Consider the following 70,827-nt stretch of genomic DNA (forward strand, 5'->3'; position numbering starts at 1 on the left):
AAAAATTATTTTAAAAAAAATAAAAATCCCCGCGTCCCATTTTTGGTACCCGCCAAAATTTTTAAATTTTTGCGCGACGAAAAATACATATTGGTCGCGCAAAGTCTAAAAAAATTCCCGCGTCCGATTTTTGGTACCCGCCCAAATTTTTGCGAGACGAAAAATATATATTGGTCGCGCAAAGTTTTGAGCGACAGAAAATATTGGTCGCGCAAAGTCTAAATTTTTTTTTTTTTAAAATCCCACGTCCCATTTTTGGTACCCGTCCAAATTTTTAGAGTTTTGCGCGACAAACTGTTGGTCGCACAAACTTTTGAGAGACGAAAAATTGGTTCGTAGCACAATATTTATAAAAATAATTGTTATGAATAATAAAAATAAAATAATTTTATTTTACAATTTAAAATATAAATAAGGTTAAAGCTGCTTAATAAATATATATACTATTCAATTTCTTAAGTGTTATACGTACAAAATAAATAAATTTAAAGCTACTTAATAAATAAATATATATACACACACCATTCAACGATCCAACCATCAGACATGTTTGTATATACTTCAAGATCGTATACTCCAAAAATCGCAAAAAACAAACATTCAGAGATCTAGTAACGGGACAAAACTTTTCGATGGTTATAAATGAAAAATTACGATTTAACGGTTATTTTAACTCCGATTTTGATGATTTTTTTTACAGCTACATTCATTGACCATATATGAATACAATGACAAAATTTGATCTTCAATTTAAAATATTTACACTAGTGGATACCACAAAATCTTATGTTATATTTAACGAAAGTATAAAAAAAAAAACTCTTAATTGTTAGTGAATATATTATTTTGATGGCATACACATTCTACAAAACTAGTTTCAACGATCCAACCGTCAAATTTGTTTGTTTATACTTCGAGATCATATACGCCAAAAATCGGAAAAAATAAATATTCAGAGATCAAGTAACGGGACAAAACTTTTTTACGGTTATAAATGAAAAATCATGATTTAATGGTTATTTTAACTCCGATTTTGATGATTTTTTACAGCTACACTCCTTGACCCTATATGAATACAATAACTGAATTTGATCTTCAATATAAAATATTTACACTAGTGGATACCACAAAATCTTATGTTATATTTAACGAACGTATAAATAAACTCTTAATTGTTAGTGAATATATTGTTTTGATGGCATATGCATTCACCAAAACTAGTTTCAACGATCCAACCGTCAAACTTGTTTGTTTATACTTCGAGATCATATACGCCAAAAATCGAAAAAAATAAACATTCAGAGATCAAGTAATGGGACAAAACTTTTCGACGGTTATAATAAAAAATCACGATTTAATGGTTATTTTAACTCCGATTTTGATAATTTTTTACAGCTACACTCCTTGACCCTATATGAATACAATGAACTAATTCGATTGTCAATTTAAAATATATATTTTCTAACAAAAACCCAATCTGAACAACAATAATATATTTTTCTAACAAAAATCCGATTCGATCTAAAATAATAAATTTAAAGCTACTTAATAAATATATATACTGTTTAATTTCTTAAGTGTTATGCATACAAAATAAAAAACAAAAATAAATTGGTTTAGGCGACGAAATGTTTGGATTACGTCATGCAAAGATTTAAAAAAAATATATTTTTTATTTTTATAAGGACTTTGCGCGACGAAGTTTATTGTTTCGTCGCGCAAAGTCACTTTGAGCGACGATGTATTGTTGTCGCGCAAAAGTTTGTCGCGCAAAGTTACTTTGCGCGACGAATATTTTTTCGTCGTGCCAAATTTGGTCGCGCAAGACTTTGAGCGACGATGTATTGTCGTCGCGCAAAAGTTTGTCGCGCGAAGTGACTTTGCGCGACGAATTGTTTTTCGTCCCGCAAAATTTGGTTGCGCAAGACTTTGAGCGACGAAGTTTTGAGTTTCGTCACGCAAAGTGACTTTGAGCGACGAATAGTTTTTCGTCGCGCAAAGGGTTTTTTTTACTAGTGAGCATGCAGAAGTTCACTTTTTTTGGCATCTCTAGAAGGTAATCCCTTATTGCAACGAAAAGTTTCTTCCAACTCTCGTGATCGTATACCATTTGCTCATTTATCATAATGATACACAAATTCAGGAAGCCTCATTGTTTTAGCACACATATGATGAAAAACATTATTCATACTCTCATTCTTTGGGAAGCTTTGATTCTGACAAGGAAAGTATATATGCTAAACAATGGAAGGTCCACTTTTCATGAAGCTGATATAGCTGTCTTAAGCCATGTGTTATCTAAGAATGTCTCAAACAACCACCGCAATGTAGGAATTTTTTCATCCAACAAAAAAAGCACAACCAAGCAACATATTATGCCAATTATATTTAACCCCTACAAAAGGAGTGCAAATCAAGTTGTACCCGTTAGTTCGATATGTAGTATCAAATAGCACTCATAATCTGGACCTTCCATCCCTAAAATAAAAAAAAGTTTATCACTTGGTTTTCTTGATCTACTTCCACTTTGTAAAAGAACATTGGATCTTCAACTTGCTTGTGCTTGAAAAGATTGATCAAGCTTTGAGCATCCCATGCTGCAAGTAGATTCATTTTTCCCTACCCACAAAATTGTAGCAATATGTCTTGGTAAATCCAACATTTTAAGATCCACCTACTATTTCTGCTAAATATGAGTACGTATTTGAAGTTCTTATATCCGCACTCATTATAGTTTTAATCACACCTTTATGAGCTTTTGAAATTTTACGATTTGATCATAAAAATTGTCTTTCTAATGTTGGTAAATCCAACATTGCCCATATAAATTTATTTTCCCACAAAAATCTACGAACATGTCTGAGTAGAATTTACATAAAGCAGGCAACATTTTCCTTCATCAAATGATGAAGCTGGCGCTATAGTATTGACAACCGTAGAAGTTGGGTTTTTTTTTTTTTTTTTTTTTTTTAATGCGATAGAAGTTGGTATATATGTTCTTATTGCTTCAATCAAAGAACGAAGTCTTCTTTATATATTTTTTAATGGTTGATGGAGATATATCTAACAACGTGTAGATCTAAACTCAATATTGCTTGCACCCTTAAATATTTTATATGAAGATCAACCAAAAACCACTCCCCTCCATTGGAACAAAGCAAGAAAAAGAGAGGAGATCTGTTCATTCAAGTTTGGTGAAGTAAAAACCGTAGGTGGCAGAAATTAATGGGGTTGATGGGCAAAATAGCAATCTCCATAACCATCACAACAGGAAGCTGGCAAAAATACCTTTGTCACCGCAACAATTGTCTTCGCCGTACGTCTTTATGCATAGGTTTTCAGGCACAGCACAATTCTCAATATTTACCATCCAAATCCGTGCATTGCAACAAGGGCATGTCCAGTGCTGCTTTTGTCCATACTGTGTGGTGTGCCTACAAGAAGTGATGGAGGGCCAAAGGTGCCGAAAGCTGCCCATATGCAACCATTGCTTCCATGTTCATTGCATTGATACATGGTTCCAATCAAATTCTACCTGCCCTTTATGCAGAACTAATCAGGTCTCTTTTGTTCATAAGCACCATCTTTTGTCGTCTTTCATTTTTGGAATTTATTTCTTGGGAAAATGTATCCTCTCAACTCTGAGACTTCCATTGCTAGATGATAATAAATTCAGGGGGGGCCCTCGCATGGTGTAAGTGGCGCCACTGTATAGGGCCACCGATTTTTTAGGCCCCTGAATTTTTTTTACTTTATTTTATATATATTAATATTATAAAAATTATATATATACTCCAACGTGTAGCACAGTGAAACAAAAGTGTATTTAGTGAAGCTTGTTTCTAGTGCATATTCAGCGTTGGTCCTAAGATTAAAGTAAAAAAATCATCATCAATTAGCATGCAAATCACAAGTCAATACAAATTTTGACGTTAATTGAGAAACTTAAATACCATTATGTTCGGCATAAAGACTATGTTTTTCTTTCAGTGTTCGTTAACTATATAAAGACTTGTGTATAGTATAAATATATATATACATATATATATGAAGTATATGAATCAATCATCACCCTCCTCCTATATATATATATATATATATAAACTATCAAATATATATTATGTAATCAATCAGCACCATAAAACAAGTTATAGATTGAAATTTAGAGTGAGAGAAGGCGTATACTGCTACGTCAAAATAAAACTGTTGATATACACTTGCTTCCCTTTTCCCTTTCTGTTGTTGGTGTTGTTACCCAAAAAAAAAAAAAAAAAAAAACAAGGTAAAGGTAAAAATAAAACTATTGATATACATGTGTTTACCTTTATTTTAATCTTTTACTGTTGCTGCTGTTGTTGTTACAATAAAAAATAAAAAAACAAATGTAAAAATTAAGGAGTCGTTTGTTATATAGGATTGATTTGGACTAAATTTAGTCCCATATTTGTTTCATCTAATCTTAGTCTTAAATGGGATTGCTAATATCGGGTCCACCAAAAACACCTCATTGGAAGAAGACTAATAAATCCATATGAAAGGAGAGAATTAACTAATCCCATGCTCACCAATGTATAACGTCCATATATTATATTAACTAATGTCTCGTCCCTTGATGATGAAATTAAGTCACATGGATGCATGACATTAACTAAATGTGCCTCGTCCTTTTCACATAAGCTGTTTTCAAAACAAGACTTGAATATCGTACTTTGTGGTTATTTTGCTAGTATTGTTTGACACGGATGTCCTGCTCCCTTATTGAATAAAGTTCTTTCAACATACCAAACTCTTATAAATTGGTGAGAAGATATGTCGGCTTAAACTTAATTTTGAAACAGTTTCCTATCTCTCCACCAAACAACTTCAATTTTCTTTTCTTTGTACTTTTCTTTTTTTAATTGGAAAAGAAGCTACTTTCAATGGAAAAAAACTGTTTACTTATTGAATTGAAACTTGGATGCAAACCGGGCCTTCATTAAAATCTTGTCTTGAAAATTAGGAAAAATTCGGTCACGAAAATAGAGGAATTCAGATTCTATGTCTAGCAGATCATGATAGAGAAAATCCAAGCAAAAAATTCAGATCCATTATGCAAATCCTCATTGAACAATGGAAGCCAGCCAAAGCATAACCATATCCTCCCACAAAACCATATTTTTGGGATGAATGGTACTTCAATAAATAGTGATATCCCATAATTGAGTAACTGATAAACAACATGATAATAAAAGCCATATTAATAGAGTCGCATAATTAAAAACCCTACTGAAACAATGGATTACTTTTGGCCAAAAAAAAGAAAGAAAAAGGGATTGCATATAATAAAGAAGAGGGTGCATGTAATTAATTAATGTTTTGATGAAGGCGATCGACTAATTTTGGTGTGATGATGAGAGGCTGAAAGCCATGTTGAAGAGTTGCTTGCCAAACTTTGTCAACATTGGACATTGTGTAGCCACACTCATGCTCCTTCCAACCTTCCAAGGCATGCACTATGCCAGCTATGCGCCATGCACTCATCACCCTTCTTGGCAACCAATTCTGTTCATAACATAATGAACAATGCAAATTAATAACATAAATATTATATATAGAAAGTTTTCGGGATTCTTCAAATAAGCTTATTTGAGGAACATCTTTGTAGGGTCTACTCTGCATTATATTTCACTAATCCAACCCATCTATTTTGTAGATATTCATTCAAAGATCATCTCTACAAAAAATCACTTGAATCCGATATCATTTGACAACTCAATTAAATTATTGAAATTTTAGCACTTTCTTGCAACATCGTGTTCAATAATTTTGAGAATACAATTAGATGTCTAAACAGTTTTCAATTTGTCTAATATTTTTTCAAGGATGATCTATGAATGAAGACCTACAAAATAGATGATCTGGATCGTTGAAAAAAAAAAAATTGTAGAGTACCCTAAAAGGCGTCCCTCAATAAAAGGGGAATGTATATATATTTATATCAGTCCTAATTTACTAATTAATAACAAGAAAAATAAAATAATTGCTTAATTACCTCACAAGCATGAATATTCTCAAGAGATGTGGGAGTCTTCATTGCTGGTGGGTAGTGGTAAAAACAATCTTTGCGCAGTTTTTTTGGTGGCAATTGGGAGAAGGGAACAAATAATGTTCCTTTTGGTGCTCTCAGTTGTTCTTCTGCACTCAATCCATCACCCACTAACCAAATCTGCACATTACATAAACAATTTTAATATCATAATCAAGTATCCAAAATCAGAACAGAACTTATAGATGATAAATGGTATTGAAACATTAAAATTTGTAGCAGGTAATTGATACCTTATGTGCATAGCTTTTTGCAAGAACCAAGCTACTTTCAGTGCTACTGAATGATTTGGTGAGCTTCAAATACTCATCCTTGTGTAATGTAACTACCTAAAATAAACGCAATTCAAAGACTAGTGATTAGATGCAACACCGATCCGCATGATGATGACATGGTATGACAGTCCTACATAAAATTTCTCTACTCTTACAGGCGAGCTATAGAGTCATGTCAAACATAAAATTCGATACATATATATATATATACCTGGATACCCTTCTGGCACAAAGCAAAAGCAATGGCATAAGCAACCTTTGTGAGGTTGCCTCTAAGAAGAACTTGGGTGGTCCCTTTTGGAATGGTGTTTAGGGTTATGGCCACAGCTAAGCTACTTCCATCCACAACCCTTATTTTGAGATTAGGATGCCTGTGAACATACAGACCACCATATCTATTCAGCTCCTCACCCTGCATAAACCGATGTACTTTAGCATGTATTCTAAATCGATGGATTTGTAATATAATTATATTCATATTATATCTTTAATTTTAATCATCATAATTAAAAATGTTGCAGGTTTTTTCTGGTCAATCTGTTCAGGCAGTTTACTTCATTACCAACTCTACTGATTGGCATTTATGGGTGAGAAACCAAGATCGGCTAGAGCAGTAGAGCTAGCTAGCTTGAGTCTTAAATGTGCCTACAGTACCCACTACATGCATGCATGCATGCATACATACATACAAACATATGCCATGGACCATTGAAAACTTGGTTAACTTAGAAGTGGATTTGAGCTCAAATAATTTACCTTGAAAGTAAAAGGGAGAAAAACAACAGACTTGCCTGATTTAAGAGACCAAGACATAAGACTTTGACACCCTTTTCCTCTGCTTGAATTATGGCTTCCTCAATCAGACCGTTGATAGCTTCATTTTGCCATTGCAAGTAGTACTGCATTAAGGTTTAAATTAAATAAAAGTTCAACCAATATCAGTAATAATTCTTTTTCTTTACCGAATATGGTTTATTAAAGTGCAAGTTTGAAATCTCTGTATTTTTTTTTATACAAGCGATAGTTTAGAGAAGAAATTGGTCTCACTTGCAAACTGTACTTTGGTATAGCCCAAGTTTGTAATTTGAGATTATCAAAACGGTGCCTGTCAACCACAAATGTACGGCCATAGATCCAAGTTAAAATCATAGACCAGAATGTCACGGGCCACATCAACCACAGGTACCAGTTTGATGTGTAGGGCCTAGAGGCTAGGGAAGCAAATCCTAGCGGTAGATGATAAATGGACTCAGGTGTTGTTAGATGGGTTAGATGAAGGATATCTGGTGTTTCTTCCTCTCTCTTGAGTGAAGTTTCGTAGAGAACATCCGAAGATTTGTCCATGGTTTTATATATGTAGTCGTAGATTGGCATGAAAAGTGAGTAATTGGTTCGAAATTGTGTGTGATGCAAGGAGTGGTACCTGCACAGAATTAAGTTGCTACATCAATTATAAACAAATTCAAAAATAATTTTGTTAAATTAATGTCATAAAAAAAAAATAAAAACTACTTTGTATCAAGTAAATGACGAAACCCAGCTGAGACTTACGAGGGTGTATACATAAGATACTTGAGAGGAGGAAATAGAGAAAAGAGCCAGTTTGGAATGAGCTCGAAATTGCAGTGCCCCATGTTGTTCATGAAGTCAATGTAAGTAATATAAGCAGTAAAAGATACCACAGACGTAGTTCTCGTCAACATAGTTCCCAAAATTGGTATAAAGAAGAGCGTAGAATATACTATATGCTCCGCAAATGGATGAATCACAGCTGCGACAAATTAAACATATATTAAATATTAAGTAATATTTAATACAAATAAATCAATGTAATTAAACATTTAAATAGTTTTTTTGTTCTTACAAGTAATTGGCTGAGTAACGATTGAGGAATGGTGATGAGAATGGTAGCGAGAGTAAAGGTAATGATGGTGAAGTGCTCTGTGAAACCAATAATACAGGAACTCCACAGGACCAGCATGAAGCACAATGGTCAAAAGAAGTCCCTCTGCCCTCCAAAACGGTGCGTGTTGACCACCAGGAAGGTACCTGCTCCCTGTGTAGAACAGGAGTGCATTGAACAATATTTGGTCATCCCTGCAGTCCAAAGCCAAACAAATTAAATAATAAATATTTGTTTGGCCAGCTCTTTTTTTTTTTTTTTAATACAAGCGAGATATTAGGGAGGAGGGAATCGAATCTAGCACCTCGATGCAAGGATAAATGCTCCTAATCAATTGTTTAACCACCTTTTAAGTTATTATACATGCGTTAATATTTATTAATTAATTTGTACTGACCAATTGTTTTCTCTGTCGACCTGTTCGAATTCGAGACCCTTGTCAAGGATCCGGCCATTGCCTTTGGCAGTTCGGTATCGAGACAGAGAGATCCATATCTGGTTGTGGAGGATCCTCCACAACACAACTGCAAGTATGAGGAAGTATGAAATGTCTCTTTCTTTTCCATCGTTAGCAACCAACAACCAGGTGCTGTGGATGACCCATGGAGCCAAGATCACGTGCTGCATATACATCCCAGAGGCCCATATGAAAGTTAGAACACCAAAATATTCACATATATATGATGAAGAAAACAATGGAAGTATGTGGTGAGGTATGGCATGCATTATGCATACGTAGGTTGCAGTTCGACACGTCATATTATGTACAGGCATGCAAGAGAGAGAGAGAGAGAGAGAGAGAACCTTGAAGCTTCCAAGAGCTGTCCATGGCCAATCAGTAAGAATTCCAGGCACAGAAGCCATCTTCTTCTTTGTTTCTTTGTAGTGTAGCTTTGAAGGAGTATATATATATACTTCAAGGTGGGTACTGTGGTGTCCATATAAGCCATTTCTTTTTTTCTTTTTCTTTTAGTGGGAAGATGCCTGGTTGTTTGTCATAAATTTTGATAAAAGAAAGTGATGAATTGTACAATATCAGGGTGACAATACGTACCATGTCCACCTACTTTTTTATACAACGTTCTGTAATGATAAATTTACCTTTTTTTAGAACGACTCAAGGGAAGAACTTGCACTCAACAACAACTCAAGTAGTTAAGAGCATATATCATATGCACTATAAGGTCTTAAGTTTAATCTTCCTTTTTTCAATGTCGTTTGTATATAAAAAAACAAAACAAAAACTAAAACTAAAAAAATCATCAAAGCCAACGGGATCTATATATCTTAGTGAAAAATAATCTTGATTTATAGACCAGTGATTTTATGTTCAAATCCTCATAACACCTTGGTAATAATTTATGTGTGTGAGAAACTTCCCCTTCCTTTTGTAGTTTAGATTATGACTTGTATTAAAAAGAAATTCACCAAAAACCAATATTACCTTTAAAAAAATTCAATCATACATTACTCACACACCTGTCTACATTAATTTTCTTACGTCAACTTAAACCCGCTAAAGTCTCTAGTCACCCACCTACAAATTAAATCCAACAATCTAGAAAGAGTAATACTGGGACTTTAGTAAAAGGCCCCGAAAAAGCTATGCCTTAAGGGTATGTTTGTTACTTATTAGAGAGATTTAGTTATACATTCTTATTACTAGTATTATAGATAAACATTATACCATTTAATTTCTATAAACAAACTCGAAAAAATTCCTATTACTGTCAACTATCCTATTTTTGAGTTTACTTAATATACTAATTTCCGGATTTACCTTTTTGTTTTTGGTATTTTTGGTTTTTTTGTGAGGTTTTGAGATTGAGCTTGTTTTAAGAAAATCGATGGTAATTTTGTAAATTATAGGAAGTTCAAAGCCTCTTTCTTATATTGTAAATAGACTTTAGATGTGTTTTTAAAGTATTGATATGTTGAACAACAAAAAAGAAAAAGGTGAAAATAGACTTTGAGTATGCCTAATAAATTGGATCTAGGTTTCGAACATGTACGTCGCCTGCCTAATAAATATGGGCATGCCGAATCAGCATCTGTAGTCTACGTAATAGCTTGTACAAAGCCTGGCAAAACTGCGTCGCATCGACTGCTACCACACATGCGGTGCTGGTGCTATGAACATATTTGGTAGACAGCAGCATCAGGAGACGAAATAGTTGAACTGTAGGACCACAGCAGTTTTCTGTCCAAATGTAATAAAAGGGACCCCATCGAAAGCGCTCGAGGAGAGGACCAATCTACGAGGCATTAATTCCATTGGTGAGGTGTTGAACTTGAAAGAGTGATGAGGAGGATGGGTGGGGGTTGGTGGTTGCTGCAATAAGGGTTAGCTGAGTGTTTTGACGATATTACCCCTTTGAAGTTGACCACGGGACCCTTTTTAAGGAATGTTGGCCGGAATCGAAGGGGGTGTCAATGTCAAGGATCAAGTTTGAAGTTGGCACATGGGTACTAGGTTAGATGTATATGAATATGTCAAATCGTCAAGTTCGGACTATTGTAATAGTGGATAAAGAAAGGATCGGAGACTTTTTAGCTTATACCACACACCAGTGTTCAAAGGATTCAGGTCACAAATGGCACGAGTTCATATATCTTGTGGAATTTGTATCCCACATATTGGTGCTTTCATCGAGAGTTTGTTATATACTCATAGCAATCTCTTTTTCTTTCTTTTCCTTCAAAGTGGCACGTATCGGAGCTGAATCTAGCTGATACCATGAGGTTGTTCAACCTCATGCTAGGTCTTAATACAGGAGCCCATCGGGAACCAATTCGGAATCTCTGAAGAGTTTAATCTGGAAGCACATCGGCTAATTTCAATTTAGTATTACTAAATCAAACATTTAAAGGATGTATGCCTCCTGTAAATGTTTAAATTTTTCTTTGTTCTTTAATTTCAATGAATTAATGCGTACTCTTTAATGTACAACCCATTTCAACTCAATGAAACTTTTGAATGTAAACAATAAAATTAATCAAAATGTAAATCGCCAATGCTACACATTATGGTGTACAAGCCTATGATACATTCACAGTGTAGCATATCTAAGACTCCCCTCTTTCATCATCTTTGTTGCGTGCTTCAACTTTTCGAATCAGCATTCACCGGACATTTTTCCAGAGGAACAAGATGTCGGCTGATCCACCAGGGCCCCAATTGGACTAATGGGTTTTGATCCACAATTTGGACGTAGCTTGAATTTCAAACGGCTCAATATGTCAACCTGTGTGACACAAAAACCTTGTAAAACGTAAAGGTGATCATATATATCGGATACCAGTTATTATCATGGGAAAGAAAACTAAAACCTTCACGTTTGAGAGAGAGATAGAGAGAGAGAGAGAGAGAGAGGAGATGATGATGATGACAGATGGTTCCAGAGTCATATATTGCAAAATATTGATGTAATAACAAAATCTGTTTTGTAATATTTTCAATAATTCAATATGCATGTTGATCGAGCTATATGATATATCAGGGTTTTCCAAAGCTACTTCAAAATTCAGATAACAACTCATTTACCTTCAATTATGCACCCCCCAGGGTTCCAAACAGAGCCTTCTCATTTCGGGGATGACCAGTGGGTCCCACAGCCGGAGGTGCGTGCACAGTGATTGGGAGAACCCACTCACTTTTTTCTCTTCCCTCTATCAGAAGAGGATGCTCGTACCTGAGGTCAAAATTAGAATTTTGGCAAAAGCTGAGTTAGCATATGTTTTGGTACACTTACATTTAACGGATGCAAATATAGAAAGTTTCATTAGCAATGTCTGATTGACACTTTCTGTAACCTTGTTTCGCAATTATTTTCAAACAACCGGTAATCTGGAAACCATGTAAAGAACTGCATAACTAATTATGAACATTTTACTCCAAATCCTGAACTTAACATTGAAACCTCTTGCTACATTTTAATCATTTGGTTGAGAAGATGCATATAATTATATACCTGGTCCAATCCACATTCTTTGGAGTGGTAAAAAATTCAAATCGAAGGACCCATTGTACAGATACATGAGGAGTGGTAAAAGACATAGGCCCATCCATAGGAATGGAAAAAAGAAAACTTGTCTGCACCAAATCGGAAACGACCTCGTAATGATCACTCTGAATCTACAAAAGATAATTTGATCCGTCAACCAAGCAGAAAACAAAATCAATAAAATGGGTATACGAGTAAAAATCATCTGCATTCACATTAAATTCATCTCAGTTCACATATTAAATTCTTCATTACTCTAGAAGAAATTAAAGGTTAATAAATTAGAGTGATGTGATTTTATAGATGAATTTGCAGGGATTAGAACATGATTTGATAAATAAAGCTTATTGATGCAGCAGGCAGAGTTTTACAGAGCAACAAGCATAGAAGCAACAAGAGCAACCCCATCATATGGTTTCACACATCCTTCTATAAAATCAGAGAGGAAACTTTACACGGTGAATTTGTGTGGGTTTGCAATAATTTCCAACCAAGTATATTAGAAAAGCTTTTGTAATTGCTTTATCTCTTACATATTGCCTGCCTTCCTCATTTAGGAGACCTAGTTCTATTATGGAAAAGAGAACCAATAGTCTATCAAAAGGCTATGAAAATATGGATGGAATTACCAGGAATCTCTTTCCAAACTCTTTTTCCTCACCTGTTATGTGAATTTTCTTAGGTTCTTATTTATTTTTCCTTTCTTCTTATACTAGTACAAGCAATAAAGAATAGCAACCCCTTTGGTACAGTCCAGCTTTCACTATTGCATCCAAAAACTCCAAAGCTTCCTAAAGACATTTGGTACCTCAGGTACTTCTATTCAAGTTTAACCTACATCAGAACCAACCCTGCTTAACCCTTCTTCCCAAGTACTACACAATATCAAATACTCAGCATCTCCACACCTCTTCGCCCTTGTAACTTCCGCCAAAAGCCTTGTGTAGACCTAATAATGTCTGAACCCGCATACCTTCATTGTCCAGTTGCACTGAAGTTATGGTTTAGGTTTCTTGAGGAAACTGATTTAAGCGAATTGGAGGTGGTAATTTCTAATAACAAATAATATTTATAAAAAAACCCAAGTGAGCGGTTAGTACTGATACGCCCTCTTTATCATTTTCCATTTCAATGTATCAGTGTCTTGTGTCCCATACCATGCTCAAACAGCCTCATTTTTTGAATTCAAATACCAGCAAAGGCAAGAACATTACGTTATTATTCAAACTTTGAGAAACACATATCGGAATCGAGATTGGAAAGATGTAATAATTTCTAGGTACCAATCTGCTGCACTTATCACTTGACTGACAGTTGAAATCAAAAGGCCATACCTTTGTAATTGTGGGGGAATTCTTCCGAGAAGGATGGACAAATCGCCGACTAATAGTTTCCGAAGTCTCCAACGTTATAGAAACCTGAAAAACAAAGCCTCCCATGAGGCAGTGATAACTGAATACATTTCACAGATCACTGAAAATGATTTCAAAATTACTTGTGATATCTCAACTACCTCGAGGCACCTTCTAGCTCCTTCTTCATGAAAGAAAGTAAGAGTCCCACCAATCTATTTCATGGAGAGATGTTGAAAAGTTTACAACCCAAACAAACAGAAAAACAATAATGATTCAAATCAGGCATAAGACAATATATAGAGAAATTAAATTACCATATCACTGAAGTAATAATTAGAATCAGAATTTTTTGGGGAAAATCTAAGCAGAACTTGGTCATCCAGCCGGATATTGTATGACCTCCCTCGACTAAAGCCTTCTGCTGCAGAAAATATTTGCAGAAAATTAGTTTTCATGGAGACACGAAAATTATTGCTACATAAACAGAAATCACAGCATTGGAGATATATAAGAAGGAAAAGAAGTGCATTCATTTACATGCTAATGTTTCAACAGCTCCAGATTCTGGTGAAGAAGATGCCCTTGCTTCATCATCCATAGAAAGGCGCTTTGTAAGTTTCTGTTGCTGGCTTGGGGAGCCAATAGCAGATGAATTCAGGGGCAATGAAAGATCTGTTTGCAAAAGTAACTTGTGAGTTAGAAATATAATCTTCAGAAACTTGTAAGAAAATAGAAAAACAATGTTCTTCTCACAGGAATTTCTGAAGAAATTGCAATAGTAACTGAACAAAACAAGAAAACAAAAATATCACAATAACTCAACACAATGGGTGAAACAACATAGAAACTATTTTGGAAATGAGAACGATAAGAAGTTCAATATATAGGACTTGAAGCTTTTTCTAGGTCATATAACTTACCAGCGCCAGTATCGTATAAGACTTCGGCCACAGAGAGCTGTGGGAGTGCTAGATTTGAAGATAAACTTGTGCGCTCTCCTTCAAGATATGGGCTATCCTTATTCGAAGACCTTGCTGATTGCAAGGATAGCGAACTTCCGAAGGTTCTGTTTATATGTTCTTTCATGGGATTGTATGAAGAAACAGATGAGATCTCATCCCTTGAGCTTTCATAGCCTTCCTCAACCCCATCATCTGTATCATTTGCTCTCACCTGTAAGAGGAATTAGTTCCGCCTTATAAAGGATCAAATGGATCATGTCCGTTATTTTGAAACTCCTAGAGACAAACATTGCTTAATAACTCTGTAATGCCTCTGCATGCTTAAAAAGAAAGAAACAGAATTCCCAGGAACATATAAATGAAAAAAGATATTGTGGTATTAAGAGCCTACCCAATCAGAGTCTGCATCCATCTCTTTCCAAAACATATCCATTTGGATGGTTGCAGAAGGAACAATCCCTGAAAATATATAATTGGCTGGTCTCAAAATATTATCTAACATGACTGGAAATTAAGACAGCCGAAAATACTTCAAAATTATAAGATGCAAAAACTGAAAAAATAGACTAAATTTAGAACATAAGTATGTTTACACTTTACAGGTATGCCGATCACTACTTGAAAAAGACGAAAAATTTACTATAAGAAATATGAGCAATTTTCAAGGACATGTCTGCCGTCCAGTAGAACTTGAACTGCAGCATTCATACAGTGTAACACACAAACCAATTACTCTTACACAAACAAAGGAGATCTTACCTGCAGTTAAATTTGACACAGGAATATTCACTTTTTTCTCATATTGATTCTAGCCCATCAGCAATTTGACAGCTAAAATTTATTGTAATGGCTCCACTTCATCTTTCCAATTAGTACAAAAAAGATGAAAACAGGCTATTGATGAATGATCTGCTTTGTTCATAAGATGCACAAGAATCCTCAAATGCAATAAATTTTGAGAGCTTGATGCATGCGATTTTACGATTTGGTTATGATCCCTGTTAAGTTACGATCAAAACCACTAAACTAGCCGCCAGATGCTATATCAGAATTATATTGACCAAAGGGAAACTCACCATCACTTTGACCTTCTTCCATCACCAAGCCACTGGTTTTCTGAGTGACCCATACTTGTACTGGAACACGAGCCTCCTGAAAGGTTAAAGTTGATGAGGTTCAGAAATCAAAATGTGGACATATCAGTAAATATACAAAGAAAGAGGCTAGCCTGTAAGGGCAAGGGTCTTTTACCAATATCTACCTAAGCAGGAGTTCACACACACACACACACACACATGCACCTCTACGCTTGTATTTATGGTGCAAGCATCTGATTGCACATGTTTGATAATGACAACGATGGATAAGCAAGTTCATTATATTTACCAAAAAGATGAAAATTTATAAAAACATAAGCTTAAAAGAAATTGGAGGAAAAGAAAAAAGTATATGATTCCCACATATACTGATAACTACATATAAGCCTTTGGTATATTTTGAAAAAAAAGTCCATTCTTATAATTGATTAGCGAACAGTCCGAAAATTACCATTCAAATTTAGCAAAGAATGCTTCAGAGGATGTAACACAAGGACACCAAACAAGCCCATTTCTCAATCAACATCATCATGTGGAAAGTTTATTAAAGGACAAAGTTTGTTAATCAGAGAAAAATATAAGTAAACTATGGTGCATCAGAAGCAGAAAATATAATCTAAATTAGAGCAGTGCAGAAATCCATCACAAAGGAGAAACTTCATGTCAACAACCATCAGAGAAAGTTAAGGAAATCCAACCATTTCAGGAAAATCTTTGACTGATTCTCCACGAGAATGAGCATTTTCCAGTATCAGCCATTGGCCAGACATTGTACTTCTAACATAGTACATATAGCGAATGGTAGCACCTTTATATGATGGTGGTATAATGCTAGCCAGGAATGACCGCACCACGTCTGCAGAAAACATTGAATATTAACAGAAAGAAAATTTGGAGTCGATACTGAAAGCAAATCCAACCCAAAAGCTCTTTCTTAAGATAGGCAAGCTAAAGGCTCGACATAACCATCCTTCCTTGGAATGAAAAAGAAAATATGCAGCTGAATTGATTCCTCGTATTTTTTAACGACAGATCAGGCTCATGTTACCACTCATCTGACAACAAAAGGCAAAAGCCTAAGTTGAACCTCTGGTTTATCCTTTGACCAGGTTTCCAGTTGATTAAGACAGAGGATGATTTCTGAACATCATGGTTAAATTCTTGGCTAAGAGAGGTGTGACATTGTTGAATGTAATGTGCTATTTTGGAAGAAAGGTCCACTTCTTCATCATCTAGCTCAGTATACTATCAATTCTAAAAACTGATCCTTTAGCAATTAGAAGCAAATTTGATTGTTTCATCAATGAAATGCATTTGGCCGTCAAAAGACGAGGCATATTTAGAAAATAGTCAGAAACTCTAAGAACAACAAAAACACTAAACTTGTTCAAGATTGACACTTTCTCCATGTAAATCCTAACACCTACGACTCAAAACTACTTAACAAAGCATCTTAAGTTACACTAAAACACAATCTTACAAACAACAAATTTTCCTCACATGATTTCCTGGCCCCGGGGGAAACAATCTGATTCGTCACCAGCGCTTGAGTGGAGCATTCCATGAACACATATTCACCTACATGTTTCATGTAACAAAAAAAAACACGAAAACACAAATAAATTCCAAAACCACTGAAACAGAAACCAAATTATTCAATGTGTTCTTCTTTTTGTTTTTGGCTACCTCTTCTCTGTTTAGATCCAGACGTGGGTTTCTGCGTGGCGAACCACTGGGAATCGAGCTTCTCAATCCCTTTAATCTCAAACCCCAGACGTTCGATCAAGAGCGAATAAGCCGTACCGTCATTGCTGCTAGGGTTCGAAATCTCTATGGTGATGATAATGGGATCGCCGGGCCTGTAGACCTCCTTATCCGTTTGGACCTTAAGAGTGGGCAAGAGCTCGTTAGTCACAGTGTTCGTGTCGGAACCTAGGCCTCCAAAAATGACGGATAACCTGCGCGGCAACATTTGGCTCTGTTTTCACTCCAATTCTTCGTCCTCGTGGATCTTGACGAAGCAAAAGCTGAAAGCCCAACTCTCTCTCAGAGTGGAGGTTGGAGCACGAATTGTGGGAAACGACAGCGTTTCAGTTGGTCCTCCATTGCTCTTCTTCTTCTTCTTCCTCCTCTTTGCAGCACAGACACAGAGGACGGGGAGAGTCTGTTTTTGTTTGCTAATTTGTCACTTCGGTTTTTGGTAGATGCGAGCAGTCTTCTTCCTGATTTTGGGTACACTGGGTAGATCTGCTTTAGCGCCACGTGTGTCATTCGGGGACGACATTTTCATTGTGTACAAGTTCTCTCTCGTGCCAACAAGAGAGGTAATTCTTGTCACTTAAAAGGGTAAATTTGGGCTCCTATTTTTTTTCAGGTTTTTATCCGAATTATTAAAAATGTTGCGATTCAATTAGGATTAGTTCCTTCTTAAATAGATGTTGGGAGGTCTAGACATGTTGGTGTCTTCCCAATTCCTTCCGAACGAACTTGGGCTTGGTATCTTGGCAATATTTTTGGAGTTGGCATAGACTTCTCTACTTGATTCGAATATTGGCAGACCTAATTAGAGTTTACCAAACCTGATTCGAGCCTGCCAAAGCTTATTAGGGTTTACCATAACTAATTATGGGCATGTTGGATTTGATTACGAGACTTGGGGCCTTCCGATTAGAACTGATCAATGCCGATGCAATTTATCAACTGCATTAAGAGCGAGCCGATTTTTGCACACTTATTTGTTGACATGACAATACTCATAAATTATGCAGTCTATCACCTTCATTAAGTGTTAAGGCTTGGAGATGTAGTAGTTGCATTATAATCTTTGATCTTCGACCAATGAAGAAGACATATTTCTTCTCTATCTTTCTTATCGATTTTGTACATTTCACTTTACTTTTGCATGTATTCCTCAATGGACCCATACATTGGGTGTTTATAATTGTTTAGATGAATAAGGCATTAGTTTTCATCACTTGCCCTATATTTGGATGAAGAAATTGAAAATTGTATAGAATTTTTAAATGACGAAATTTAGATCTCTATCGTTTTAAAAATTTTGGTAATTAATAATTTCAGTTTTTGAATTTATACATGTCGAATTTTATAAATGACAAAAATTATTGTAAAAAACGAATTCCTGCTCAATTGAAATTGTGAAATGAAGTCTCTTTTGGCGGAAATTAAATTTGGAAATCTTGATATCTAATTTTCATGATTTTTTCTACGCATCATTTAATAATTTCCATACTTACATTGCCAAACAATGGAAAATCAATTTATCCTCTTTAATTTTCGACTTTTAGCTAAATCTCAAATTATTTTCCTTTATCCAAATAGAGGGTTGAATTATTATATGGTGCTATTAAACAAATTCTAAAATGAACTAAATACACTCTACTACTAAATTATTTATTGAATTACTAATTTATCATAATATAAAATGACCAAAAAATATATATTGAAATTGTAATGCTACCAAACGAAGATGCAAAATCAACATGTATAAAAATAAAATAAAATCTCTGCGTTCTGCCCAACAAAAATTAAATGGCAATTAACACTGGAATTAAGAAGAGCTTTTTCACCCAGAAAAATATTACATTAATAAGAAAAAAAGGATAAAAGGTAATATAAAGGGAAATCTTGAACCATTTAATATCATTCAGACTTCATCATTCATTCTCCATAGAGTAACAACAACATCTCAAATCATTTTGGGTTGAGGATTTTTTGATCTGTTAATAGAAGTGTAGGCAACCGAAGCACAGCTTCCTCTGTCTCAATCGGATCAGACCGCAGTATCTACCAACCACAAAAGAAAAAATTAAATAAAAAAGAGTACAAATATTAAAAATCAAACCCAAAAAAGAAAAACCTTCCTGTCTGTATTGTATGGAGAGAGACAGAGAGAGAGAGAGAGAACTGACTGGGTCTTGAAGCACTGGTTTGGTGTCGTCTTTGGCTGGTACGAAAGGAGGCTTTGTGACCTTGGCAGCATTATTATTGTTGCTGGGTTTCATTGAGGAGATTTCAGAGTTCGAGTCGTTCATCGTCTCCTTTTTCTTTTTCTCTCTCGCTTTCGAATTTCACTTGTGCCTGGTAATGTGGTAAACTTCTTTGCGAAACTAATAGAGTAATACACGCAAGATGATTTTACCTCCTTCAAGGGTTCTGAATTAGAGAATTAAGAACTTAGGGTTGGCAGAGAGCAAGCCTTTATCGTTTCGGTCGTCTGTTCGAGCACCACAAAGGGCGACAATGAGTTTAAATGCTAGCGATTTGGAATAATAAGGTCACGGGTTCAAATTCTAGAATCAGTGTAGTGTGTGTGAATTTAGTATATTATCGTCTCTGTAAGAAAGTTCCTAAAAAGAAAACTTAAGATGGCCTGCATATCAGCTCCTCCTCTTTTGTCAAATCCATGTGGTTCAGTGAAACCCGCTCGGCTCTCATGGGCTTCTTCTTTTCCCAAGCTTGGCATCTCCTTCAATTGCATCACAGCCCCTCCTAGTTCCCTTCACACGCACAACAAGGCATGTTTCCATTACTTCACTTTCACTTTCACTTTCTATTTCTTGTCTTATTTTAAGTTTACTTTTCTTGTTCTCTTGTTTAATCCTAATATTTATCATGAGAAAAATGTTGGGAATTGTTCCTAAACATTGATTTTCTGAAGTTGTGATTGCATGCATATGGACTGAATCATCTGTTGTAGGAAACCCAAATGACTGTTTTAAATGTGATGAGAAAGCCGTGGGTTTTTTAGTCACCTTAATTAACAGCGACTGACCCAATTCTATTTTGTGTATAATAAAAAAAGATATTTTGCTTGATTTCTTATAGAATGGTTATGTGCTGTGTAGAAGGATTATAATTTCGCGGATGCCCACTTCGATTTCAATTGATGTAGCTAAGGTGTTTGCTGAATTGACTAGGAGAATAAAAGGTGTGGGACTTAGCTATAAGTAGTGGTTTCTTTTATGGCTGTCATATTTTGAAGACTGGCTAGTATTCTAATTATCTGGTTATGTTTATGATGGTTATGAACCAATTTACTTCATAAAGTCCTAATTGTGCTGCGTAGCTAAAGGGAATTTGTTGGTTTTGGCACGTTTGAGCTTAATCTTTTTTCGTACAAGCGATTGGGGGAGGGGGGTTTACACAAATATTCATTGGTTGCCTAGGGGTTTTGAACCTATGTCCACATGGGTGGAGGTGGAAGAGTTCAACCAACCGGGCTATACACGACTGGGATTGAGCTTAATCTTTTGGACAATGAGCTATGGTGGAATTCAACTATTTGGTTTTTGAATGCAAGAGGAACTGATTAATATGACATAATAATGTTGTGCTTAACAGTAGAAGCTTAGCTGCCCATTTGTGAAATTAATGTTTATTTTTTGGACTGGAGAATCTAAGTTCTTTTAGGTTGATATCACTTTAATTACATTAATTATTTCAATTTTTTAAGGGTTCATTTAGAATTGACTTCAATGAGTTATGATTATTAATACCTTGCAAGACTTAATTGCCTATTTTAGGGTTTGTTTTTGTGCACCTCAAGATATAAAATTGCATGACTAAACTTTAGGACAGACTTAGCTTATACTTATAAATTGTCCAATTTTTGGTTCTAACCCCCCTTCACAAAGTAGAAAGTCTTTGTTTTCCCTGGTTACAACAAAGTAGAAGTCTTTAAATTGTATTATAGTTATTATGTCCTACATCAGGGCTAGTTTAGATTGCACGAGTCATGATTCTTCCTCAGTTAAACTTCCAACCAGTGAAATGGAGGAAATGGTTTCAAAGTGCTCGTGTTTGTTTCACAGGATTCCTTCATTCGAGCTGCATGGACCCGGAGATCTCGAGGTGAGGCTGCAAAAAGACCTAATAGGAAATCATGGTCGCAAAGGACAGATATGTACATGAGGCCATTTTTACTGGATGTTTTCTTTTCAAAACGATTTATCCATGCCAAAGTGATGCACCGGGGTACCAGCAAAGTGATATCCGTGGCTAGCACAAATTCCAAGGATTTGAGGTATTCGTTGACGTCACTTGTCGACAACGATGCGTGTCGAGTGATAGGAAACCTGATCGCAGAGAGGTGCAAGGATGCTGATGTTTTTGCAATGTCTTTTGAGCCCAAAAAGAATGAGAGGATTGAGGGTAGGCTTGGAATTGTACTTGATACCATTAAGGAGAACGGAATCATGTTTGTTTAGAACATGTGAGAATCAGTTTTAGTTCATTTTTGTGGTAAAGTTAACATGTAAATCAGTTTAAGTGTTACTTTAAAAACCATTAACTTTAATCTACTTTTTTTTTCTCTTTAACGATATAAGGAATTAAAATGTGAACTTTACCCAAAACCAATCATTTCCTTGATTATCAACCCATACCCAAGGAACACAGAAAATTACAAGTACAATGCATCTTTGCAACAATCACTCTCAATGAAATTCCCTCTCTTTTAATTGCTGTCTTTCATCAAATTTTCTAATTCGAGCGCTTTATCCCACAAGAAGCAAAAGAGGGTAAAGGATGCATAGCTACTTATAACACTTGAAACAGAAGATTATTGCCATAATTATTACTATAAATCTTAAAATTAGAACACAATCACCAATATAAGACTAGAGGCATGCACCTCACGTGTCTAGAATACATTCTATAATATGTAAGCACCAAGAATAAAACCCTCAAAAGAAAACAATATATGCAGCCAACAATTGCATCACCTGAAAGAAAGACACCATAGAAAGATAAAAACATGTCAACATTTGCATAGGTTAAATAGTGAGAGTGCCTGTGTGCATGCATGTGGAGGTGTGTGTGATGGTGCAGGCTACTCGAATTAAACACAGCCATTTGAATGTCAGCGGCATGTTTTTGCTCAGGCATCTCAGTTTGCCAAGCAGTTGATTGTGAACAAAGTTTTTTTGTTAGGCCAAAGATTACAAACAAAACTTGAGCGTCTACTTTTAATCTCAATGAAGATTGTCAACCCTAAAAGTGACCCGAATAGTTCCGATTCCTGGTCCTAAATGGAAAACCCACCATCATCAACATCATTGCTACCTTTATTCCAGTCATGTGGGGTCACATGAGAACATCTTCCATTCTTTTTCTATTTCTATATCTAATTTTGAGATTCCTGGTCCTAAATGTAACATGTAAAAAGAGAATGTGTGCTTATGTGCAAATTGAAGGTTTTGCACAGAATTAAAACCAGGTGATATCACCCCATGTAAACTGTTATTTTTGTGGTTCAAAATGAAGGTTTTACCTCAATAGACATAAGATCTGAAATCTTGGACACACTTGCAGCAATTAATCAGCCTGCAAACCGAAAAAGTTAACATCAATGACAGGGAAAATGGGCACTTCGTCAACTGCATGATAGATTCCACAGGCAAACAAAATTATTTAGGGAAAAAAATGATGAAAAACTAGCATATCTAGATTCTCTTCTTGGTGCAATTCAGGTTAACGTCCATGACAAGGGAAAATGTACAGATGAGCAACTGCATGCTAAGATTCCACAGGAAAGAAAATTACAAAAAGAGACTAGCATATCTTGAATTTCCCTTCTTGGTACAGTTCAAGTTATTTTTACAGGCAGTTCATAGTTTTTTACCCAACCCATCACTTTCAAATTCAAACCCATATCAAAACATGTCAAACAAATTTCCGCCCTTGATCTGAAGTGTGAGAATCTCTCAGTTCCTTTTTTTACCCCTCCTGTTTGGTTTTAGCTAGCCAGTTGCCCTCAAATATTTCTGGTCAATTGTTTTAAATCCCAACCTAACTACAGGCATGTGCACACATATGCTGTTCCTACTATGTTCTAAGTTGCGTTGTTTCAGGCTATGCTTCTGACTGTAGCTACATTCTGATGATTTCTTGCCTTACATGATCAATTTGGTTTGCCATAATTGTGCTTACAATTGGTGATAACTGATAAGGAAACATATGTCAACATTAAACTACATCATACTTAGGTCATTTGTAATTCTAAAAAGTTCCTTCACTTTCATAAAACGTTAAACTCAAATGTCCCCTTTTGTTATCTAATGAAGTTGGTTTCCCAATATAGGCTGCCAATAAAGCTTACTATCTGAAGCATTTAGTTCACCAATTATATTTACAAAACCACACTAGGAAGACAATACACTCCCATTGAACAGCATCTACAAATTCCCTTATCATATCTTAAACCATTACATCCAGAACAAGATTAAGCATTTCATCAAAGCATGGCAATGGCCCATTACCTTCTCATTTTTTGGGGCAAAAATAGCTTTTACTGACTCATAAACTTCTTCAACGGGCCTTCCAGCATCAATCTGAGGGTGAAAACAACAGTGATCTCAACAAACATGCAAGAACATATGGTTAACACGAATTATTATAACTAAATATACAATGTAGTGACATAAAAGCCAGGAAAAGTAAAACAAATCGAAAATTACCTTCCGAACTTTCCCCTTGGAGTTATAGTACTCTATCACAGGGAGACTAGACTCTAGGAAAACCTTAAATCGCTTCCTTATTGTTTCTATGTTATCATCCTCTCTTCCCTTCATTGCCCCCAACAAAAAAAATTCAGAAAATCAACATAATTATTTTGAAAACCAAAAATAGAAAATATCATCATACTAAGACAGTATACAAAATCCTTTACAAGGAGAACTCATAGTTTTCCAACCTGGTTCCTACCCAAGAGGCGCCTCTCCATCTCCTCTTCAGAACAGTCAAAAAACAGGACAAATGAAGGCTCGATTTTAGTCTGCAGAACCATTAACAGAGTTTGGCATTGGCTTCAACAAGTAAATCAATCATTTTGAAAAAATATTCAATTACCAAAAGCTACAGTTAAAATCATGAGGAAAACGTATGCAAAGGGCTTACCACATCCTCAAATGCGGCACGATTTTCTTCATTACGAGGAAACCCATCAATCAAAAATTTGTCATTACCACCTTCCAGCATTGCTCGCTGAAGAAGTTTAATTGTTACTTCGGAAGGAACAATCTTTCCTTCTTTAATCATATTTGAAATCATGGTCCTGTCAGTGTTGTTACACGAAGAGATGTAAACAATTTCATGGGAATACAAAGTCCAGCCTAAGTTTGCAATCATTTCTCAACTTAAAGGCATAAAATAAGACACTTTTGTGCAAAAACTTTTTCTAGTGTTTGGCTTAATTGGAAAAGACTAATTACAATCCAAGTATGCTCATTCTTAATCAAATGGTGATACAAGGACCAGTGTACACAACAAAGGCAACCATCCTCAACCTTATTAACCTTACCTGTTGAGTAACCTCACACCTCATCTTATATAAGAGGGGCTATTGTTTGACTATGAATCCATGGAAACTGGACATATCTTTTACTGAACTCATCGTATAACCCACTACCATAAAATGAGATAACTATCAAGCGCAAATAGTAGACTACACAACTATTGAAACATTGGAAAGCTAAATATCCCAGGAATTAAATGCATATGTGTGTGAGGGTGTGAGATTTTAAGACTTCAATCTTAATTACACTTGAAGCATCTTTCTTAATCTTAAGATGCATGTTTCCGTAAAGAGAGATTATTTCAAAATGAATATTTGTCTAGGTTATAAGACAGATATGCCATACCCATTTTCAGAACCAGATTTGATTTCAGCTCGTAGAAGATCACCAGCACTGAGATGGGTATACCCAAAGTGCTGAACAATGTTTGCACATTGGGTACCCTTTCCGCTGCCAGGGCCACCTAGGCAATCAAAAGAAACAACTGGTAAAAGACACCATAGATACTTCAAAAGAAGAGAGGAGTGGTACCAAAGAAATGGCTGGAGGCTTTAGTATAGCTAGTAAAAAAACAGAAAGAGAATGTATAAATAAAACACCGCTAGTAAACAAACCTAATGATCATTTCAGTAATTAGTCTTCCCATACCAGGGTAAATTGAAATAAAAACTAAAATGCCTATCGATCATACTTAAAGATCATTGCTTTGAGATAGGACTTTAAATCATGCACACGTTTTCCCTGAACTATTAAGAAAAAAGCAAAAACAGCAATTAAAATCATGAACAATATTAGTACATCTTCTCTCAGGTGGCAAACAGCTATAAATCTCAGAGAAACAAGGATGATTAGGATACTACTAGTTCAAGTTATATTTTTTTCTTACCCAATACAAAAACAACTGTAGGGTTCAGATCAGCTAAGCTTCCATTAGCCTCCTGCAGTAGGATTTATTTATCAGAATAAATATAAAACATATAATATGTATATATATTGAAACCACAACAAACATCATCCAGAATAATGTTCTCAGGAGAAGACTAAATGAAAGCATTTCATTTCTCAGTAAATTTGGTACTGAACAGACCAAAGAATGCAATAACAACTTAAATTGGACAAAATTTCCAGAACCGCAGTGCATAATTGTAGAATCTCTTCTAATACTAAAAACAAAAGCCAAGGTATACCTTCTTAGCAGCAGCATCAACAACTGTTCCCATGGGCACCAACTAAATGTGTCTGATTACCTATCTGCACAAACCAAAACATTGCAATTATAAATTTTAGGTATACAAACAAATAAAAAAATCAATGCTTTTTCTTGAATGTGCAAAAAGATTTAACATGCTAACAAAACTGTCATGTATGCATGGTACACCTAAGCACACATTTATATGTTTTCTGCACATATGTATATACAAACATATTAATTTTTCACCAAGAGTCATAATATTAGTTGGGACAGTCACCGCAGTGATATAAATCGTCAATGTCATGTGTATCACAATAACCCATTAAATGTCCAAACTTGGCTTCATAATGTAGCAAAGTGCCTTTTAACAAATCTTATAACTGTGTGATCTACACAAGCAGAGGCCATACAAGTCAGAAACGAATTTTAAATTGTATTTTTCTTCACAACAAAATATGCATATTAAATTAGCAAAACAAAAGGCATAGATTTGATCATTAAAGTGATTAAATTTTTCCAAAGAAATGTAAAATTTATCAGAACTAGATCTTTCCCATTACAAATTTCAAATCATTCAATTCAAAACCTTCACTCACTCAATTCACCACAGATCCAACACGGGCAATCATAATGATCAATTCGGGTGCAGAATAGAAGACGGTATGCAAAACAAACATAAAAGTTTTAGTTCTGATCTAATGCTCAAGCTTGCGATTTATCTTTGCAAGTTAATCAACATGTAAAAAAATTCAAAATTTCATTGTCAATCTTTCCCTCCTTTTTCCTCAGGATTCAATTCAACACCAATCATATCTACCATTGAGAAAGAAGAATTAGCATAATCAGATAACAGAGAGGCCAAAATTCAACCAAAAACAGGAATGAATTGATCGAATCATTCAACGTGAATACACATTAATGCATCATGGAGATTCAGATCGAGAAATAAACTGACAAATGTAGGCTGAAATTCAAAAGAAACACAATCAATCACCAAAAAATGGTTAAACAGAAAGGAAAAGGCTTGAGCTTGCTAGTGTCTCCCAAACAGTGCGTAACCAAACCAAGCAAACACGGATCAAATCAGATCCACGCAGAATTTACAAAATCAGATAAAATGCAACTCAAAACTGAGCCAAAAACACAAAAAGCAATTACGATCGATATCAAACAAATGCAGATCAAAACCTAATTCCATTGCAGCGTAAATGAATTCAGAGATTGATATACATGGACAGAGGAGAAGCCATACCAGTGGGTTATGGGTGTGAAGATCTGAGCTACGTTATTGCGAATTGAGGTCTCTCTGCTTTTCTTAAATAGAATGGAAGGAGAAGGTGTTTTGAATGTGAGAAAGACAATGACACGGAGGAATGTGAGCTTATTTTGTGACCTTGATTTGAGCGCGTTGGTCGGTAGGGGCAACATGGAAATTTCGGAGAATATGGGAAGTTTGCGTAGTTGCAACGGCTAAAGCTATAGTGTTTAAAAGAGGAAAAATTTGCCATCGCAGTCTAGTCAAGTGGTAAAGAGGTCTCAGATTTATGATTTAAAAAATAAATAAATAAGGATTTAAGGTTCAAACTCCTATGGTATCTTGATTGTGTAGGTGTATGAGAGATCCCCCTCTCTTGTAGGAGTTCGAGTTTCGTAGTTTGCACTTAGGGTTCACAACACTATACAATTAACATTATATATTACTTTCGGTTCGATTTTTAAGTGGTAAAATTCAAGAACCGAATCGGTTCATGTCAAAACTAATTTTTTTCCCTTTTTTCCAGTTCCCTAATTATTCCATCTACCATTTTTTGTATCCAAAAAGGTTTTGTAAAATTAGTAGTGGAACCACATAATATATCGTATTTTATTTTGTCAAGTTTTTGATATGGTACTTTACATTCTTCAATAATTTACAAATATATACCACTTCTTTTATCTCAATAATTTCAAAATTTTGGAAGCTATAATATGTTTTATGAGTCTTTAAGTCACAAAATCGAAAAGCATTATAAATGTCACAAATCTAATTATTTGGTAGTAGAAAATGCTAAATCATATGATAATTTTATTCTCATAAGCTATAGTGGTCCATGGACTGTTGGATGAGAAAAGCAATAAGAAGAAATAAAGCTGAAAACAATAATACTTCTTGCAAGTTGAACACTTGCTTGAAATTTTTTGACAACACCCAGCATGATCGATCATTAAGCTGATCTAAAGTTCCATTAACATCATGATAAAGTTATAATTGTTTAAGGGTGTGTTTGGATGGGATATTTTGAAGTAGAGTTGGGATTTTCACCCGATAACCTGACAAACCAACCAATAAGACTCGAGATTTTGGCCTAAAAAATCGACAATCTAAAGGTCTCAATTTTTTGGCCCAACCAAATCTAATTATTTGGTATTAGAAAATGCTAAACCGGATGATAACCTTATTCTCATATGATATATTGGTCTATGGACTATTGGATGAGAAAAGAAATAAGAATAAATAAAGCTGAAAACAATAATACTTCTTGCATGTTGAACGCTTGCTTGAAATTTTTTGACAACACCCAGCATGATAGATCATTAAGCTAATCTAAAGTTCCATTAGCATCATGATAAAGTTATAATTGTTTAAGGGTGTGTTTGGATGAGGTATTTTGAAGTAGGGCTGAGATTTTCATCTGATAAGCTGACAAACCAACCAACACGACTCGAGATTTTGGCCTAAAAAATCGAGAATCTAAAGGTTTCGACTTTTTTGGCCCAACCCAAAGCCCTCGACTGTCAAAGCGGTTCAGAATATCCAAAACCGTCAGTGAACCATACCAAACCGCTAAAATGTTAAATATGTTAGAAGTTGGAAATAAGGGGTTTCAAACCTCTCACCTGCAGCTTACACACTCAACCATTTTCCACAATGCCAACATGATTCCTTGTTGAAACATCATATTGCTAATGCATTTTCCACTATTTACCCCTACGCCTCATCTCTCTCTCTCTCTCTCTCTCTCTCTCTCTCTCTCTCTCTCTCTCTCTCTCTCTGCAAAAATGGGTGGGTAAGGGGCTTGTCGAAAATGATTTGCCTTGAAGATGACAACAAGCTTTCTCGACGATGGCAAGATCGAAACCAACTGCTGTCGACTCTGAAACTAAGAAAAATCAAAAGTCGGCAAACAGACGATGTGCGGTGCGATGACAGTTCTGTTTTTGGGTTATACCAAAGATGTTGGTTTATACTTGGATGCCTGGAATCTAGGTCGGTAACTATACCGATTCCACCCTTATTTTGTAGTGATGGGACTTCAAAGTGGGAGATTTTAAAATGATGGGATTTTGAAGTAAGGGGACCTAAAATGATGGGATTAGTAAAATCACTTGTTTGGCTAATTATTTAGTTGGTGAGATTGGGGTGGTTAATTTCTTATAAATATGAAATTTATTTATTTATCTTTTTTGTGTTGTTCATTTAAAAACATGAAATTTTATTCTCAATACTGAAAAAATATACAAATTCAACTCCTCTCTTGTTAATTTAAATACAAATTACACCATACCAAATATTCCAGAAAAGAAAATAAATGTAATTCAAAAAATTCAACATCCAAACACCCGTCACCTCTCTCTCTCTCTCTCTCTCTCTCTCTCTCTCTCTCTCTCTCTCTCTCTCTCAAAACACCCTTCACCTATTAATTAATTATTAACTTGAACGTAATTAAATATTGGAAGATTTTTGTCTACCATGTATAATTCATATTTTTTTTGTGTGTCACAATGGATAATTCCTACTTGTTAGTGCCCGTTTGGTATTGCTTATTTTGGGTAATAAGTAATTTTTAAAAAATTTTGAGAAACCCAACTCGTTTGGTAAACTGTGAGAAAATCACTTATTGTTAAAAATTGCTGTGAGAGAAAGCTATAAAGGAAAGCAGCTAATGAGGTGCTTTCATTTTCTGATTATGCAGGAATCAGTTTCGAAGAGGCGCTGGGTTTAATGATTATGCGGCAATCATTTTCTGATTATGCATAAAATCAATACCAACAACACTTTTAACAAAAATTTTACCAAACGCCAAATTGCTTTCTCTCACAGCAAATCTGACAGCGATTATTTTCACAGCACAGCAATGCCAAACTGGCCCTTTGTTTGAAGAAGATCGCTTCAATCTCTTTATATGAGCTAATAAGGTTTTGTCACGTAGAATTAAATATTTGACAACTAACTTCTTTTTATGAGATTCCAGCAAAAACAAAAATTCTTTTTATGGGCTAATAAGGTTTTGTCACGTAGAATTGATGTCAACTTGGCAACACGTGGATCTCCTTTTTCCACTTGTTTCATCCTGAAACATGTGTTCCCACAAATTCTACAATGATTTCTAATAATTTGGTCCCATTTGTCGAATTGGGCAGTGAAGACCATGCTTAGCAATTTCTTGAACTGGCCAGTGCACTGAAAACCAGGCGCCAAGCGGGATTTGTGAAATAACCTGTTGAGGTGTTACTAACTCATGAGACTTTGGGCTTCCAAAGTTCCTCTTCTAAGTTCCTTGTCATTTCTCAAATTCCTCTTTAAATTTTGCCAAACAAGTTACTTTGCTAATTAAAAGAGAACTAAGAAACTTTTTGTACAAGTTTGGCACTAAGAATAACTATGAAATCCAAAATGTACATATTGTATGTAATTTTATTGTTTTGTTTTGACAATGTGATGTGATAATTATTCTAATTTATGAGAAAAGTATTAGAGTAGTTTTACCGGTTTGGATTGCCATGGCAAAAGGCTCACTAGGCTGCAAAAACACACTCTACTAATCAAATCCAGCCCGGGTAGATGGTAGGCTCCATCAAGAATGGGCAGACCCAAGGGCAAGAACAGCCCGAGTTGTTGACAAGGGCGCTGACACTAGCGAAGAAAAATTAAATTAAATTAAATTAAAAAAACCAAAATTTTCAGAATTTTTTTTTTAATAAATACCTTGGAATTTTATTTATAAATACCTAGGAATTTTATTATTTATTAATCTCATACGTATAAATAAAATTAATCTAATGTGAATAGCAATTGCCTTTGCGTTGCCATGGCAATGGGTGAAAAAATAACAAACAAACAAATTGTTAGGGTAGATACTATTCACGTGAACAATAACCGCCCTTACTTGCCCTTGCCCTTTGTCATGGCAAATGGGTATAAGTGCTCATAATTTGAATTCGAGGGCAAGGGGCAAGTACCTAGTTAGAACTAACTTAATACCAATGGTACCCGTGTGTGTAAGTTGTAGGGTAACCATGTGTTAGTTGGATTGGCTCAAGCTTTTGGTGTGCTCCCAAATGGTCGTGGGTTTAAGTCCCCATGGTACTCATGTTTGTAAGTTTTTCCTCCTCCCTTTTTTTAACTTTGGCAATAAACAAAAATAAATATAACTAACCTAACCCGCATATGCTACATACGGTACATAATTAAATTGACTAAATATGCTACGAATAAATTGTGAAAGTGCACATGGCCACATATTACAGGTATCACCTTTAAAAAGTAGAGATGTTTGGTGCAAAACCCTTAAATTTGTTAGGAAGGAAATTGAGTTTGGATGGTGGATCCCATATCATGTGCCTAATTAACGTATCTTAAGGTGTTGGTAACCAATGGCCATGTGCTCTGTTGACACTTGATTGAGAGTTTAATTAATATCCAAGCAATTGCAATTTTTTTTCTGCAGCATATTGCATGGGACGATGGGAAGAAAATGCTTTCAATCCAGAAGGAATCAGAACTGAATTCTTGGACCAAGAACAAATTCTTCTTCGCTTTCTCCTCAATTAGTCCATGACCCATGATCTTTTTCGTCCAATGTTATTTGACCATTCTTAGGTGAAAAGTCTTGAAACATTTGAGATGGTAGGACAGAGAAGAAAAAAACTGAGTGATTGACGGTTGAAATTTATGCATTGAGTGGATCCTTACCGTCTTTCTCTTTTTAATTATTTATTTTGTTTAATTACAAAAATACCCATGCGAAAGTTATAAAGAATTTCATTTCAATTTTTTTTTTGAGTGACACTGTTGTCCCATTTTTTATGGCGAAACTTGTGACCCCAACTGTTTTAAAAAAAATCTTTGAATTTCATTTTCATTGAATTTTTTTTAGGGTAGTTCTTGTCCACTATTTTTTTTTGAAACATGTGGTCCTTAGTGTCTTTGATTTGGCTTTATATCAGTAGAGATGTGATAGCAGGCTTTAAACGATGATTTTTATTTCATTCCATAATGTTATCAATTAGGGGATTTGAATTCATTGATAAAAGATTTGAATTCAAAGCCTCACTCAAGTCAAGTAATCAATTACTCAATTACAATCTAATCAACTCCCTAAGTAGTGAGGACATAATTTACAAAATTAATTCCCTTAGGCATGTTTGGTAATCATTTCAATTTTAGTTTTTAGTTTTTATTTTTTATGTTGGAGTATAGAGGAAAATGAGAGGGAGAATGGAAGTGAGGATGAGATTGAGAGAGAGCAAGGTCTAAAATATGGAAGTTATCGGAAATATCAATAATCCAAAAATATGGAAATTTCGATGGAAATATCGGGATATTATCAATATCAATAAAAATTAAATAAAAACCATGAAAATTGTAAGAAAAACTTGAAAATTTTTATTGAAACTTTGGAGGATGTTTATTTAGTCAAGTATCTATCAGTTTATCACAAAAAAATTGGAAAAGAATGGATTGCATGATGGGTTTAACTGATTTAAGTTGATTATATAGTGAGCTAACAAACACTGTAAATGTAGAAAATATGTAGTACTTAAGGAAAAAAAGATAAAACACACCATAATTATTTATATATAATGATTTACTACAATATTTTGCACTTTATACATTGCATGGTAAGATATATGAGTGATTTACTACCACATAGAGTACCCCTTTGCATATTATCACAAAACCCTAAGTAGCATGGTGGTTTAAGGCGTTGGAAGATTTAAATGGCAGGGGTTCGAATCCCTTTTACGTGTGTGCTTTGTGTTTTTTTTCCTTTTTTCCATTACATCAATATTTTCTATATTTGAAATTATTGACATCAATATTTTTTGATATTATCATCGATATTATCGATATTTATACGATATGTGTATGGATACATTCCGAAATATCCGTGACCCGAAAAAACGATAATATCCTCTATATTTTATACTATGAGAGAGAGGATGAGAAGGGAAGATGAGAGTAACAAAAATGAAAACAAAAACTTGAAAGTGAAAACAATTTCAAATAGATTTTAGCCTTTAAATTTTGTTTTCACTTCTGCTACTTCTCCCTCTCAATATCATCTCTACTCTCATTCTCACTTCCATTCTCCCTCTTTTTCCTCTATATTCTAGCACAAAAAATGAAAAATGAAATGGTTATGGAACGGGCCCTTAATTAGTGAGAATCATGAGACTTTGTCTGGAAACTAGCAAGTGTTGATGTGAAGACAATGGGACAGTGTTTTTCAGCTAAAAATGAATGACCAATGGTGGTTTGTTGGATCCACAAGACAGTGTTGAATATGTGGAGGTTAGTTTTGATAAGCATATAGGGACCTTGGTGTTGTTAACCTCCATGCCTAATAAGTAGAACATGGATGTAAACGAACAAATAAAAAACAAGCAAAAGAGAGAATTATAACTACAATCCTCATACAAATTAAAATATAAATATAAACAATATTATAGGAAGAAGATAACATAATTACTAAATATATAATGATAAAATATATGTCCAAAATTTGCTAAACTATTTGTCACTATATTTACTTCTCATAAGATACATCACGGCATTGCCATGTGTGTAAGATATCTTGAATTATGTACCAAATATTTTACGACACTTAAATATCCTTGTTAATATTTGTATTAAGACTTTCAAATATCCTCCAATCACTGTTGTGTCGGATTTAGCTGCACCAAAATCGATTCAGCTGCATCCTCAACTTGTGATACTCACAAGTGCACGAGCCGTTAGGTAGTATAGCATGTGTAAGTGCGAGGTCGATCCCACGAGGATTAATGATAGATTGATTCAAATTTGATTTCCTACACAAAACTGAAATGGAAGCAAGGTTTAAAGATGATTTAGAAGAGCACAAGAATTGAAAACATAAAATTAAATAAAAGAAGAAGACACTAAAACTGATTTTGGGTTTGAAAACAGTTTTAGGACACTAGGGAACAATTCAATTCTAAGTCTTAAGCAATCAAATTAACAAGTTCAATTCAAGTAAAAAGATTGATTATCTCAAATGTATAATTTAGCCATGTCTAAACCTTATATTCCTAATTTTCTAATTAGATCCTTGTTGCCGAACCAAAATTGAGCATTATAAATTCATTAAGTATAGGAGAATGTTTTAAACAACCAAACATGTATCTAATCCCTGTTGTCGAATGTCTATACCTACTCTTCCTTTTAGTAGTTCAATTCGAATTAAAGCATATGGTGTCTACTCTTAATTCCAACCAAGATAGCTAACATACAAGTTTAAATGGTGATCAAACATTCAAACAAGCATATCAACCGATAAGTATAATGAATAAGAACAAGAACCAAAATTGAAACTTGGAAACTAGTCAAACTTCAAAAACTTAAATTCATCATGTTGATAATAATAACAGAAAATTACAAGGTGTTTAATAAATAGAAAGATAAAGTAAAGCTAAAGAAATACAAGAAGAAAATAAAAGGCAAAGGGAGGAGAAGAAGATAGGGACATCATGTTAGAGATGGAAAAACTTCATCTCCATGGCTGCCAATAGGCCAAAGCCTCCCAGTTGCTGCCTTCTCTCTTCTCTCCTTTTGTGACTCTCTGCTAGAAAACTCCACTTGAATCAGCTCATCTAACTTCCCCACCATCAAAATCACCTCATGCTTAGGTCAGAATAGGAGTTTTTATCAAAAATAGCCAAAATTTACTCCCAACTTTCATAAATGTCAGTTTTTATAAATTTTTAAAAACATTACCAAAAACTCACTTGAATAGACTTATATATCCTCAATACTAAAACCCGCATAAATAAATACATAAATAAAGTCACAAAAAGAATTGGGGTATTGATCTAGCCAAGTGCAAGCTTGTAATGATCTTTGTTGTAGAGAACAAGAAGAAGGTCGCCATAGAAAGAGTGTACATCATCCAGCCTAGGAAATTCATCAATGATTGTGGAGAGCTGTATGAAAATTCTATTGGGTATATTTCACTTTGTGCATTAGGGGTTTCTCCCATGTACAAAGAAGCTATGCATGGCTATGAAAAAAATACAAGCAATAAGCAAAGGGTCATCCCATGATCATAGTGATTCAATGTTAGGATTCAAACTCTAGGTTGAATTCGACATAGGCACATTGTGAGATTATTGGATTTTGTCTAAGTCATAGATGAGTACATGCCCAATGGCAGCTTGGGTGAGGTTATTCATGGCAAGAAAGGAGGTCACTTAATGTTTGGTGTAATTTGAAATTCTATGGTTAATTAACTAAGTATGATTTTTAATTTTTTTTTCCTAAAATAAAATCAAGACAAATCAAGACACAATGGAAGCTTTATTATTTTAAGTCCCATCATTTGGGACTCAAATTTGGTGCCACGTGAGTTTTAGTTTTAAGGGCATTTAAGTCTATTTAAGTTAATTTTTGGCTATTTTTGAATTTTTTTTTTATAAAAACTGACGTTTATGAAAGTATGGAGTAGATTTTGTCTATTTTTGATAAAAACTCTCAGAATGACCATAAACTTCATGGGCTCACAGATTGGGTTCCCTTAAGCAAATGATGACTTTGATCCCTCTAGATTGACATTTAGAATGTCATCTTCCAACCACATGTCATTTGGGCTAATCCAAGGTCGAGTGAATATGTTAAGCTCAAAACAAGTTGCTAACTCAGCCTTGAGTTTTGGCAGCTGCAGATAAACGTCCTCCTGAGCATGGTTCTGTGTTTCATGGGTGATGGACTCCCAATTTATCCAATGGAGACACTCATTGGAACAACTTCCATGAAAGATGTCGTCTCATCTGAGTTGTGTAGATAGTTGCAATAAGGCCTGCAATGTGACCTACGAAATTGGACGGATAAGGGAGTGTAGCCTAAATTGGGTTTGTCTTTAAGCTCTTTTTTCATTCATCTAAATCAGGCATTAACATGCTTGAATTGCATGAATTGTACTCTCTTGCTCTATTAACCTACAAAACACACAAAGAAAGGCAAATGACTTAAAATGCTAAAAAACTACGCAAAAGAACTAATTAAATAGGGCATGTATATGTATAAAATTATGAGCTTAACCATCACATTTTGTAATTGTCAGCATAAAAATTCAACAAAACATATGAGGACTTCGTTCTCTAATAATTTAGGTACTGCGAAATCTTATTGAAATAAATTCTTAAAAGAACAAAGAAGGATTCTATTTGTTGTAAAGAAGAATAGGTGAAGCCCACATAACCAACTAACATCCACTAAACCTAACCACACACCCACCAAACCAAACCACTACCCAATTGATTGAAGAATATTAATGATGTTGTTGATTGAAGAATATTAATGATGTTGTTGATTGAAGAATATTAATGATGTTGTCTACCAATTATATTGTGAGGTGAACAACCAATGTCTTAGGCCTATAAATAGATACCTCCATCAAGAGAAGTTTACACATATAGAAGAGGAAGAGAAGGAAGAATGAGGGTGAGTGAGTTGAGAAGAAAGAGAGCAAGAGAGAAATTTTCCAAGAGAGAAAATTGAGTGAGCCATACATATTATAAACACAAAGTTGTAGCCCTATTATTTTACATAGTGGAAAAGTTACTGCTGCTCTCCGGGGATGTAGGCATAGCCGAACCTCGTTAAATACTGTGTCTCATCTACTTTACGTGCAGCTCAATATTCGCATATATACCAGTTCATTTTATAACACGTTATCAGCACGAGAAGCTCTCAGGTATAATTTTTGTGTTGCACTATTATCTATACTACTAACCCTTATGTTGATGTAAGGAAGAAAAGTAGTGGAGGAGCTGTGGTCTGCAAGAGAGATATACGAGCAAACCAACTGATAAAATTAGATCATCAAGCGCTACGTTATATTTACTGGGCCGATACGAGCTTGAATGATATTTGAGAAAAATTTCTCCCACCTAAGGATGTAAGTAATACTTGTGTTATTTTTATGCTTATATACTTATTTGATATTTTATCTTGAAAGGTAACCAAATGGGGAGATAAGTCTGTTCCAAAATGGCTTGTATGTATCCATGAATTATTAATGCAAATTTTACAGATTGCAAGTTGGATACATTGATAATACACTGCACAGATTAAAGTCCCATAAGAATAGAATATGGGTATAGCAGTGATCAATATGATGCACGCTTGTTGCGTAGCAAATGATGTGGATTGAAGTCCCGAAAGGACAATCCTTTGACATGTCAATATTGATATTATGCACGCCTAATGCGTAGTAAATTATATGGGTTAAAGTCCCATAATATGGGTTAAGGTCCCAGCAATTAATTGACATGAATGTATTAATCTGTGGCATGCCTTCAGCATGACAGATATATGGGTTCTAAATGTTCCAACTCCTTAAATGGAGATTATCCACGCCCTACTGCTAAATAACGCTCCAATGGAGGTTATAATCCACATTCTCACATAATAAAAGCCCCATGAAGTGGCTTGGGCACCCAAAGGCAAATAAATGCTTATAATTGATGCATGCGCATGCACATGAGAATGGTGGGATCATGAATTGATGAATGGCAATTTTTTTATTATTTTGGAGTAGCTACTCAAATCATCAATGAACTGTGTTGATTGGAACCACGTTCAATTATTAAATGTCGACAATATTATTGGCCAAAATGGAATGAGGTAATTCCATTATAGATGAGAATGAACGTGAAAGAACAAACCCACAGTACGAACCCCAAAAGATGTTAATACTGAAATTTATACTTGGGTGTTCGGAATAAAAGGGAATATACCTGCTTTGTATGACACACTGTTTCTGGCAGAAACAAGGAATGTTGGGTTTTTCTCCATATTTACAGATTCAATTGTGCCCCCCCTTATTACACAATTACGGAGACCAACATATTATCTTTAAGGGTTATTAAATGCACGGAGCACATCGCCAGAAGCGATTTCCTAAAGATGTATAAATAGCTGGGTTAAAGCTATATAATGTGTCATAAAGTTTAATCCCTTTTAAACAAAATCCGTTGAGAGGATTGACATTGCATAAAGCAAGTCCCTAAAGGACATGTGCTTGAAGCACAAAATTTGTACTCAATATTAATATGCATAAATTACCTCAGTGAGTACATTGATTATAATGTGATTGCAACACATTAAAGCTTCTGCAGAATTCACGAAATATTTGTCTCGACTTAAGGATCGAGCATTATGCCAACGAGATTCTTGCTTATACTAAGAAAGTATTGAAGCATTTTTATGAGGATTATCCGTTGGACACTTTAATGATTTTCCGGAAGTATATTGGACCAGACATCATATTTTCCAGATAGGGCTCAACTCCATCACCATCATTTTGGGATGATGTGAGGTATATTTGATGCTATCTCCGCATAACACCTTGTACGGGCATATTCTTTCAAGTGAACTTACAAATAGCCCAAGTTTTGTTAGAAACGCGGACTCTGAAAATTTCTATGATTTACATAGAGATAGCTCACTGGAAATATATTTACTTACTCAACTACGAGAATTATTAATGGCTATATCCTCCACTCACTCCGAAAGATTCCCACTCCAAAAGATAGTCATGAAGACATCAGGGGGAGATATTAATCAGGGGGAGTATCCAGAAGTATGCTATACAGATTGCTGTACTCTTTTTTCTTCCTTCCATCAGTTTTCTACCTCACTGGGTTTTTCTCCAAGCAAAGTTTTAATGAGGCAACCAATCTAGGGACATGTGGTCTCTAAGGGGGAGTGTTGTAAAGAAGAATAAGTAAAGAAGAATAGGTGAAGCCCACATAGCCAACTAACATCCACTAAACCTAACCACACACCCACCAAACCAAACCACTATCCAATTGATTGAAGAATATTAGTGATGTTGTTGATTGAAGAATATTAATGATGTTGTCTACCAATTATATTGTAAGGTGAACAACCAATGTCTTAGGCCTATAAATAGATACCTCCATCAAGAGAAGTTTACACATATAGAAGAGGAAGAGAAGGAAGAATGAGGGTGAGTGAGTTGAGAAGAAAGAGAGCAAGAGAGAAATTCTCCAAGAGAGAAAATTGAGTGAGTCATACATATTGTAAACACAAAGTTGTAGCCCTATTATTTTACATAGTGGAAAAGTTACTGCTGCTGCTCTCCGGAGATGTAGGCATAGCCGAACCTCGTTAAATACTGTGTCTCATATACTTTACGTGCAGCTCAATATTCGCATATATACCAGTTCATTTTATAACACTACTATATTTATGGGCCAAAAGGAAAATTTTTAATTACAGACCAAGTCGGCTATTCCAACTGTTCATGTATATATGAATTCACGACTGATGCTGTTATTTCTCTTTTAAATAAATTAAATTATGGGCCAAAAGGAAAATTTTGAATTACAGATCAAGTGAGGATAATGTTGTGTCGGTCCCCGCGTTTTGGAGATGGGCCCAGCAAAGCAGAACTGTTTTGACTGTTGACAATGAAATTGGGGATTCCTCTTCTCTTTTCGAATTGGGAGAGTCTTCACTGCCAACAATATCACAAGCCTCCATTTATTTTTGGCAGTCTTCTTCTTCTCACATTCTCAGTCAGACATGTCGAACTTCAACTCGCCGATCAGGCTCTCTTCGTCCCTGATCAAACACCTGAAGTACAGAGTCAGAATGGGCAGCAATCCTCTGCTCCCGCACTCGAGATCCTTCACCACGACCGAGGGCCACCGCCCGATCATTGTACACAAGCGCAGCCTCGACATTCTTCACGACCCCTGGTTCAATAAAGTAACCCAATCAGCCATTTTCCTTTCTATTTGTGTTTTGTTTTGCTTATTTTGCTTTCTTGAATTTTATTTTTGAAGATCCATTAGTGGTTGGGTCTTATTTATGCGCAAGTAGTTTTGCAAATTGGCTTCTCTGTCACTGGTTAAGGTTAAATAAAGTGATTAGTGGTGGAAATTGTTGTAGGTTATGTTAAACTAAACCATGTTGGTAATTATACTATCTCATTGTTGGAAGTCTTGAGTATAGAAAAGTAGTGTGCCCATTTTTTGGTTTTTTAGGAATAAAATTTTCAAATTAGCTTTTGTTTTGTTGATACACATCTCTTTCTTTATAATCTAAACTCAATGTGGGAGCGTTTATCAACTTTGAGTAAGTGTTCAATTTTGGTGATTAACCGTGGCTTTCTGTGTTACTATCTATTGCATTTGAATTGCAATGGTGTTTTAGCATTTTGTGGTTCCAATGTTTGCTTAATTTAATTTACAAAGAGTTGATCTTTGCTCTTTTTTTTTTCTTCTTTTAAATGATTGTCAAACTAGGGGACATCATTTTCCTTCACAGAACGAGATCGTCTTGATCTGCGGGGACTTCTCCCTCCAAATGTCATGTCTACCGAGCAGCAAATTGAACGATTCAGTAAGGCTATTCTAACTTAATTTTTTTTGGAAGTTAGTAAACATAGTGTCATGGGCTTCCTAAAAAAGATACTAGTGTGCTAATACTTTTGCATATTTATGCACGTTTTAGAAATATACTGAATGAACTGATGCTTGTTTGCTTTTAAGCCATGGTAATTAATAAGTTTTCAATATGTTGTTTTCACGCTTAGTTTTAGAACATGTTTTATTTACAGATAAACCAACTGCACATTTTTAGCAATACCTATTGAAATTTGTTTATTGACAGTGGTTGACCTGAAGAGACTTGAAGAGCAAGCAAGAGATGGACCTTCTGATCCAAATGCTCTGGCCAAGTGGCGGATACTGAACCGATTGCACGACAGAAATGAGACGATGTATTATAAAGTAAGTTGCAAACTTCAATATTCATCTACTCCATATGGAGTTATAGAATTTAAAATCAGTGTTTAGAATTTGTCCTGATTGGCTGATAGTTGAAAGCGTGTTTCAAATTTTTAATGGGTAAGTTGATACATTTCAATTTTTTTAATGGATCATTTTCTGTTTAAAATTTTAATCTCTGAATTTGACAGGTCTTGATTGCCAACATTGAGGAGTATGCACCTATAGTCTACACTCCTACTGTAGGTCTTGTTTGCCAGAATTACAGCGGTTTGTTTAGAAGGCCAAGGGGAATGTACTTCAGTGCGGAAGATCGTGGAGAAATGATGTCCATGGTTTATAATTGGCCAGCTGATCAGGTCTTTTATACTTGTCAATGGTGCACTTATTGTAGGACGAATTTTATATGAACTATTATTATTTCTGGATTGGCCTTTATTTTCTTAGGCTTTCATAGGTTTAGTGTTTTTCAATTTAGCGGACAACTCGTTCACTTTGCGTGTACCCTTTTCTACTGATAAAATGCTCTGTTTCCTATAAAAAAAAGTGCTGATTGCTCATGGAGTCCCTTAGAATCATCTGGTAAAGAATTCTTAAGATACTCAAATTTAGTCTCAACTATTGTTACTTTTAGTGTGTTAATTTACTGAGTTTGGCTAACTTTATTTGGTCCCAGATATCAGTTTTCTTCGTTTCATATTGTTTGTCAATATGCCATTTGTTGGTGCTTTTTTCTGTCTTCCCTGTATTTCACTTCGCTAATGTAATGAAAAATACCAACAGATTTTCTGGTTACTAGTTTGGACGTTATGGATTTTCTTTTTTTTTTTGTTCTCAAAAAACTCAGTGATACAAGCCAGGACTAGTTTACACGCAAAATGGTAGTTACAGATATTGTATTTCAGAGTAAGAGATGTGGGTTTCATGGTTGACTGATTTAACTCAATAGATTATCTGTATTAATGTTGAAATTTGTTTAAAACTAGGAGATAAAAGGCTTCAAGTTGTACTTATATACGGTCAATTGTTGAAGGTAGTAAAATAGAAAACAGAGGTTAAAATTGTTTACCCTTCCTATCATTTCAATACTTCCCTTGAAATGTGGCTTATGAAAAGTGAATACAAGTTGTGAACTTAAATCTTGGTGTTTCAGAAAAAATTCAGCCTAATTTATATGATCAATCATGGAATTCCTGTGCAGGTTGATATGATTGTTGTTACAGATGGGAGCAGAATATTGGGTCTTGGGGACCTTGGAGTCCAGGGAATTGGAATCGCAATTGGGAAACTGGATTTATATGTTGCTGCTGCTGGAATAAACCCCCAAAGGGTAATTTCTTACTCATTTTTCTTTCTCTTGCTTATGCTTTATTATTTAATTAGATAATTGTGGTGTGTTTATTCAACATATACATCCAAAAATTGGATCAAAGGAGTTACTCCTTCTCGTATGATTGTAAGCAAGTTTGTCGAATTTGTATCAATGAACCACATTTAAATCAAAGGAGTATACTCCTTATAGTATGATATAATTTTTATGTTTCTGATATAAGCTTTTAGTTGGCATCTTTCATAGATGGCCAACTTGCCCATCTGTTTTTGTTTCCCTTTAGCTTTATAAAATTAAGTTTCCTATATATATACAGTAAATCGAATGCTAAAGGGTTCTTGTTGTAATAGTAGGGAATTAGTGATACTTTCATCTTCCAAAGAAAATAAAAAAGGGTTATAACTAATTTTGAATCGCTGGATCTGTTCGGGTGTTTGTCTATGCTGAGGTCATTTTATCTCTTCGCTGTCACTTGACCTAGTGAACCTTCACATTGATTTGTGCTATGCATCGTTAGTATATACTCTCCTCATGGTGGCTTATGGAGAATTATTTGGAAAATTCCATATTGTTCTTAACCCGTTATGCTCCATCCTATAGGTACTTCCTGTGATGATTGATGTTGGAACTAACAATGAAAGACTGCTCAAAGACCCCTTGTGTAAGTGTTTCCTCATCTAATCTTCAATACGCGGTACAAAAAACAGCTATTTTGATTATTTACAATGTTAATATGATGCTGGTACTATATATCTTCGAAGACATTGAAGTGGCACTATAAAGAATTTGGTAAAAACCATTTTAGAAGACGACTTTTATATTTTTGAGGCTCTGAAAGAATGGTACAGGCACATGATAACAGACTAGGCATTCAAGTTTTCCGATTATTGTATTTTTGGTGTTCTATCATCATCTTCTCCATGTGCTATATATGTAATTTAGGATGTCCATATAGAGTAATGACTGAGCACATGGTGAGTGATTGTTTAATACAGGATTCATAAAAGAGGTGTAGTACAAGAAGCATGGTGATTCTGTTCACTGTAAAACAAGAGCCCATTACCGTTGTGGGAAAGGGAACATACAAACTTACCATCCAAAACTTTTTGTGTATGATAACAGTTAATCAGTGCTGATCTAGATGACAAGAACTCCTATTCCCTTTCTCTCATTGAATATGTTTCTTTACCATCACTGTTGCCTATATGTAGAAGTAAAAAAGAACAACAATAGATAAAAGGTAACTAGCAGTAGTATCATTCAGTTTAATTTTTAATTAGAAAACCAGTTAATGTTTTGAAAATATCAGCTATAGCAAGCACAACTCTTGTGTTACCATTCAATTAATCCTTTTCAACGTCTGTTCAATGAATTACATTCTGCAAATGCGCCTCTTTAACTTTCACTTCCAAGTTTTATCATCAGTAGCATTTATATTTCTTACCAAGTTCTTTCCTCATGTACATGAATTCTTTAACAGTTGAATTTATCTCCATAGCAATCAACAACCTTCTATTATTTATTCTTAGATTTGGGATTGCAAAGACACCGTCTTGACGGTGATGAGTATCTTGCTGTCATTGATGAATTCATGGAAGCAGTGTTTACTCGTTGGCCTCATGTGATTGTGCAGGTAATTTGAATGTCATTCATGTTTATTTAGTTACCAGAAGCTGGAATGCATTAAGTGCACCATTTAACTTTAAAGAAATACTTGCTCTATTTTTTGTACAGTTTGAAGATTTTCAAAGCAAGTGGGCGTTTAAGCTGTTACAGCGCTACAGAAATACCTATAGAATGTTTAACGATGATGTTCAGGTAACTCTTTCATTTCATGTGGTAGCGTCTAATCATCTTTATTACAGGTTTGTGTTATCCCTTTATATCAATCAGCAGGGCCAATCCAAACTCCTTGCTCAGTTTTTGAGTAAGGCCTCAGTTTACAATGTTAAATTAAAGTCATGTTTTTAGGCCCAGTTCTATAATTTTATTTAAAGGCCTATCATATTAAAAAATTCAAATCATATTTCCTTTAGTCCCAAAAATCAAAACGAAATAAAAATGTACTAGCCTTTCCTGTAATTTTGTATTATTATTTATAAGTCTATTTGAGACAAAACTTTACAGTTTTTCTTTTCCAAACACTGGATTGGGACAAGAGTCAAAAGAATGATACTGTACATCTTTTTGTATTTTTTAGTTCTTTTTTTAATCCAACATACACTAAACATATATATTTGCACGAATGATTGAGTTATGCTGAAGGAGGGTGTTGATTTGATGTACAGTGTTATCTGATCCCTTAATAGCTCAAGCTTTTGAGATCCAATGGTTATCTAACAGTAAAGACGTGAAAAACTGTTTTAAAATTGTTTTAAATTTGATATATGGAAATAAAGTTCTGGTATAATTTCATCTAGTTTCGTGTCAATTCGTCTTATAGGGAACCGCAGGAGTTGCAATTGCTGGACTTTTAGGAGCTGTAAGGGCTCAAGGAAGGCCAATGATTGACTTTCCTAAACAAAAGATTGTTGTTGCTGGTGCTGGAAGGTTAGTACTTAAAAGATATCCATCTCTTTAAAGCAGAGACTTCTGAGCAGTTAAAAACAAGAATTCAAATACAGGAGTGGGGATGTTTTGACGGAGTGTTATTAAGTACCCGATAGAGCTTTACTTTATTTTATTGATTTAATGGCTGATGAGATGTTGATGGTCGTTTGAATGTGGCTGTGCCTCCAACATCTCTAAATACTATTGTTTTCCTGTCAGTTTACTAAATTTAGTGGGATTTAGAGAGGGCCTGTTTCTTAATACTTTAAACAAGGTTTTATTGAAATTTACTTGGAGATAGTGTTTTTTTTCTTGCATTCCTTGCAGTCACCACTTGTCATGTCAATAAACATGCAAATCTGCTGACCATTTTCTTGGGAGGCTTCTCAGTTGGACTTGAATTTATGCATCTTTATACTGAAAAATGAGGCTAAAGAACTTACAGTATAAAGATCAACTACCAAGGCTGCTTTGCTTAATCATTGCATTGCTGCAGTGCAGGAATAGGTGTTCTTAATGCTACAAGAAAAACAATGGCAAGGATGTTAGGGAACAATGAACATGCATTTCAGAGTGCAGGCAGACAATTCTGGGTGGTTGATGCCAAGGTGAACAAGCGGTCACATAGTGCCGTAGAACCATCAAATACTCTTTTAACTTTTAAAAATCAAATTTGTGCTTCTGTTACAAGGGGACAGGTTCCGTGTTTGGCCTTTAATAAAATATTTCTAGTGACAATCAATATTTATATAACTCAAATAGTTTGAATACTTTTTGGGGAGAATTGCATATATCATAGTGGAAGTAGTGGAGGTTAACATAGTGAGGAGGTATTATCTTAAGCTGGGATCCGAGACACGTGACTAAGGAGGAATTCTTGATTGGTCAGCATTGACACTAGTTGGGTCTTCTCGGTTGTTAATAGGCCGAATGGTGAACTTTCAATGTTATTCACTATGCAGGATAGATATATGAGTGGTAGATTACCACTGCAAGGGATGAGTTCGATGGCTCGTTCCATGATTTGTTGGATCTGTTGGACAGATTATACAGCTCCTTATCCTTAATCGCTCAGTTTCCTGTTTCCAATGGAGTTCATTATAGAATTCCATTCAATCATGAGCTTACATAGAATCATAGAAGTGCCCTGATTTTTCATTTTCACAAATCCCAACCCCATCCATCATTGACGTAATTGTTTCCTATTAGCAGAACTGTTGAAATATCAACTGAACTGCCCAGAATTTCTATTTTATATGATGAATTTCATTATGTATGAAAATATGAGGTATGGTGACTCCTGTTTGTAGCTTCTTGGTTTTATCAGATAACCTTATGGTGGCTATAGGGCTCTTCCCTGTATGTATACTTTATATCCAGACTGATGATTTAGAACTTGTGTGCAGCTATCATATTCCCTATTCAATATGCTTCACCATTAGCCGGACAAGATAATTAAGTTTTCAATTATATTATATATTAGCCAGACAAGATACTTAATTTGGCGGTTGTCATGTATACAGGGTCTGATCACAGAGGAACGGGAAGATCTTGATCCAGAAGCCCGTCCTTTTGCAAGGAATGTCAAAGAAATTCATCGTCAAGGGTTAAGGGAAGGCGCAAGTCTTGTGGAAGTGGTTAGTGAATTCTTCACACTATAATATGTAATATTATCTTCTTCTGCACTTACAATGGTTTACATGGTGGGATTTTTCCATGTTTAGAAAATTGAAATTTAGTACAGGATCTGGATGTGGCCTAGCTGTGTAACAAAAGTTTTTTCATACACATCTTGCAAGAATTGCATTACTAACGCTCTGATTACTGTTATATTTTATGGAAATATTTTTGCTCACCACTTTAACCCAAGGTGTATCCTCACCACCCTTCTTAATACTTGACACGTGTCCATAGGCATAACCATGGTTAACTTTTTACTTTATATTTATGGAACTATGGTTATGCATATGGACACGTGTCAAGTGTTGAGAAGGGTGGACCTTGGGTTTAAGTGGTGAGCAAAAATGCTCTTATATTTTATACAACATGCATTTATATGCTCCCAGTGAATTATTTAATAAGACTATGTAGTTGATTTAAGTGTGTAATGCAAAATGTTTTTGAGCTGAATCTGCTTATGCGTTTTTAGCTGAATCTGCTTATGCAAAATGTCCTTCTAACAAATATGTTTTTGTCAACTGTTCTAATCCTGTCTACACTTTTAATTATTGGGTAACAGTTTATATTATTAGTTATATAATTATATTGTCTAATTTTAAATGGTAGACACTCTCATTTGGTCACAACTGTTGATGATGTCTTAGTAATCTTTGCTAATCAGGTTCAAGAAGTGAAGCCTGATGTACTTCTTGGACTTTCTGCAGTAGGGGGATTGTTCTCGAAAGAGGTATTTATAATGCATCCTATAAATTGAAATGGTTTATAGTAAAAATCTTGGAGAGGAGTGGCCCTTTGTTGCATGCTTCTGAGATCATTTTGCATTTTGAGTAATTGTTTTGCATTTCAGAAATGATAATGATGTGTTATGATAAAAATTTAACACTTGTGGATGTCCATGGTTTTTTGATCAAGAAAGAAAAGTTGATTTTCTAAGATAAGAAGGTTGAATAAAATATTACTGCGCACTATCTAACTTTTACATGGTACAATTCACAAAATGTAACTTTTGGTTACGAAATAATGACTACACATGCTGTCCTTGCTTCTTGGTCATGTAGAAACTCCGATATTTTTAACCAGTTTTTTAAGATGCTGCAAAATACATACAGATGTTGACTGTGAACTACAAATTTTTTATTAACTATCTCTGTTTTGTTATTTCAATGGATCATTTTTGCACTTTTATATCCAAGTTTGTCATGACTCATGAGATGAAATATTGTCTGGACCATTTTTTGTTAGCTTCTCTCTCTCTCTCTAGAATTTCAATATTCTGCTATGTGGCTACGCCTAGCATTTTTTCTTCTTGCAAAATTGATGTGAGGCAGATGCAATTTTAGGTATTAGAGGCCCTTAGAGGTTCAACTTCAACTAGACCAGCCATCTTTGCAATGTCAAATCCGACAACAAATGGTACACCTTTTCCTTTCCTTTTGGAGAAGGGGTTTTTTTTTGTTTTTTGGGGGGGTGGGGGGGTGGGGAAGGAATGGTATGGAAATTCAGCTTATTGAATGACACTATTTTGTTTTGGAATAGCTGAGTGCACTCCTGAAGAAGCATTTTCTATTGTGGGTGACAATGTTGTTTTTGCTAGTGGAAGTCCATTCAAAGACGTGGACCTTGGTATGTATGAAGACAAATTTGTTTCTTTTTCTTGTTCTATTGTATCTTTCTTGTTGTAGTAAATGTTTGAATATCTCCCACGTTGTTGAAGTTGATATGATAACTATAACATGTGTTGCTCTAATGCAGAACGTGCTATCAATGTTTAGCTGTTAACTGTGGAAATTATAACTACTACAGCACTGACATTTTTCTAAAAATAAATATAAATAAAAACCGATTTTGTACTGGGAGATTGGGGAGGTTGTTCACATACACACACAAATGGTTAATCAAATGAGAAACCCTCTTTTTTGTTTGCTTGTTTTTTCACATACACTTAAGGGTGACTTTGGTGGAAGGTTTGAGTCTTCAAGCTATTGTGTGTCCAAGCACTAAGGCAGAGAAAGAAATTCATGGATTAAATCCCTCAAAGGATTGAAAACATTTCATTTTTAAAAGACATGGATCTCATACCCCCTTGGTGCTCATAATAAAAGAATGACTTATTAAAGAAACTGGGCCGCTAATATAAGAATGCATCCAAGGATAAAGGTCGCAACACTTGACAGAGAGTTTGAGTATAAGATCCATCATGTTGGAGAGGAATAACCCAACAGATTGTTTGACTCCTATAAGACATGCATTCCCTTACAAACAACCATGGATCATGTGAGAGTTATGGGCACGCATGAACATGCCTAACTTAGATACCAAGGCCTGCAGTTGTTTGATCCTGTTTGGCGGCTCTCTTTCATGAAAAGCACAAGGGCATTTTGAGTAGTCATGTTCATCTAAAGAGTATTTATGTTCTCTTTATGATATGATGCTTGTAAGCTTTACCAATTCATTGACCATTTTTTATTCTGTAGGCTTAAAATGGCTATCCTTTTCCTGCTTTGATTCTATCATTCTACTGACGAAAAAACATTGTCCTTCCGTACTACGACTATCAAAAGAGAGAGAGAAAAAAAGAAGCTTCTCTTTCTAGTGGCCTCAGCTTTGTATAAAATTATATGCTAGTTATATTTAAGATTATGAATCATTTCTCTACATTAATATAATATAAAATGGTCTATCAGAAGTTCTTACCTAGAGTTCTATATTTGATAGGAAATGGCCATATTGGGCACTGCAACCAGGGAAACAACATGTACCTTTTTCCGGGGTTAGTTGTCCACTTTCTCTTTTCTAAAGGAATGCAGATCTAATTTAACTGTTTCAGTTGTGATATTGTATGATTATAAATGCATCTTTTCTCATGCAGTATTGGACTTGGTACCCTTTTATCTGGCTCCAGAATCATCTCTGACGGCATGTTACAGGCTGCAGCAGAGTGGTATTTCTCATAAACTTCATCAATAACTTTTACTGGATGGACATTTCAACAGTTCAATTTGTCTTAAAAAAGAATTTCAGAATCTATGCATTTTATTTATTGCCCTTGAATCATCTGTTATGATCAATAAGATATCTTGACCCAAACGAATTATCTGGTAAACTGTGTTAATAATCAATTGGAGAAGGTGCTCTGAGCCTTCCCTGAAATTATACTCTCCTGTGTACTTTTTTAAAGTCAATATGTTATCACATGAATTAGTCTCGGATTTGTAATTGGTTGCTTACCCAAACTTCAGTAGTTGTAATATACACATGCATATTGTAACTGTCATTGACAAGTGGGAGAAAATGTTAAGGATAAGGTGGCGCTCTCTCATACAGAAACTGTATTTGGATCAGGGAATTCTAAGTATAAGGTAGTAACTGTATGAAACTAGACATATATGGAGAAAGTATTCCATTAGTCCATTGAGGATCATTTTTCTCCCTTTAGTGTGGAAGAAAAGTGGGGGAATCTGCTGATTATTGTAGTACAGATTACTATTACTGATTTATGATTGTATGCACTTTTTTTTTGGGAGATATACATGTGCATTTGAATAATTAAACTTTCTAAAATATATTCTAGAGTGGAAGATTATGCTTTAGGTTCTTCTGAGTTCTAACAGTCAAATTGAAAACAGCCTTGCAGCATATATGACAGACGAGGAGGTTCTTAAAGGGGTTATATACCCTTCTATATCTAGGTACAAAATGGCCTTTATTATTTCTTATTGTGTCCTTTCCCGTCTTTATCTTTACTTGATATTAAAAGGATTTATACTCAAGCTGTTATGCATGTCTATAAACCCGGTTCATATTTGCAGCATACGTGATATTACAAAGCAGGTGGCTGCAGCTGTGATAAAGGAAGCTATAGAGGAGGATCTAGCGGAAGGGTACCGCGAAATGGATTCTCGAGAGCTTCGGAAACTTAGTCAGGTATATCTGGTTTGCAATTCTATTGCTTTGTCGGATGATGTTGATAATGGAATATATTGAAAAGATGAACCGTTAGCAGTGAGTATAAAAAAAGAAAGAAGGTGGATTAACCATCTCATCTAGGGCATGACGATCCCTTCTGCATATATTTGACAAGAATGTTTTGAACCCATATTATTTTAATTACCTTGATGATTTGATGTAGCATAAAATTTATTTTCTTGAAAATTTTGTTACACTGCTAGCATTTATAAGTTTGTGTAGAAGTCAAATTCATAAAGTGTTCCCAGAAGAACTTTCCATCTTATTTTCTGATCAGTCAAATTCGAATCCAAATCTGAAACTACTTTCATAAATATATTCATAAGATATCATGAAAGTCTTTGCTTCTTCAAAATCAGTGGTTCTGGAATTGCCATGGTCATTGATATAATTTTGGATTGCAGGAAGAAATCAAGGAATATGTGCTGAACAGCATGTGGAGTCCAGAATACCCTACGCTAGTTTACAGGAAGGAATGATCACGTATAGACGAGAAGTCAATAATATAAGTGTTGTATCTATCGATTCTTTTAGTCAAAATTACACGTTTTGTCATGTTGCTCTTCAATTTTGAGCAGGTATCCCAGAAACTCTATAATGTTATACTGGTTCTTGTGGCAGAGAGAATTTATTCATAAATAAACGAAATTTCAAACCATAAAATTGAAGCATAGTTGAGGAAATTTCTTACCGTGGAAGATGGAGAGGAATGACCTCAATTTGAATGGCTTAGCAATTTTAATTTTTGGTATTGAACGGTTGATATCAATATGCCGGATGAATGAAACATAATAACAAATGGTGATAATTAATAAGAAAATACCAAGTGTCAAGACGATTTGGTTCGGTATTGGTTTCGAAGGCCAAATCGAACTGAACCAGACTATTGTGGTTTAGTTCGATGTGATCTAAGATTTCACTGGTTAGTGTAAAAATTGACCCGAATTCCTTTTATCGATTTGGTTTGAACAGTTCGTATGGTTTTTTGCCCATACCTCCATTGTAGTGGACATACCAGAAAATGTAGAGATTTTCTTACCATTTTTGTGTGGTTTTCGTCTTTTTTCTTTTATTTTAGAGGACTATGAACTAAGAGGCGAGTTTAGGGACTAAAATCTAACTCGTGGAAAAGCTTAGGAAGACTTGCTCCAAATTAGCCTTTGATTTTTCTTTTTTGAGTATAAGCGATTGGGGGTTTACACTTATTGGGTTACTGAGAGTTTCGAACTTCTGCCCGCATGGATAGAGGTGTAAGAGTTTAACCAACTAATCACAATTAGCCTAAGATTTTTAAATATGTGAGGTGAAGTTGCTAGTTTACCCTTAGGGCAAGCTCAATGGTAAGCCCTAAAAATGGTGGATAGAGTCCCATTTAGAGTTCCGTTGAAATCTTTCGGGCTTTAAAGGAATCTTTTATACAATGGAGTCCTTATATTTGGAGCTCTAAATGTTTTCATTTTGTAATTTAGGTGCTAAATTTTTTTGTTGTAACCTTATTTTGTGTTCATGGATGTTTATGTTATATTTTTTTATGTACATTTCAATAAAATAAAATAAAAGTACAATTTGGATGAGATTTTGAACAATAATCTATATATATAAAGCAAAAGGCAGAGAATTGTGAAACATTCAAAATACCAGAAAATGCCCTTGGTTAATGCAAACATTAAGAATTGAAATTATTAATTAAATGAGGATAATATGGTAAATTCACAATTTTTCGTATTAAAAAAATTAAAATTAAAAGAAAATTCAGATAATGGGTCCTATTTTTATGGAACACAAATATTCATTATCTTTTTTAATTTTAAATAAATTTAAAATTTTTTTTTAAAAAAACCTCTCACATGTGCGGAAGCGCGTGCAGAGAGGCTAGTATAAATTAAAAGCAAACACAAGGAAACAACAAACGGAAAAAAAAAATACAAAATACAAAATACAAAAAGTAACAGCGTCAATACTCGGCATCCCCAAAAAACAAAAAGAAATATAAGCAAAAAGGGGCTGCCAAGGAAAGCCAAAAAAAAAAAGACACAAGGTCAACCATTGGATCAGCAGGAAAGCAGATCCGAGCGAGTAGCCATGTAGAGCTGCACAAGTGAGTGAATGACAGCATCTAAAGTGGGCTTTAGCTTTCCACGTAACGAAGGTGGATGCAAACAAAACAAGAGCTTTATATATATTTTTTGGTTTCAATAGCTTCACCCAGAGCTCTATATATATGGAGGTGGATGCAACCCTCCGCCCAGACTTGGGTTTTTAAATACCCAACTTGCTTCTATTATGGGTGGAGTTGCTCTTAAAGCTCAACAATGATGTAGCCTCATTTAGAGCCTCCATTGGACTTGCTCTTAAGTAACGGAAAAGACTAAACTTGGGTATATTGTTAAATTGAAGTATTGCATGAACTAAAAATTGAGAGATTCATGACCTATTGCTCAGAAGTAATCTTTTTATTTATTTATTTATTTATTATGAATATTGACACTGGATTAGAGTACTCTCGAGATGCGAATAAAAACTATACAAGCATATTCTTAGAAAGAATTTTTTTAAAAATATATATTAACAAAGTTATTTTACAATGAGACATTCATTCATGCAAAGCCATTTTTACAACGGGATATTCACATATAACAAAGCTAAGTCACCACATCGAGCTAGTCATAGTCAAATATCAAACTCATCACTATATATATATATATCGTTGTGTTATTGACATCGTCAAATTTCATCTACATCTTTGTTTGGGGATGGCTTGATTATAACTTAACTTAGCTGCTTTAAAAAAAACACTTATGGCTTCACTTTTCATTCCAATTTATAAAGCTATGGCCCCGTTTGATTCATGGGAAAGGAGACTTGGGAATGAGAAATCAATTGTTTTCCCATGTTTGGTAAGTCTAGGTATGAGAAATTGTTGCATGGCTCATAGGAAAGTAGGGGGGAAAGTGAAGTCATCCTCCAAACTTGGATTTTGTTTTCCCTCATCATTGGAAAGTTCGGGAAAATGAGCTAACATTAAATACATATTTTTTATGACCATTTTATCCCAATTAACAATTTAGAATTATAATATATCATTAAATGCATTTTTTTTTTATTTGATTTAATATGGGTATAATTGAAAATTTATACAAACTTTGTTTTCTATTTCTACTCAAAACAAACATGGAAAAAGAAATAAAGTGATATTTCCCTATTACTTTCTCAGCATTACCAAACGTGGGAAATGAATCTTCCATGCTCATTCCTTGGGGAATGACATGAGAAATGATTTCCCCTCAAATTCATTCCATGAACCAAACAGGGCCGAAGAGTTTCATAACTTATATGACCTGCTTTTACTATAAATAAACAAATGTAATAATACTTTACTTTATTCAAATTTAGCTCCGGTTTTTTTTTTTTTAATGAAGAAAGGGGGAAAACCCCAAAACACCAACACAACAACTAACTAGTACTAATAAGGTGAGCCTTAACAGCTCCCAAAGAATCATTAAGCAATAAACAACAAAGCCAGGCAGGACTCTCCTCAAAATAGTAACAGCCTAGGTCTAGATTGTGACTCCAAGTAGCCAACCCATTAGCTACATCATTCCTCTCTATAGATATGTTGAAGCTTGATCCTTCGAAACAAATTCATAAGCCTTTTTCTCAGTAAGATGCCTTCGAACTCACTGCTCATTGGAGATAAATTTTCTCCTAAAAAAACAACCAAAAGAAAATTTGGAGTTCAGGAGGGATTCGAAGCTTCCATAGAACTCTCCACCAAGGATTTAGCCAATCTGCCCCCTAAAAAAGCAAGCTGTAAGCAGACTTGACAGAGAATAACCTATTAGAAGTAGGTTTCCAGATATGACAATCCTCTAAAACGCCCTGAAGATTAGCTGAACAACCAGTAACTTTTTGGGCCCATTCCTCTGGAAGAACACTCTTCAACTTCTCCACATCCCACCAACCATTCACAAAAAAATCAGAAACAAGGGAATTCAAATTGAGATCAGGAGCAAGATCCACTATCTGCATCAGAGGCACATACTGATACATTTATCTCTCCAAAACTTAACCTTATCGCCTTTCCTGAGCCTCCAAATTAACCTTTTGTCAAGCAGCTGCTCAGCAAACATAATCCCCTTTCAGGTAGGAGAACAATTTTGTTTTGGGACTATATTAGGCTCACAAAAGGAATGGCTCTTAATATATTTCTTTTAAAAAATTTGGGCCCACAACCCTTCATCCTTCCTCAATAATCTCCAGCCACCTTTAGCTTGGAGAGCTTGATTTATATCATGAGTTTTCTTCAAACCCAAACCTCCCTTACTTTTAGGTTTACACACAAGATCCCATTGACACAAGTGAATCTTATGCTTCTTCTCACCCAAAAGAAATTGCTATTCACTTTATCCAAATCCTCACAAATGCTCTCTAAGGAACCGCCCCGCATTTTTCAGAACCCGAGGCGAACCCTTTGGAATTCCCGAATCCTCCCGATGCCAGGCCCAAATACTAAAAACCGAGACTTCCTGCCGAAAATTCGGCAAAGTCTCCCCTATAAATTGGACATTTCCCAAAATTTATACCTGCATAAAAATGCATTTAATATTTCCAACTGGCAGCATGCACAATATAATTCATGCAATTCACAAAAATGGCCTTCGGCCTTCCAATAATTCTTAAACGATTATCAAACAATTCAAATACCAAAAGATGACTAATATTTAGTCTGCGGCTGCACCTAATAACCTTAGGCTGCCTAAGTACCCTCCTTGAGGGATCAAGCCACACGTAGTTCTTCCTTAAAACCCAATTCCACACTTGGGTGATACCTTATTTCATTTCTCTGGATTTCATATAATCTCCCCATACGCCGGTACAACCAACGCCACGTATGGGGCCTGTCAACACTCCGGATAACCTACGCCACGTGCGACCATGCCATACTATCACATAACTCCCCATACGCCGGTACAATCAACGCCACGTATGGGGCCTGTCCCAACGCCGGATAACCTACGCCACGCGGGACCTCAACATCATATCACAAATCTCCTCATACGCCGGTACAACCAACGCCACGTATGGGGTCTGTCGACACGCCGGATAACCTACGCCACGTGCGACCTCAACACAATATCACAATAGCTTCCCATACGCCGGTACAACCAACGCCACGTATGGGGCCTGTCTCAACGCCGGATAACCTACGCCACGTGAGACCTGAACATCATATTGTAAATCTCCCCATACGTCGGTACAACCAACGCCACGTATGGGGTCTGTCCCAACGCCGGATAACCTACGCCACGCGGGACCTAACTTTCACTTGGTGGTACTTGTAGTGGATCCAACATCCGAGGAGGTACCTAAAGTAGTGCGTATAGCACTCCAAACTGACACTTTAGACTCTGTTGTACCCTTGTACAACCATATATAATTATAGTTATATAAATTAATTCTAATATTGTGTAACCCTCCACAATCATCTAGTACCCGATAATCTCCCCTAGAAAGGTGAGATTACTCCGGGAGTCTCACGGTCAACCAAGGGTCAAACTTCTCTAACCCTGGTCAAACGGACTTGCGGAACCCACGACCTCCAATTTCTGATCCGAAGGTCCCTATGGGTTCTACCAGGTATAGGACACTTGTCCTGCGAGTTTGGTTCAGATCGGACGGTCGGATTTCTCACGATCGTACGATCTGACGGTTAATATAAAATATAAACTTTAAATTATTATTCGGAACATCCGGGGCTCCGATTCACGATCCGTGAATTCCTACACCACCCTAGAATTACCTAGATTAACATATATTAAATTTGGGACCATCCGACGGTCCCAACCGATCGAACCCTGATAACGCACAATATGCGATTATCCGTTTGATAGTCAAACGACGTCCGAATTGAGATCCGCGAAATCCTACGCACTCGTGACAACCTAAGGATCTCATCGGAACACTGTGCTATTTTTCTACAGTGCCCACGCGCCGACAGCGCGTGGGTGCCCAAAGCGATAACGCTTCGCTGGAAAATCTCAAAATCACGGCTCCAAACTCCTACCCTAGGTATAACACCCTATTTGGAGCCACTTTTGTTCTTGGGCACCCCAAAAAGTGGCCGGAAATGGCCGATCACGGCGGCCGAAGTTCGGCCGATTTTCAATTCGAAAATCGAATTGTCTACACTAAGAATCGATCTAATCCTACCCAACCATCAGCTAGAGCATGCAGAAGGGATGAATTTCCATACCTTGATCGCCAGAAATGGCGGCCGGAGGAGGGAGATCGGCGGCCGTGAAGATCCGGCGACATCCGGGCGAAAATCGCCATTTTTCGGCGGCTGGAGCGGCGGCCGATGTCGGGGATGGACTGGGTCGTGACGCCGAGGTCGAGCCGGTTCTTTTGGCACCGGCCCCGTCCGCAGCCGCGGCCGGTGGCCGGAGTTACGAGGAGAGAGAGAGGGAGAGCTGACGGGAGAGAGGGAGAGGTCGCGGGAGAGAGAGAGAGAGAGAGAGAGAGAGAGAGAGAGAGAGAGAGAGAGAGAGAGAGAGAGAGAGAAAACCAGATTTTTATAAAAAAAAAATCCTATTTTGAAATATTTACGATTGTGCCACTGAGCTTCTTTTGACCATATCTCTCTCGTTACAACTCCGATTCGAGCCCACTACGTGTTTATGAACTTGTCTCAGTACGACCTATCCAAAAATACCAGTCACGGCTCCAAACTCTCTCCGGTTAAAAATATGACTAAAATACCTTTAAATAATTAAATAATTAAATAAGGGTTAAATTTGGGGAAATTTGGGGTCGGGGTGTTACATGCTCATAGAAAGTTTAGATGTTTGCATAGCATACACTACTATAGCTGAAGTGACAGCTTGAATAAGAGTTGCCTTTCCAGCAGCAGAGAGATTCTTACTTTTCTAAGAAGCCAACCTAGCATGCACTTTGTCCACAAGATTGCTATAAGTAACCTTAGTCACCCTAGAGTGTAATAGAGGCATCCGTAAATATTTGCCTAGGTTCGTAGTGAGAGGTGAACCGCAAATACAACTAATATTAGCAGCCACCTCTTTGCTAATATTAAGGGAGCAGTATATAGCAGATTTTTCAAAGTTGACAATCTGACCATATGCTTTACAAAAAAGGTCTAAGCATTGTTCTTGCTTGGTGAGAACTAGCTTCAGCAAAAAGAATCAAATCATCGGCAAAAAATAAATGGGAAACAGCAGGCCCAGCTTGATAAGCTTTAATAGGTTTCCATATTTGCTTCCCAACAGCCTCCATAATGAGGTGAGAGAGCTTGTCAATGCAGAGTACAAAAAGATAAGGTGAGAGTGGATCACCCTGTCTAGTACCATTGCTAGGAGTAAAAGTCGAGGTGAGATCCTCATTAACACAAACTTGATAGGTGACAGAAGAAACATACTCCATGATCAATTGAATCAAGCTAGTAGGCAGACCTACTTCATGCAAAACAACCTCGATAAAGTTCCAACTCAACCGATCATAGACTTTAGATAAATCAATCTTCCAAGCCATAAACCCTTTTTCCCCCTTAGTACTCCGAAATTTAAACATAATCTCTTGTAGCTCCGTTTTCAACTTCATGGAGTTTTAAACTTTCATGTATTGAGATATATATTTTAAACTAAAAAAAAATTTCATTACATAAACTTCAACAATATAATAAAAACATCAACCAATTCTAAGAAAGTAACAAACTACCATACTAAAATCAAAATTAAAGCTGACAATGAACAAAATTTAATTAAATTATATTTGTGATCTATGACTAAAACCTATATTATCCTTCGACACAACAAAATGAATTGCCATGTTAAATTCGTTAATTTAATTTCCAAAAATAGAATATTTTTATTAGTTGTTTATTTGGTCCTCAAGCGCCGAACGAACCATCCAACTCCAAATCCCAGCCGCCAAACCATTTCCTACCAACAGGGATGGTGGGACCCCCCGCTTTTTTATTAAACTAAAAACACTCCAGAAAGATGGAAAATTCAAATTTCAAAATTTGAACGCGTCGTTTATTACTAGCAGAGGCCCAATGTGTGGGGCCCGCCATTTTCCCAAACGGTGCACATTCGACCCGAAAGCATATTCATATAATTCAACCTCGCGACTCTGACGCTTGTCCAAAAACTGTTACAGAGAGAGAGAGAGAAAAAAGAAAGAAGAAGAAGAAGAAAGGAGAAAACTGATATTTGACCAGAGATTTCAGAGGGATTTTTATTTTGCGTCTTTCCGACTTCCAAGTCAAGCTTCTCTGCTGCTGCTGCTTTGTTCGTTTGTTGTTTACTTTTCTTAATTGTTAAGGAGGAAGAGAGATTAGGGTTTTGGATCGGAGAGAGAGAGAGCTGAGATGACGACGATGGAGAGCTTGATCGGGTTGGTGAATAGGATACAGAGGGCGTGTACTGTGCTGGGTGACTATGGAGGCAGTGATAGTTCTTTCTCTTTGTGGGAAGCTCTGCCCTCTGTTGCCGTCGTCGGTGGCCAGGTCTGGCTCTCCCCTGACCGCCTTTGAATCATTTTGTCCCGTTTTTTATGATCTTTGTTTGTTAAAGAGGGTTTTAGGTAGAAAAAGTGAGAAAGGATGAGACTTTTTTGGTAGATATTGATTGAAAATTACACTCGGTGAGGAAAAAAAAAAGGAAAAAAAGAATTTTGGTTTAAGAGACAAAGTGGAACTGATGTTCTTTTTATTATTGTTGTTTTTTAACATTTATTTTTTATTTATTTTTGGAATGAGAACAGAGTTCGGGGAAGTCTTCGGTTTTGGAGAGCATTGTTGGGCGTGACTTTCTCCCCAGAGGATCAGGTTGATTTAAAGCTTTGAGTTTACTTCACAATGTTTATTTCTTCTTTGTTGGTTTTCTATCTTTGATTATGGCATTGTTTTCTTAAATAATTGCAGGGATTGTGACGAGGCGGCCTTTGGTGTTGCAGCTCCACAAGACAGATGAAGGAACCCAGGAATATGCCGAGTTCCTTCACCTCCCCAAGAGAAGATTCACTGATTTTGGTATGTAAATGATCTCCCTATGTTTCCTGTATAGATGCGAATGTAGGTTTCTTTCACTTAATATAAGTGTAAGATTGATTATTTCTAGCTAATAAATGATGGATTTTACACAACTGTGTTGTTCACGTTCAGCTCATAGAGAAAAGTCATTATTATTCAGTTCATATACAGTTTATGACACTGTGTGTATGATTTTTAAGTCATTGTTCAGGTGAAGTTAGTTCTCCATTTGATCACCTTATTTGTAGTAAAGCTGGAAATTTTGACGTCGGAGCATTTATAGTTGGCCTACCTACTGAAATCTGTTGAGCACCTCTAATGATTCATTTGTTTAAGTTTAGGTAGAAGCAAACTGTCAATCTGATTACATTGGGAGACAAATAGATTCACATTACAGATCAATTTTGAAATGGTTTGAAATGGTGGTTTGGTTAATCTTTCAGTTGGGGTTTTTAATGAGCTTGTCTGCCGATTAATAATTAATTTTTGTTTTTTTGTTTAATAGTAACTCATGCACATGCTCTTGATATGACACTTTGCTATCTTGACCTGACAGTGTCTATTGCTTTATTGCAAGAAACTGACACCCAAAACTGATATGTTCTCGTCTTTCTGCAGCCGTGGTTCGAAAGGAAATTCAGGATGAAACTGATAGAATAACAGGAAAGTCAAAACAGATATCTCCTGTTCCCATCCATCTCAGCATCTACTCCCCGAATGGTATGTTACTAATACCATTTTTTTAAAAAGTTTATTTATTATCTAATGTTTTAATACACTTACTGGAACCTTGTCGTCCAAGCAACAAGCCGTAAATTTTCAAAGCCTGGCAGCAGTTAGTATTCCCCTTTTTTGTGTGTGTCTTGTGGGTTAATTTTGTATTGCAATTTATCGTCTTTGTGCTTATGCTTTGTTGTAGCTCCTAGCAGTAATTGGTAATTGTAATTGGCTCAGATGATTATTTCACATATGCACCCCTAAAAATGCAACTTTAAAAAAAAGCTTCTTCACAAAATTTTGAGGCTGTCACAGTTCCTAAGCGTATTATGTTTTTATGTGAGACAAAAATATATATGTAACTTCGGTTGTGATCTAGTTTTGGCACCCCTTTGATAACTCTTAGGTATTACTTCTTCTAATCTTTTTTCTCTTGCATTAATGTCACTTTTCGTGGTTCCTCCGTGTTCTTTTGTGGCATACGAGAGGGAGGAATATTGGAGTTTCATTTTACATTATCAAATTGTTGTATTTCTTTTCCTTACACTAATTCTTGATCTCCTTCGTTTGGCAGTTGTCAACTTAACCCTAATTGATTTACCCGGTTTGACGAAAGTTGCTGTTGGTATGTTTTATTTCCAATGCTGATTGTGTGTTGAATTGCATGATGCGATTTTATTTGTCAGTCACCAACTAAGACGGTTATTCTTTTCAGAGGGCCAGCCTGAAAGTATTGTTGAAGATATTGAAAATATGGTTCGATCTTATGTTGAGAAGGTAATGAATCATTATGAAATCATAAACATGCACAAACACCTACATTCAGGGAGTTTTGAAGTCACTGACTTGTTGCCAAATGCACAGAAATATTGATGTCCAATGATATGATTGAAATATGTTTTAATTAACAAAATTGTTGGTCTTTCTCACTTCCAACTAGCCTTGTCAAAAACTATATTGTTTTGTGTTTCAGTTTAATAAAGTCAAGCTTGAATATTGTCCATCTGTCACTGCTTTTAGTAACTGTTGCAAATAGTAATATTTTTGTTTTTTTTTTTGGGGTGGCATTTGTAGCATCTCATGAACCTTCAGGAGTGAGATCCTGTTTTGCAGGAATGCGAGGCCACTCGATCAACTGGCCTCTTGCGTTCCACAAAACAGGATCCTGGTCTTGAAGTTTTTATGTAGTTTCTCTACATCCATTACAGAGTTAACCATTTCTCTTTTCCTATGATGAAGGTCAATTGACTTCTAATTGATGAGTTTGTGCTTATTGTAGCCTAATAGCATCATACTAGCAATATCTCCCGCCAACCAAGATATAGCCACATCTGATGCTATCAAACTTGCTAGGGAAGTGGATCCAACAGGTATGCTCTATTTATTCCTGAGTGTAGCCATTTCCCTCTTTTGACTTGTGCTATTACTTAATTTTGTCTTCTCTTACATAATTCTCTTTATAACTTGCAGGTGACCGAACATTTGGGGTGTTGACAAAGCTTGATTTGATGGACAAAGGAACTAACGCGTTGGATGTATGATCTCTCTCTCTCTCTCTCTCTCTCTCTCTCTCTCTCTCTCTCTCTTACTATAAAGCTCAGTCCTATGTAAATGGTATTTGACTGAGCAAGCTTTCTGGTGAAATACATTAAAATTTTCAAATAGATGAGACCGGGCCTTTAGCATTCAAAATACAGCAGTTTTCAAACATATCAAAGTGATCTATTTTTTATTTATATAAAATTTTATGGAAGTGACCCTTAAAACTCTGCTCTGCTTTTCTTTACATTTTACTATGCTTGACACTAGATCTCTTTGCACTCATGGTTTTTACTACAGCTTTGAACCTAGAACCATAAAAATAAAAATAAAAAGTACAGAATTTGTTCTTTAATCTCTTACATCTCTGTCCACAAAGGTTATTGAAGGAAGATCTTATCGCCTGCAACAACCTTGGGTTGGAGTTGTCAACCGTTCACAAGCAGATATTAATAAAAACACAGACATGGTTCTCGCGAGGCGAAAAGAGCGTGAATACTTCGCAACCAGTGCCGACTATGGGCACTTAGCTAGTAGAATGGGTTCTGAGTATCTTGCAAAACTTCTCTCGAAGGTTAGTATAAAATATATGTTGCAACGGAAAATATTGCTCGAAATAGGGATCATTATCTGTTGCTTGAAATAGGGTATCTTTTTTCGTTGCTTGACAAAAGGTATCATTTTGATGGTTGATATTGTTTATAGCACTTGGAGTCTGTGATTAGGGCTCGAATTCCAAGTATCACATCTATGATTAACAAAAGCATTGATGAACTTGAATCGGAGATGGACCATCTCGGTAGGCCTATTGCTGTTGATGCTGGGGTGAGCTGTCTTTATCTTCTGCACTTGATCATAAATAAAATGATTTTTGGCCAATCATGGGTTTGTAACCAAGAGTTTATATTTTAGGCTCAATTATACACTATCCTGGAACTTTGCCGTGCATTTGACCGGATTTTCAAGGAGCATTTAGATGGAGGGTAAGACAATATCTATTTATTAAAACTTCGTCTCATCAATGTATTTAGAATTTAGTTTCTAGGATGAAAACTATTGTAGATCTTAAATTTGACCAATTTTGAGTCTTAAGTTTATTGGAGCATATGTAATTATGTACCATTGAGTTGATTTTATACAATGATATGCTTTTGGAGATTATGTTAGTGTTTTTTATATTCTCTTTTAATACATTATTTACCTTTTTTAATTCTCAAGTATCCTTTTAGCAAAAGTGCCAAAAGCTGAACTCGCTTGAGATAAGATGCATATGCTAGAAAATTAAATTTGGGTATTCTAAATTTAATGCAGTATGCTGGACAACTCTATGTGGGTGATCTGTGATCTAAATCTAATGTAGATGCTTAGTTAGTAATAGCCGGTTTGGCTGGTATGTTATTTGATATGGAACTACTTGGACAGTCAAGGTTTGGCCATTTGTAAGTATTTAGTAATGGGGTACCCTAGGTTAATGGCTTTGGGTTGGTTTTAACTTCTAACAGTTCTTGACACATCGCTTCCTGCTGGAGCCTGAAACACAGCTAGTTGCATGTGCTAGTCTTTTGTTACTTGCTGAACAGTTTTACTTTGCATAATACACTGCTTCCAAGGGACATGCGAGTGCTACAAATTTGTCATATAGAATGGATTTGATAACTTAAAGTTGTAGTATCCTCAGATGAATTGCTGATTTCTTTGACCAAAAAATGCCTACAATACTGTTGTCTGATGATATACTTGCGCTTCATTTTGTCATTTTAGGCGGCCCGGGGGTGATCGGATTTATGGTGTCTTTGACAACCAGCTGCCTGCTGCGTTGAGGAAGCTTCCATTTGATCGACATCTTTCCTTGCAGAATGTAAGGAAAGTGGTTTCAGAGGCTGATGGTTATCAGCCTCACTTGATTGCTCCAGAGCAAGGTTACCGCCGCCTAATTGAGGGATCACTGAATTATTTTAGAGGGCCAGCTGAAGCTTCTGTGGACGCTGTAAGTTATCCCCTTTTATGTACTCTCCAGTAGTCCGGTTTTGTCAGAAATGTTTTTAAAGTTCATCTAGTTGTTAAGAACCTGATAAACTTTTGCATCTTTGACTGACCGAAAATCCATACTGTAGGTCCACTTCGTCTTGAAAGAACTTGTAAGGAAGTCATTAGCAGAAACTCAGGTGAAGGAATTTTTCTGTTACTTATAAAGCTTAACTATTGTTCTTCCAATGAGAAAATGGATTGATTTTGATGTTTGTGACTCAGGAATTGAAACGCTTTCCGACTCTGCAAGCTGAAATAGCTGCCGCTTGTAATGAAGCCTTGGAAAGGTTCCGTGATGATAGTAAGAAGACAACTCTTCGATTAGTGGAGATGGAATCTTCATATTTGACTGTGGATTTCTTTCGGAGACTTCCCCAGGAAGTGGAGAAGCCAGGAAACCCAGGTACCACGACTTCTCCCGCTGTGGACCGATATGCAGAGGGCCACTTTCGGAGGATAGGATCGAACGTTTCCTCTTATGTGGGAATGGTGTCTGAGACACTGAGGAACACAATCCCCAAGGCTGTCGTTCATTGTCAAGTCAGAGAGGCCAAAATGTCGTTGCTAAATCACTTCTATATACAAATAGGAAAGAGAGAGGTACTCTCTCTCTCTCTCTCTCTCCCCTCCCCCCCCCTAAATACACACAAACACTTTTGGATGCTGAGTGATTGTGGATTTATTTCATGTTAGCTTGGGTTGCCTTCATTGCATTGCCTGCAGCTGTTTTGTCATTTAGACGAGTGTCTATAGACTAGAAGGCACAAGCTTGTTGTGGTTGCTGTTTTACATGATTATGCCCTTTCAATTTCAAAATTTGTTCTTAACGTAGGGCTTGTTTGATAACCATTTCAATTTTAGTTTTTAGTTTTCATAAAGGAAAAGAGGGAGAATGGAAGTGAGAATGAGAGTGGAGATGGGATTGAGAGGAGAGGATGTGAGGGAGGTGTAAATCTATTTGAAATTGTTTTCACTTTCAAGTTTTTGTTTTCACTTTTGTTACTCCTCCCTCCCATCCTCCCTTCCCATCCTCTCTCATTTTCGTCTATACTCTAGCACAAAGAATGAAAACTAAAAACTAAAATTGAAATGGTTATCAAACGGGCCCATAGGTGTAAGCTTTTTATTTTTATTTTTGGTCATTAGGAGGTGTAAGCTTATTATTCAACCTTAGGTACAATGTGTTGATTGTTTTGGATTGCAATAGCTATGTTCGCTTATGGTTTTGATTAGTTGCCGCTTTGGCTTGTGTTTCAGGCTAAGCAGCTTTCCCAGTTGCTTGACGAAGACCCATCGTTGATGGAGAAGAGGCAACAGTGTGCTAAAAGGCTTGAATTATACAAGTCAGCTAGGGATGAGATTGATTCTGTATCATGGGCTCGCTAGAAGAATTAATAATCAGAGACATCAGAGTTACTGCTACCGATATGTAAACACGTCCGAATTTATTGAATTGTTGGACAATAGAGATCTCGTCCTTTTTTCTTTTTCATATTGTTATTCTATGTAATTGTTGACCCAACTTCTCGTGCTTTGGGATGGGATGTTGAATTGTTTTATTCTTTTTCTTTTTTGGTCAGATCGATTGTTGTATTTCTTTTGATTACTATTGTGATCATATTAATCTTTTGTACATCTCTAAATCCTTTGTGATATAGTATATTAGAGCATTGCTTTAATTATGCCCAGTTCAATTGAGTTTGCAAAGTGTAAGAATGGAGATTGGTCCATCTGGTTTTGTACAAACAACTGATTCAGTGTTTGGATTGGAAGCAAACGAAAACAAAAAACAAAAAACTAGTGACTAAAACTTGACCAGAGCAGGGTAGGCAATAATTTTATTGTTTTTTAAAAGAAACTTATTGTTAATAAACATGATTACTATTAAATTACAGTGAATTAAAGTACATTGGACTATTAGTCCTTGAACTAGGATCCAATTTCCAATTTGGTCCGTGAATTAAGTTTTTCAATTTAAAGGTTTCAATTGTAGAAACTTTTTAAATAATAGGTGCATATAACTTCTTTAAATACTTGCTCAAAAATATAAAATCTATTGTAAAATGAACGGTATGTGTTGAAATATTGAGTTGCACGTAAATGAAACATAATATTTAACGAAGTTCGGCCTACGTCCTTGGAGAGCAGCAGCAGTAACTTTTCCACTAAGTAAAATAATAGGGATACAACCTTAGTATTTACAATCTCTGTCTCACTGATATTTCTCTCTGCTCTCGTTTCTCTCCTCTCACTCTCCTTTATGTCTTCCTTCCTCTCTGCCTGGGCTCTCATTTGCTTCTCTGATGGTGTGTCATTACAATGAAGGGAGGAAGTCCATTTATAAGCAAAGCCTCTTGGCTTCCCATGGATTGCAATTATTTCTTCCAATATGTGGACTCCACTTCTACAACACCTTCATCATCACTTTACCCACCTGGCCAACAAGTCTTCAAATAAATAGTTAGTGGATTCCACCACATTCTTTACAAAAAAAAAAAAAAAAATCTTTAAACATAGTTATTGATAGTCCAAAAAAAGCCATTATGTATTATTCTAACTATAATTTTTCTCATGTTTTTTATGCATGAGAAATGCATAATGAATTTTGTAGAGTGCTAATAACAGCTCTTTTTATATTAAAAAAAATATTTAAAAAATGTCGACAAAAAAAAACATAAATAAGCCCCTCTCACAACATCCCTCCGTAATTTAAAAAAAAAAACATTTCCTTAACATCCCACTGTTAATACACTTCCTTGACATTATATATTTTTGCACTGTAATGACACTGAATGCCACTCCACCTTTTACATTGGATGACCACTTTTTACACTGCAATAACATCTTATATATTGTTAATTGTTATAAAACTAGAATAATCAGTTGATGAGAAGTACCACTGTAATATTGGGAGTGGGATTATATTTCTCTTTGTAGTGTTTACACTGACAGAATTTCTCCTCAGATAGACTCCACTCTTTCTCTTCTCTCTGACTCCCACTCTTTCTCTTTCTCTCTTCCGTTCTTTCTTTCCTCACTCTTTCTTCTCTTCTCTTTGGTGTGTATTACAAGTGAATGAGCAAGCCTATATATAGGCAAAGTAAAAGGCTTCTAATGGAGACATAATGATTTCTCCCCAACATTATAATTTCATCTTTTGACTAATCATCCCACTTCTAACACCATCATTTCTACTTTTGACTACCATACTTAATACAATCATTTTTCTTCCATCATTTCTCTTTATGTGGACTTCACCAATATTATTTACAACATTAATAACACTATAGCAAACCCAAGAAAAGTTGCAGAGCCATACATAATGCCATTCCATACAATTTATTCATTTTCCCTTATTTTTTATTTATTTTGAAACCTCAACTTTTAAATCCAGTTTTTCTCTTTCCCTATGAAAAAATCACTATTCATTTTTCAAATTTCTTTTCTCACCACATGAGATTTTCCACTTCTTAAACAGAATCACCAAAAAAAGGATTAGTAGCAACTGCTCATGAACGAGAGTAATAGCAAAGAGAGGAATATGATTCCACAATAACATCAACAATATGCATGCTTTTAGCAAGCTTAAGACAAAAAGGAAGGGCCCAGAAGTATTGAGCCACAAACACGAGAAATTATAAAATGATACTATAATATGGCCACGTGGTATATAGGTGGACGATAATATTAATATTTCCTTTTTTTAAGAAACAATATCAATAACATTTATTTATATTATAATATATTGAACAAATTATACCACGTTATTGTATTACCGTACTATACTACCAAAGTAGTTAACACATAGATACTAGTCACACGACTGAGGATTCCTACGAGCAGCCTCCACATGTAGCCATGGAACTCCAGTTCTCACCATTTCGAGGGTTTTTAAAAATAAAATAAAAGGCCGAGTATGTGGTGCTTGTATGTAGCCCTCCACATTGCTACGAGCAGCCTCCACATGCCTAGTTCCCGCACAAACTCTTTTCGTAATCCTGTGTGTGGTCCTTGTATGTGGCTCTGGGAATTTCCATTGTGTTCCTATTATATTCGAGTTGTTTGGGTTTGGGTAGAAGCCAAATTCAGGACCCTCTCCAATGGCTATTCTGGCTATTCACAAGGTAGGAAAGACACAAAATGACCCTTTTACAAGAAGGAATATGAGACATGGGCACATGGCAGTCGCGCTCACTAAAATCTACCTTTCTTTTTGGATTGAATTATTTTTTTTATATTATACAAAGCGATATTTAGAGAGAGGGAAATCGAACCTAAAACCTAGGATGCAGGAGTAAATGTATGATTGTAGTCAAATTTTTTCATTCACTCACATGGATTTAATATTTCAAAATATTAAACCTGACCAAAACTAAAATATGTTGACATTAACAGGGACGAACCCAGGAATTTTATGTCGTAGGGTCATAGTGTACAATGGAGGATTTGGGGCTTAAAGGCTTGGTGGGGAAGAGGGTTGTGTTGGGTGGAGATTGGGGATTTAGGTTTGAGGGTTTAGAAAATAGGTGTTTTGGAGATGAAAACTCGGGAGGAAGGTATGTGCAGTAGATATACAATCTGTTCTATTTTTTAAAAAAAAGACTTGGACCAAAACGACGTCATTTTGGCCAGGTCTTTTAAAAAAAATTCATTACTGCTGGTCCAAAACGACGGCGTTTTGGCCAGCGAGTTTTTTTTTAAAAATTCACTGCTGGTCCAAAACGACGCCGTTTTGGCCAGCGCATTTTTAAAAAAAATACGTTGGGCTGGTCCAAAACGACGCCGTTTTGGCCAGCTCGTTTTTTAAAAAAAATTAGAAGCTGGGCCAAAACGACGCCGTTTTGGCCAGCTTCTTTAAAACAAAAAAACAGATTTCCTGTTCAGCTTCTTCTTCCTCAGTATCTGCAACTCCTCCCTTCAGCCATTCATGGGGTCACACCCCAATTCAAAAGGACCTTCTACCTTGCTTTCATAGAGTCCATAGGGTCGTTTGACCCCATTGACCCCACTGTGGGTCTGTCCCTGGACATTAATCATAGCTAATTAAAACCACACTAGACTTAGCTCAACTTCTACATCTCTCACCACCAGTTATGCCAGGATTTCCAATATTTCATCAACTCCACCCCCAGTTGATAGGTATTTCTTTGCTTTTAGTTATTTTATTTTCTTGCACAGAAAGCTGCTCGTTTGGCAAGCTCATTGTTGTTCAGTGTTTGAAGTTAAAATGTGGATTGACCATTGCTAAAAGCCTCAGTGCAAGAAAATTAATTTGATTTTAAACAGTATGTTTTGTTGAATCTTGAATATACTTGAGACCTTTGATTTAGATTTCGGATAATATATTTAAGCTGGAAAATTCAATATGTTGCCTATATACTACATATACTTTTTGTACGTGCAGCATTTTATTTTGAAATTGTTTTGCAATTCAACAAATATATGATCAAATTATTAATTTAATCACATACGTATGGTACTTTAAGTTTCATGTATGATGTAATGGATTTTCATGCAATTTAATCATGTCCACTTCTTGACTTGTTCACAAATTATTAATTTCCATGATTTTTTTTCTTTATTTTGGATGGTTTTAGTGTGCTTATTTCTATTTAAAAAACGTGGCTAATAGTAACTTTCTTAGACCCCCATTTGGATTTGCTTTTTTTTTTTTTAAATATATATTTTTTGGGGTCAAATACCTACTTCACTTTAAAGTTAAGTAATTTAAGATGTTTGGTAAAAATAAAATATTCTGAATATTTTAAAAGTAATGGCCTTTTGACATCAACTTTTCAAAGTAGCCGCTATGTTCCTTTTCAAAGTTGATTTCAAAAGAAGCCAAAATGAGCATTCAATGAATTTTTTTCAGTTCCTATAATACCATCATTAATTTTTTAAAATGACATTGTCTACCAGCACCACCTTCATTACCATCACCACCACCACATCCACCCCTACAACCACCTTCACCACCACCAACTCCTCCATCTCCACCTCCACCTTCATTACAACCACCACCATAACCACCACATGATTATCACATAACACTTTCAACATTATGTTTATTTTAATCATTATTCACAGTTACAAAAGTTTTATATTAAAATTTACCAAACAATTTTGACATTGCTCTTTATATACTAACAATATTTTAAAAATATTGTTTACCAAACATTGTACATCTTTACTTTACAGTTGATTATTTTTAAAGCACAATAAAGACTGCTTTTTTAATAAGTGTCAGCAATCCCAAACTAACCGTTAATGCCATCACTTTCACTCTTTTATTCGGCAACATCTTAGTTTTCCTTCAAAATTTGCAATTTTTTATTATTAATGTTTGTGGAAATTTATACATTAAAAAGATGAATTAATGTACTTGTAAGACAGGTTTATTATTCTAATGTAACAGAATTGGCTTCTTCGCATCAAGATAAGGGATGTCAGTCGACCATATATACATTATCCATCCTTATGCAATATAGATTGTTTTACTTTTCCACATCAGGATGCATCTTTCTCCTAGCCAGATTATATATATATATATATTTGATAAAAAGACATGTCCTTTAGTTCAACTTGATATGTTCACTAATTTGTAATCAAAGCGGAATCAAAATGAGGAGTTAAATTTCAATTACAGATTACTCCTACTTTTATTTCACATAAAGGAATGAAAGTATAATAGTTCTTTGGGTGGGGAAGTGGTATTCTAATCCTAGAGAACTAACTCGTGAGT

At 35.5% G+C, this 70,827-nt stretch overlaps 6 protein-coding genes and 1 long non-coding RNA gene across 8 annotated transcripts; 3 read left to right on the forward strand and 4 right to left on the reverse strand.

Moving 5' to 3' along the window:
* On the reverse strand, positions 5,080–9,477 carry LOC18787082 (protein ECERIFERUM 1). The gene is made up of 10 exons (XM_007220474.2): positions 9,068–9,477; positions 8,661–8,884; positions 8,225–8,457; positions 7,912–8,131; positions 7,408–7,783; positions 7,152–7,259; positions 6,572–6,772; positions 6,319–6,414; positions 6,032–6,205; positions 5,080–5,541 (listed from the first exon to the last, which is right to left on the reverse strand). Exons 1-10 carry the CDS (start codon positions 9,125–9,127, stop codon positions 5,344–5,346), a joined length of 1,890 nt encoding a protein of 629 aa, XP_007220536.1. The 5' UTR covers positions 9,128–9,477; the 3' UTR covers positions 5,080–5,343.
* LOC18787077 lies at positions 11,107–17,947 on the reverse strand. Its single transcript, XM_007218930.2, has 13 exons — positions 17,368–17,947; positions 17,182–17,259; positions 16,380–16,537; positions 15,661–15,736; positions 14,976–15,043; positions 14,543–14,795; positions 14,160–14,294; positions 13,937–14,043; positions 13,781–13,834; positions 13,602–13,685; positions 12,235–12,398; positions 11,808–11,955; positions 11,107–11,508 (listed from the first exon to the last, which is right to left on the reverse strand). The coding sequence occupies exons 1-12, from the start codon at positions 17,651–17,653 to the stop codon at positions 11,814–11,816; spliced, it is 1,605 nt and encodes a 534-aa protein (XP_007218992.1). The 5' UTR covers positions 17,654–17,947; the 3' UTR covers positions 11,107–11,508; positions 11,808–11,813.
* Positions 19,185–19,715, reverse strand: LOC18785544. Its single transcript, XR_002270034.1, has 2 exons — positions 19,611–19,715; positions 19,185–19,485 (listed from the first exon to the last, which is right to left on the reverse strand). It is a non-coding gene; the product is annotated as an uncharacterized LOC18785544 (long non-coding RNA).
* LOC18786097 (50S ribosomal protein L18) lies at positions 19,484–22,020 on the forward strand. The gene is made up of 2 exons (XM_020556325.1): positions 19,484–20,216; positions 21,513–22,020. The coding sequence occupies exons 1-2, from the start codon at positions 20,067–20,069 to the stop codon at positions 21,906–21,908; spliced, it is 546 nt and encodes a 181-aa protein (XP_020411914.1). The 5' UTR covers positions 19,484–20,066; the 3' UTR covers positions 21,909–22,020.
* LOC18787398 (UMP-CMP kinase 3) lies at positions 22,249–27,567 on the reverse strand. Of its 2 annotated transcripts, XM_007218344.2 has the most exons (10): positions 27,440–27,566; positions 26,183–26,246; positions 25,882–25,933; positions 25,341–25,458; positions 24,598–24,754; positions 24,395–24,475; positions 24,159–24,266; positions 23,961–24,032; positions 22,973–23,025; positions 22,249–22,424 (listed from the first exon to the last, which is right to left on the reverse strand). In XM_007218344.2, the coding sequence occupies exons 2-9, from the start codon at positions 26,213–26,215 to the stop codon at positions 23,017–23,019; spliced, it is 630 nt and encodes a 209-aa protein (XP_007218406.1). In that variant the 5' UTR covers positions 26,216–26,246; positions 27,440–27,566; the 3' UTR covers positions 22,249–22,424; positions 22,973–23,016. The 2 variants fall into 2 exon arrangements, with proteins under 2 accessions (XP_007218406.1, XP_020411913.1); XM_020556324.1 differs by lacking the exons at positions 22,249–22,424; positions 22,973–23,025 and having other exon boundaries at positions 23,648–24,032; positions 27,440–27,567.
* LOC18784996 (NAD-dependent malic enzyme 62 kDa isoform, mitochondrial) lies at positions 39,871–51,431 on the forward strand. The gene is made up of 19 exons (XM_007220476.2): positions 39,871–40,204; positions 40,744–40,840; positions 41,111–41,229; positions 41,418–41,585; positions 42,428–42,556; positions 43,157–43,217; positions 44,086–44,189; positions 44,291–44,374; positions 45,000–45,106; positions 45,603–45,714; positions 46,630–46,743; positions 47,448–47,513; positions 48,127–48,199; positions 48,323–48,409; positions 49,502–49,556; positions 49,656–49,727; positions 50,413–50,475; positions 50,596–50,710; positions 51,157–51,431. Exons 1-19 carry the CDS (start codon positions 40,019–40,021, stop codon positions 51,229–51,231), a joined length of 1,887 nt encoding a protein of 628 aa, XP_007220538.1. The 5' UTR covers positions 39,871–40,018; the 3' UTR covers positions 51,232–51,431.
* Positions 58,820–65,778, forward strand: LOC18787695 (dynamin-related protein 1E). The gene is made up of 15 exons (XM_007220482.2): positions 58,820–59,276; positions 59,534–59,597; positions 59,694–59,801; positions 60,420–60,521; positions 61,093–61,143; positions 61,234–61,295; positions 61,798–61,888; positions 61,989–62,053; positions 62,437–62,631; positions 62,763–62,882; positions 62,970–63,040; positions 63,819–64,044; positions 64,172–64,222; positions 64,308–64,685; positions 65,343–65,778. The coding sequence occupies exons 1-15, from the start codon at positions 59,139–59,141 to the stop codon at positions 65,469–65,471; spliced, it is 1,851 nt and encodes a 616-aa protein (XP_007220544.1). The 5' UTR covers positions 58,820–59,138; the 3' UTR covers positions 65,472–65,778.

This window comes from Prunus persica, chromosome G2, assembly GCF_000346465.2.
Source record: "Prunus persica cultivar Lovell chromosome G2, Prunus_persica_NCBIv2, whole genome shotgun sequence".
Taxonomy (NCBI): Eukaryota; Viridiplantae; Streptophyta; class Magnoliopsida; order Rosales; family Rosaceae; genus Prunus; species Prunus persica.

Bases quoted from the DNA above. Each gene is read 5' to 3' on its own strand.
- LOC18787082 (XM_007220474.2), bottom strand. From the start codon at position 9,127: ATGGCTTCTGTGCCTGGAATTCTTACTGATTGGCCATGGACAGCTCTT. The intron at 6,773-7,151 runs GCAAGTCTGTTG...CGGTTTATGCAG, and splicing joins GTCTTGGTCTCTTAAATCAG to GGTGAGGAGCTGAATAGATA. The intron at 5,542-6,031 runs GTAATTAAGCAA...TGTTATGAACAG, and splicing joins AGAATATTCATGCTTGTGAG to AATTGGTTGCCAAGAAGGGT.
- LOC18787077 (XM_007218930.2), bottom strand. From the start codon at position 17,653: ATGTTGCCGCGCAGGTTATCCGTCATTTTTGGAGGCCTAGGTTCCGAC. The intron at 16,538-17,181 runs GTGAGGAAAATT...TGTTTTCTGCAG, and splicing joins CCCCGGGGCCAGGAAATCAT to ACGTGGTGCGGTCATTCCTG. The intron at 13,686-13,780 runs GTAGTTGAGATA...TTTGTTTTTCAG, and splicing joins GAGCTAGAAGGTGCCTCGAG to GTTTCTATAACGTTGGAGAC.
- LOC18786097 (XM_020556325.1), top strand. From the start codon at position 20,067: ATGGCCTGCATATCAGCTCCTCCTCTTTTGTCAAATCCATGTGGTTCA. The intron at 20,217-21,512 runs GCATGTTTCCAT...TTTGTTTCACAG, and splicing joins CCCTTCACACGCACAACAAG to GATTCCTTCATTCGAGCTGC.
- LOC18787398 (XM_020556324.1), bottom strand. From the start codon at position 26,215: ATGGGAACAGTTGTTGATGCTGCTGCTAAGAAG. The intron at 25,934-26,182 runs GTATACCTTGGC...ATCCTACTGCAG, and splicing joins TTGATGCTGCTGCTAAGAAG to GAGGCTAATGGAAGCTTAGC. The intron at 24,033-24,158 runs GTAATTTTCGAT...TTTCACCCTCAG, and splicing joins CCAAGGGGAAAGTTCGGAAG to ATTGATGCTGGAAGGCCCGT.
- LOC18784996 (XM_007220476.2), top strand. From the start codon at position 40,019: ATGTCGAACTTCAACTCGCCGATCAGGCTCTCTTCGTCCCTGATCAAA. The intron at 44,375-44,999 runs GTAACTCTTTCA...TTCGTCTTATAG, and splicing joins TGTTTAACGATGATGTTCAG to GGAACCGCAGGAGTTGCAAT. The intron at 47,514-48,126 runs GTATTTATAATG...ATGCAATTTTAG, and splicing joins GGGGATTGTTCTCGAAAGAG to GTATTAGAGGCCCTTAGAGG.
- LOC18787695 (XM_007220482.2), top strand. From the start codon at position 59,139: ATGACGACGATGGAGAGCTTGATCGGGTTGGTGAATAGGATACAGAGG. The intron at 59,277-59,533 runs GTCTGGCTCTCC...GAATGAGAACAG, and splicing joins TTGCCGTCGTCGGTGGCCAG to AGTTCGGGGAAGTCTTCGGT. The intron at 61,889-61,988 runs GTATGCTCTATT...TATAACTTGCAG, and splicing joins TAGGGAAGTGGATCCAACAG to GTGACCGAACATTTGGGGTG.